This window comes from Pinus tabuliformis, chromosome 6 (assembly GCF_031772625.1).
Source record: "Pinus tabuliformis cultivar Carrire ecotype Pingquan chromosome 6, CPIR1, whole genome shotgun sequence".
NCBI lineage: Eukaryota > Viridiplantae > Streptophyta > Pinopsida > Pinales > Pinaceae > Pinus > Pinus tabuliformis.
Genome location: NC_142292.1, coordinates 420,435,515 through 420,507,603, shown reverse-complemented (window position 1 = coordinate 420,507,603; position 72,089 = coordinate 420,435,515). Strand labels below are relative to the sequence as shown.

The 72,089-nt window shown below is 36.1% G+C and overlaps 1 pseudogene; it reads right to left on the bottom strand.

Annotated features, from left to right (window-relative positions):
- Positions 1-26,797: 26,797 nt before the first annotated feature.
- On the bottom strand, positions 26,798-59,448 carry LOC149259098 (iron-sulfur cluster assembly SufBD family protein ABCI8, chloroplastic-like; annotated as a pseudogene).
- Positions 59,449-72,089: the final 12,641 nt, after the last annotated feature.

Below are 72,089 nucleotides of genomic sequence, written 5' to 3'. Positions count from 1 at the left end.
TATACTATGGGACAAATACCATGGACTAGATTGTTATTAATACCATGCAAAAAAACATTATTAACCCTAATATTAGTATTAATAAAAACAAAAAATGGCACATGGTATTGACCCATGGTATTCACCAAAATGGCACATGGTATTGACCCATGGTATTCACTTGGAATGTAGCCTATTTAAATGGGGAAACTAAACCAGCATAGATCCATCTTTACTCTGGATGTACTAACCCCCGAGAGGTATCAAATATCGTGATATGCAAACTAGAATAGAGTGAAAAAATATTTGATCCAATCAAGAGTAAAAATGGATGTTGTAATTTAATGTATGTTAAACATTTTAGCTTGGTTAAAATAAAAATAAAATAAAAATCAACTATTAATTTTATTAATTTTTAAAAATTACTAATAGTAATTTTTAAGCTCCAGGTTTATGATAACCCATGGTATTGACCCATGGTATTCATGTGAGCATAGACTATTTAAAGGGGAAATTCTATCTTAGATCTATCTTAATTCTGGGTCTACCAAGTGCTCAGAGGGATAAATAGATTTCATCCCCCTAAGAGTGGTAGATGTGGAGTTAAGATGGATATAGGTTGGTTTTTATGATAATGAAGATATTAAATAGACTTAGGAAATTATATTGTAAAAACATCTTAAGGTGAATGGTTAAAGCATAGACATTGGACAAGTATATTTGTATACTTCTATTTTAAACTGAAACAAATCCAGGGCTAAAAGGAATGGATTGATTGCACTAGCCATCCTTCTATAACTTTCCAACATATGCTCGAGTAAACAGATTGTAATTTGGGTAATTTTTCTAATTGTAAACGGGAACATACTTGTGTATTGCAGGGTGGTTACGAGGTCCCTAGAAGTGGAGTAAACAGATTGTAATTTGGGTAATTTTTCTAATTTCAAACAGGAACATACTTGTGTATTGGTAGGGTGGTTACGAGGTCCCTAGAAGTGATGAATTTGAATTTTTCTTGGTTTTATATATAGTATTAGGTTTTTTCTCATGCTTTCTGTGAATGGCACGGGTGAATTTTATCCTACACCCACTAGGTTATCGATATGTAATTTCGGTAATTTTGATTTCAAAAGATATTTTAAAGAAATGCAATGATTTGATTTGTGTATTCAATAAACACAAGATTTTATAATTGAGTAAAATATTCGCCATGTCTGGTGAGAGATTCACCAAAAAATTATATATACATACCATATTATTGATAAAATCGCCTTCCATTTTTCCTATATACCATGGAGATTCACCCATTTATTATACATGTAAATTTGGGGGGGTTCTTAAAACTTTCCCTGATCACGTCGACAAGTCATGTGATGAGTTGCCCCTGAATCCAAGATCCAGGCATCTTCATAGTCACTTCTAAGATGGGATGAAAGTTGTGATGCTGGCGAGGAAGTAAAAACATATTCTGAGTTATCATTATCTTGATCATTTGCAAATTGTGCTGAATGCTGCTGAAACTTGGGAAATTTATTAAGATATGTTCGACAATCTTCAGCATAATGGCCAACTTTGTTACATCTTTGACACACAATTTGACTTAAGTCTCTTCCTCTTCTTGAAGATTGTCTGCTGCCTCTGCTTTGACTTCTATGTTGAGATTGTCCTCTACCTGGATTATTGTTTCCTTGTCCTTGAAAATTGCCTCTTCCTTGGTTGTTTCCTCTACCTTGAAAATTATTCCTTCCTGAACTGTTGCCTCTATTAAAGTTGTTTCCTCTACTTTGGCTTCGACCTCGACTTTGTGCTGCTTGATTCTGATTGCCTCTGCCTCTGCCTCGAGAACTGTCTGCTGATGATTTACTAGTGCTGGCCTCTGTGAGAAAAACATCTTCACCAACTTTCTTCTTCTTCCCAAAAGTTTTATCATGTTGAGTCAACATTTCACAGAGTTCATCAAACTTTAGTTTCTCTAATTTCCCAGTTAATTGTAGAGTCTCCACAAAATGCGTTTAGGAAGAAGGAAGTCCATCAATTACAATTGTTACATAAAACTATCATCTATTGCAGGAAAACTAGCATTAATGATTTCCTGCCTAATATTCTTAAGTCTTGAGATATATTCAAGAACATCACCTCCTTCAGTTAATTTTTGTTGCAACAATTTTAATTGTAGATCAACTTTCTTTGATTCAGGCTGAGTATCAAAGAGGTCTTTAAAAGTTTTCAAAGCAGACCATGCATCTATAGCATTTTCTATATGGACATACATTTCATCATTCACAGAAGATTTAATAAGAGTTAAAGCTTTGGCATTCTTAACTTCCCATTTTGCTAGTGCAACTGCATCTGTGGGTTTATTCGGCTTAATATCTCCGTCACATATACCTTGCCATAATTCATTGTAAATGAGAGTGCTTTCGATGAGACAGTGCCATGTTTTATAAGATTTTATGCCTTCAAGTTTGTCGGTATTAGAAAACAAATTAATCAACTTAGACATTGTAGTGTTAAGACTTCACACCACGAATCAAGCTCCAAAAAAAAAATCAAGATGCGCAACACAACAGCAACACACAATGCAAAAAATGAACTATCGGGGCTTGGCCTTGACCCTCAAATAGTCGTCAAAACAGGAGAAAATCGACTGAGCTTTGCACCTGGCTCTAGTCAATTTCTCAAATTTTTACAAGGAAACTTTCAAAATTTGACTTTTACAATGGTGCTTTTGCACAATCTGGTAAAAAAAAGTTACCCCCCCTCAAAGTAAAATTACTTTGAGTCACTATGTCACTCCATAAACAAATTTACAAAACAAAAAACTCCTTATTACTCCAAAAACTTACAAATTTCTATTACACCTTATTTCTCCACTAAAATAAAAAATTTCAAAATATAATTACACCTTATCACTCCATTAAAAAAACTCCACTTATCACTTCATTAACATTACAAAATAAAAAATATTTCTTATTGCTGGCACTTTGGCTTGTCACTGGCAGGTTGGCTCACGCTGGCTTGTTGCTGGCAGGCTGGCTCACACTGGCAAAAATCACTGCAAACAAAAACAAACTGCAAAAAAAAATCGCTGCAGATACCCAATTGGACAGACAATCCTCTATATTCAACTTAAATTGCAGTTCATATAATCATAGTCCAAACAACGGCGCAACAATTGTAGATATCGAGTCAACCTCAAAGGAAGCAGAGTACAGAGCGACTTGGCAGCAGACTCAATGCACAAAGAAACCAATTTAAAAGAACACACACCAGATTATATAAATTTCTAATTTTCATTTTGCTCGAGGTATTGGAGGAGTCACTTCGCAGGTATTTACGAAGACAATTTTTGTGAAATTAAAGAGGTTGGAGAGCTTAATCAGAACATTCTCTGGCTATATCAATTACCTAGAACCTCCATACCTTCGATCTGGAATTTTGATTTCTGTCTTCTGCTTGATCCAGATTTTGATTCCTTTTCTCTGAAAAATGGCGAGAGTGAAAGACAATTTATGGAAGAAGAATTGTAAGGGATTTATGCTGCAAGTACTCGACAGTTGGCTATCGCATACCTTCAATACCATCTATGGGTGGTGAAAATGGAGGAGCAGAAGGATACAAAGGGCATTCCTCCCGCTTACAGTACTATATGTACAACGGTGAGAAAAAACACGTGTTCGCAGGGATCACAATATTTGCTGCCGTTTTCAGCGTTTCCTAGTACTACATGAATCGAGGCAAGAAACATCAATCACATCAAGATTACATGGACAAAGCTGAAAAGGCTCGAAGAGAAAGAATTTCGACAAGCTCTTCTACAACAATCTGAAATGCATCATGTTATTTTGTTTTCATTTGCATGATATCTACATTGTCCAACAGAATATGAAAATAAATTTGATCGATATTATTCTTCAAACAAAACTGAATAGAAATATCAAAGTTCAATTATGTGGTCTGAACTTTCCAAATCTTCTCGCGACTTCAAAATTATCTAGCATCTGAGATGAAGAAGATCATGGCCAGCGAGAAACTCGCAGAACTGGTAATAGTGGATCCTAAACGTGTCAAAATGATATTGGCCAATCGCCAGTCGGCTGCACGCTCCAAGGGAAAAAGATGCGCTATATCTTAGAGCTGGAACGCAAAGTCCAGATTTTGCAAACAGAGGCAATGACTTTGTCCGCATAGCTGACTCTTTTGCAGAGGGATTCAGCTGGACTGGGCAGTCAGAATCATGAACTCAAGTTACGCCTACAGGCCATGGAACAACAAGCGCAACACTTTCCCTGTGTTGGATTTGTATTATGCCATCAACAGACAATTTAATGTCTCTAAGTCCAAATCTTCTCATGACTGGAATTCCTCATAGGAATCAGAGTCAAATGGTGGCAGCGCTAATTCTTACAATTGATTTTCAGATTTAAAAAAATCTAAAATCACTAAAATAATAAAATTTCTTCTCTTTTGAACAAAAATTTAACAATTCTCATACCAATCATTCGCTGATCAATTCAATGGAGTTTTCCAAAAACTTGTAGAGCTGGAATCTCCTCTTCACATCCACTGTAGCATTACTGGAGCTCTGATACCACAATAATGGCAGAAGTGTCCTCAGACATGTAATTTTATTAATCAAGAAAAATATAATTACATAATTGATTTTGCGAGAGTTTGCATCCGAACATCCAAACACTCTTGTAATGAGCTATTTATAAGCTCCACGTTCTAACTACCTCTAATTATGGATCACTTATTAAATAACAAGTGTCCATTTACATTAAATGTTATTCAAACCAACTAGCTAACAAATCTCCTAAATAGAGCCTAAGATATGACACATTTGGAGAGTCATATCTAATTACAACAATATACTAATTCTAAATGATTAAACATTCTAGAATAATAATTATTAACTTAATTAATAATTATTTTATTTTAATTTTATAACCTATGATAAATTGTATTTTTGGATCACCTAACAAAATGTTGATTCAAATTAATAATTTTTAAAATTTTCAATATTTATCAAATATAATTAACTAAATCTAGTTGTAATTATTATATATATTCAATTTGGTTTTTATAGATTCCTTCTTAATGTTTTCACTAAGTGATTTTCCTTTTTAGTAAATGATTTACCTCTGGAGCTTATGGATTTCTAATTCTAATTATTATTATTATTTTATTTATTGATTGATTTATTTATTTTCAAAAAAAAACAATATATTTTTATTAAACAATAAAAGTAGTTATATTGTATATGGGTTATATGCATAATCATGCTATATAATGTCTCAGTGATCATATAAATAAAATCCTTTTGTAACAATAATACAAAAAAAGTGATTGCAATCACATTTTTAATGTATTTCTCATTTTCATGTAATAGGGTTTATCAAAAGTATGAAACATGGGTACTCATTGGATGAGGAATTAAATTATACATCCAACAAGTGCTCCCACTAGAAATTTGAGTAAAATCATAGGGAAACAAGTTGAAAAAGTAGTTTTTTATTTTTAATTTTTAATCTTTTTACTTTTTTACTTCAAAAATGGTGAATCATTCACCATGATTGACATATGATTTCTATTGGCTCTTATAACATTGATTTTGGTTGTGCAATTTTGTTTTGAGACTCATTTTAGACCTCAAAATTTCTCTAATTTTCCACAATCTAATTGTTGAAATTGTTGGAAGAGGAGTCCATCCATCATTTATGTGCATGTGACAAAGAGGATTCTGTAAACCGATTTGAAGTGTTAGTAACAACCATGTTAGAACCATATTTTTTTTCATCAATTGAGGGACTATATAAACAAGATTCAATAACTTGCAAGGTGAAAATGCTTTAAGCAATCAAATCTTTGATTAGATTTCTTTTTTCACAGGGAAAAGCTATGAAATGTGGTTGATAAGAATGATGTCCTTATTGAGCCCTCATGACATTTGGGATTATGTACCTAGTGGGTATACGAAATATGCAGATGTAGAAATTAAACATGCCTCAAGAGGAATCAATTAAGATAACATAAAACTAAGGATGCAAAGACATTGCATCTCATCCAAAAATAATTTGGATGGAACCATCTTTCCAAAGATTTCTTTTATTTAAAATCACTTGAGATATCTTTGCAAGCACCACATCACTAAGGTGAAGACACTGAAATGGAAAACTTTGAGAAGAGACTTTTAAATCTTAGTAATAAATAAGTCAAAGTCAATAAATTGGTTCATGGCCCAAGTAACAACCACTGCAAATTAAGTGATGATGTATGATGAAGAAGTCATATATTAGAAAGTAATTAAAAATATTTTCAAAACCTTATCCAAAAATTTTGTTTAGCAGTTGTAGTAATTGAGTAAGCAAAAGATCTGAGTTAGCTCTTTGTAGATGTATTGATGGGGTCTCTTCTCTCACACAAATCTAGAATCAACATAATTGACAATTCCTCGCTTGAAAATGCAATCAAGGATTAAGTTTCTCTTTCTAAGGTAGAGAAGATCAAGGGGTAAAAGTAGAAGTCAAGCGGTAGAGGAAGAAGCCAGAAAGAAAATGAGGAATATTTATAACAAAAAAGGGGGAACGACAACAAATGCTCATAGAGAATATAAAGGTATGATAAATCGAATATCAAATGTTATTATTCTAGTGAAATAGGTCATTACTCTAATGAATGTTGGAAGCACAATCATCTAGGAAAACAAAATTCCAATTATTCAAATATATCTAAGAACAATGAAGAATTTATATTTCTTTTTTGTCTTACGACCCATGGAACCTTAAATGATGTATGGTTTTCAGATAGTGGCCACTGCAATAATCACATGACTAGCAATAGAGATTTGATTTTGAATTTGGATGAATAAATGAAAACACAAGTTAAATTAGGCAAAAACTCTATTGTTGACGTGAAGGGTAAAGGGATGGTTAATATCATGACTAAACAAGGCCAACCTAAACATATGCCAATTGTGTTTTATGCCCTAGGTTTAAAACATATCCTGATTAGTGTGCTTGGATCACTCAAAAGGGTCTCAATGAAGTCTTCAAGGAAAAAGATGTTTCATTCATGATAAGCATCCTAGTAATAATATAATTATTAAAATTTGAATGACGAAAATTGAATGTATTTAACATTTCATGATTTGTAGCAAACATGATTCTTCATTTTCCCAAAACGAAACTTGCATGGATGAGTTTTGTTTATGACATTCCAAATATGGTAATCTTCATTTCTCTAGTTTGAGGCTATTGCAATAGAAAAGGATGGTAAGAGATCCACCTTCCATCCATGATATATAGCACATGTGAGTGTTTCATTCTTGCAAAGCAACACATGGACAATTTGCATAAAGGTGTATTCTATAAAGCAAAGGATCCCCTAGAGCTTGTCCATATTGACTTGTTTGGAACGATTCAAACTCAGTTGCTTCAAGGACTTTATTATTTTATGACTTACATAGATGACTAAAACAAAAATACTTGGGTGTATGTACTTGGGAAGAAATTAAAAGCATTTAGTAGGTTCAAAGAATTTGAAGCATTGGTTGAAAAACATAGTGACTACCAAATTAAAGTGTTGAGATAAAATAAAGGAGGTGAATATGATTCAAATGAGTATAATGGATTTTCCAAGGAACGGGACATCAAAAAAAAATTCACAACTAGATATACACCACAATAGAATGGTATAGTCGAGAGGAAAAGCAAAACTATCATGAACATGACAAGGGGCATGTGAAAAGGAAAAGCTTCTCGCATGAATTTTGAGGAGAAGTAGTAGCTTGTTATGTATACATTTTTAATAGGTCACATAATAAGTGTAAAAAATAAAGTGCCACAAATAGCATGGTCGATTAAGAGTTCTTATGTAGCACACTTTAGAGTTTTTGGTTGGATATCATATTGTAGGTTTTGTTTTTGTTTTTGTTTTTTTGTTTTTTTCTCATTATACTTTCTATACAGTATTCCAATACAATAAACATCCCATGGTATACGACCTACCAATTGAATCGTAATTCCATAACTGAAACTACAAAACCATGGGAAAAACCACCATGCGCCACAAAAGGAACTTTTAGCAAAATTGTGGGCCAAAAATTGCCAAAAACAAATGCAAAAAACTACACTTTTTTTTTCTCAAGGTGTTTCCCCGAACTCCCTGCATACCTCTCGACTAGGGGGAGGTGGGGGGGAGTTGAGCGTAATACTCCCTCCTCCTAGGTCTACCCAATCAACTGGCTAGTCGGGGTAAACATGCAATGAGAGAGGCCACTATAAGGGATTCAACCTCCTTGGTGACCTTAAGGAAATGGAATCGACGGAACACATTAATCAAACCCATCCACATCAGCAACAACACCCTCAGGAGACATGTCAGCCACTCAGACATCCTACCCCTATGTCCCATTGATGTTTTAAGCCTTTTAACCCCTAGTCACTCTCATGCTATAGGCATGACAACATCCAGAAACCTAGAGTCACTCTCACAGGCTTATGTGCCAGCATCCATGGACTCTTCTTAGCAGAAATGTGCTAGTGTCCCCGATATTTGAGCCAATTTTCTAGCCCAGAGTCCCGGCCTCTACCGAGAACTTCTTACAACCTCCAAAATCCATCAAAGACATGATGACAATACTAATAAATCAAAATCAACCTTAGGATTAGCCCTAAGCATCCCCAACCGGGACTAACATTTTTTCAAACACTTGGCATCAATGCAACCTACAAGTATAGAATACAAGAGAGAAGATGAATGATTGAAATCACTTGTGAAACATAACTAGAAGGATCACCACCTTCTCCATTGAACTGTTATAACCTCAATTAGGTCTTGCATCCATCATTTTAACAATTACAAGTAAATACATGAAATATCCATGACATGAACTAGTCATATAACCATGCTTACAACCAACATAAAACCATATAAATATTAGAGATATGACAACCACTAAATCCACATATAAACAAGTGCAAAAGTAAGAGAAATTAGCTTTTATTAATCTTAAGATAATTCGACCAGGTTTGGGATTTCTGCGTACCACCCGATTCCATATACCACCCAACCATAAACATGGTTGCACCAAATCTTTCCTTCAGCTAGTCAACCCCGTGCCATATTCCAAGCATGAATGTGGGATCTCATAGAACAACTAATCCCATAACAATAAAGGGAATCTAGAGGTTAAACCACCTCCACCCTCACCAAATTGTGATCACACCAAACCCGGTGCTTCGGTCACAATCGAACCGAACTTGGAATTCCATCAGTAATCCATCACTATTCTTAAGAAATTTTCCGTCTCCTTGTCTCTCAGGCTTTACCGCAATCCAATCTCAGATCACTAGGTCCTAAACCGAGACCAATATCTCAAGATTTACAATAATCTAAACTCAGATCACTAGGCCCTAAACCAAGACTCCTCCCTTAGGATTTACCGTGTATCTCGCCAAAACCAATCAAGAGATTCCTAGGCCTTTGGGAATGAAACTTGAGATCACCTCTACCCTAGATTCCAAAATCCATCTAGAAAACCAAAGCTCAAAAACAAAAATAAATATCCAAACACCATGGCATCTAGAAAAAGGCAAGGCTAAGATGAAAGCCACTGTCATAACCTGACAAAACCATGCCACCGACAACAAGAGAACCACACACCAACATGAATATCTATGCATGTCCAAACTAGCTAGGAAATAACACATGCAAGAGGTTACCTGCAAGTATTCCTATTGAAGCTGCTTGATCCTTCTTTCCTTCCCTAATCCTTGCTTTCCTTCCTTACCCTTTGCTTGCTTTTCATTCCTTTCTCTAGAGCTAGAGTGCTCCAAGAAAACTCTTAGTGACCAAGAGTGAGAAAGAGAGAGAGAATAATGAGAGAGCTCCAAACACAAACTGTCAAAAGGTTACTAATTGATCCTTAGAAGCCTTTTTATGAGTGAGGCCTCTATTTTCTTCATTTTCCATTATTTTCCTTCAATTTCCTCCTCACATGCAACCTATGGCATTTCACCTTACTGTTCTCCTAATTTCCCTTATTTTCATAAATAAATGTGTCAAAAATGCCTTTTTTCCTTGGCCTTTTCCAATTTTCCTTAGCCAAACCACACATCCAATGATGCCCACTATGATATCTTTGCCCAACATTCAACTTGGAATAAGTGTCCCTTAGTCGTGGGCTTATTTTTCCTTTATTAACTTTTATTACATGAACTTTTCACCAGGGCTATTACAGAACCCTCCCTCTTAGGGAACACCATCCTCGGTGTTAAACCACACCATGACCTCAGCAAAACAACTGAAAAGAAAATATACTGCCCATGGTGTAGGTTTTAACCCCGTACAGAAATTACCTACATACGAATTCTAAAACACAGAAAATAAACCATGCAAGAGCATAACACATAAAACACATATACACAGAGATTTTCCCCTGGATCCCAAAACCGGGACTACCTGCTTGATTTTCATTATATTCCTTTCAATGTTATAATACATATTTATACATGTCAAAGCATCTAATACCATGGACCGAAAAACCATCGCGTCCAAAAAACATGTGCGAATATCATGCACAAAACCATAGGTGGGTTCGCCCAACCTAACATAGGGTCCAAAACCAAAATTTTTCGGGGCGCTGCCTCGGACCCCATAAAGTGGGGTTACGAGTACCCCTCAAACCCCCTATGACCTCCCCCCCTCTAACCCCCGGTTAATTACGTGGGCTAATCGTGGAAAGAATATAAGACAACCCAACATTCTCCCACTTGTTGTTTTCTTTCCACAAGGGGCCACAAGAGAGCTTAGTCATTTATCCAACCCTGCAACGCCCATTATTTCTCTACACCAAGAGAACTTCTCAGAGCTCATAGATTTTGTCAATGCATCTGCAATATTCTTCAAAGTGTCCAACTTTACTAACAACACCTTTTTGTCTTCTATCATATCCCTCCCAAAGTGATACTGAACATCAATGTGCTTTGTCTTTGAATGATATGTAGGGTTCTTTGCCAAGAAAATTGCGTTTTGGCTGTCACAGTCTATCCTTATAGCTTCTTGTACTAACCCCATACTTGAACACAATCTCTACAACCAAACTACTTCCTTGCTTGCATGAGTGGCTACCATGTATTCTGCCTCTGTAGTTGATAGTGCCACTACAGATTGTTTCATACTCATCTAACTGATTGCACCTCCAAATAGGTTAAGCACATACCCACTTGTAGATCTTCTCTGATCCAGATCTCCAGCCCAGTCTGCATCAACAAAGTCATGAATATCCAACACTCTGTCCAAACCTGGTCTTCCTTGGTAGCACAAACCATAATCACTAGTGCCACGCAAATACCTGAAAACCCACTTCACTGTTGTCCAGTGCTCCTTCCCTAGTTTTGACATAAACCTGCTCAATACTCCCACTGCATGTGAAATGTCTAGTTTAGTACAGACCATTGCATACATCAAGCTACCGAATGCACTTGCATATGGAACACGGGACATGTCCTCTTCCTCTTCTTGTGTCTTGAGACATTGTTCAACAGATAACCTCACACCTACAGGAATAGGAACCTTCACCGGTTTACTATCCTACATATTAAACCTCTACAGTGTTGTCTCAACATACTTCCTTTGGTTTAACCAAAGCTTTCTCTTTGCCCGATCTCTTTTAATTTCCATGCCCAAAATACAGTTTGCAGCACCATGATCTTTCATGTCAAATTTGGAGGACAATTGGGTCTTCAAATCCTGGATAATTTCTTTTTCATCTCCAACCAGCAACATATCATGCACATAGAAGACCAGATAAATAACATGGTCACCAATTAATTTAAAATACACACAGTGATCTGCTTTGCTTCTGGTGAAGCCAAGTCCCTGTATAAATGTATCAAATTTTTGATACCACATCCTTGGTGACTGTTTTAACCCATACAAAGACTTATTTAACTTGCATACTAGTTCTTTCTTACCCTTCACCGCAAAGCCTTCAGGTTGCTTCATGTATATTTCCTCTTCCAGATCCCCGTGAAGAAATGTTGTCTTCACATCCATCGATTCTACCTCAAAATCAAAAGCAGCAACAACAAATAAAAGTAATCTAAAAGAAGTTACTGTGGCAACAAGAGAAAAAATATCACCAAAATCAATTCCCGACACCTGGGAATAAGCTTTTGCTACCAACTGAGTTTTTTATTTCTCCACCTTTCTTTTGCATTTGTCTTCTTCTTGAACACCTGTTTCCTGCCAATGGGTTTCCTTCCAGCCGAAAAATCCACCAGATCCCAAGCCTCATTTTTGTGCAAAGATTCCATTTCATCAACCCATGGCCTCTTTCCAGAGTTTGCCATCCTCTAAATCTATTGCTTCCTACACAGTTCTAGGATCATCATCAGTAATAGATAAAGCAAAATTTGAACAAAAAGCAGATGGACTATACCTTTTTAGCTACTTTCTTTCTCGAACTGATCTTCTCACACCCTTAAGCTCAAACTCTATCTTCTCAGGTTCCTTTGGTTGGACTTCATGTTTAATAACATCTTTTACCTCTCTGAACACCACATCTCGGTTGTACACAACCTTCCGTGTGACTGGGTTCCAAAGCTTATAACCTTTTAAACCATCCTTATACCCAATAAAGATGCATTTTTTAGATTTACTATCCAACTTGGTTCGTTTCTCCTTTGGAACATGTACATATGCATCACATCCAAATACACTCAGATGTGAAAGAGAGGTTTTCTTACCAGTCCATACCTCTTGTGGATTCTTATCCTCCAACGTTGATGAAGGTGAACTGTTGACCAAGTAACATGTAGTATCCACCGCTTCTGCCCAGAAATCCTGTCCTAACCTGGCACCACCGAGCATGCTTCTTGCCCTTTCTATCAATGTCTTATTCATTCTTTCTGCAACTCCATTTTGCTGAGGTGTATATGGAGTAGTATTTTTTCGTGCTATACCACACTTCTTACAGAATTCTTCAAATTCCTTGCTACAAAACTCTCCACCATTATCTATCCTCAGCACCTTTATCTTCTTCTCTGTCTAATTTTCCACGAGAGCCTTAAATTCTTTAAACCTATCAAAGGCTTCAGATTTCTTCTTAAGGAAATATGTCCATGTATTCCTTGAGAAGTCATCTATAAATGATACATAGTACATAGACTTACCCAGTAATGGAACCTTCATAGGTCCAAACACATCACTGTGCACAAATTCTAATATCTGTTTCGCCCTCTTACTACGAGAGGGGAAACTCACCTGATTCTGCTTCCCATATACACAATTTTCACAGAAATCAAAATCCAAAGAGCTATTACTCATGCCTTCTACCATGCCTTTACCATGAAGTATTCGAAGGCCCTTCTCTCCAATATGTCCAAGCCTTTGATGCCACAACATGGTCTTCTATCTAGAGACCACTAGATTTTCTACTCCACTTTCAGGAACCATAGAACTGTTGCACCCATCAATAACAGTGCTACCTTGTAGCTTGTACAGAGTTCCAATTCAAACTCCCCACATCAAGGCCGGTGCTTCCCGAACCATTTTGCAGGTATCCTTCTCGAACACTATTTTTACACCTACATCATCCAACTTGCTTACAAAAAATAGATTTCTGGCCAATGCGGGAATATGCAGAACACCCAGAAGTGTTCTAACCCTTCCACCTTGCAACTTCAACTTTACTTTTCTGCGACCAATGATTCTAGCCTTCCTATCATCCCCTAAGAAGACATCACCACCATCATATTTCTCATACTCGCAGAACCACTCTCTATGGGGAGTGAAGTGAAAGGATGCACTTGAGTCAATCAACCATGCCTCATGATCTACAAGTGTACTTGAAGAAGCCAAGTACACATCCCCACCTTCATCTGAGGTGGTTTTCGCCTCTACAGAAGGAGCATCATCAGATCCCTTTCCTTTATCAGGAGCTTGAGATTTACAGTCCCTTTTGTAGTGCCCTTCCTTTCCGCATTTCTAGCACACCACATTTACACGTTTTCCTGGAGATTTAGATCTCCCTCTAGATTTAGATCTCCCACTCGATGACTTATTTTTGTTTCTGTTCTGGGACCGTCCTCATACAGACAATGCATCACCATTATGGCTCTCCATATTTTTCCATCTCATCTCCTCCATCAGCAAGGATGAGACTATTTCATCAAACTGCAAGGCAGTCACATTGCTACCTATTGCAATAACTAGACTATCCCACGAATCTGGTAGAGAACACAACAAACTGATGCACTTATCTTCATCTGAAATTTTAATATCAATAGATGCTAACTGACTTACCAAAGTATTAAATATGTTCATATGCTTTGTTACCAAGTCTCCATCTTTCATCCTCAGGTTATACAACTTTTTCCACAGGAACAGTTTATTCACCAGAGACTTAGATTGGTACAAAGTCCCTAACTTTTCCCACAAAGCCTTCGCCGTAGCTTCCCCTGATACATTTAGCAATACTGAATCTGAGACACACAATCGTATTGTGCTCTTTGCCTTCCGATCCAACTTCTTCCATTCTTCATTGGACACTCCCGTTGGTTTAGTACCCGGATCTACCACGATCCACTAATCTTTATCCACCAACAGATCCTCCATCTTGAGTTTCCACAACTAAAAACTCCGACCATTAAATTTCTCGATCTCTATCTTTCCTCTGCTCGCCATCTTCTTTCACAAACAGAATCGATCTCGCAGATCTCCCACTAAACAGGGTCTACCACAGGCCCGAGCGAAACCCCTCAGCAACAAAGGCGTCCCCTTGAAGCCAAAACTGCTCTGATACCAAATGTAGTTTTTAACCCCATACAGAAATTACCTGCATACAAATTCTAAAACACAGAAAATAAACAATGCGAGAGCATAACACATAAAACACATATACACAGAGATTTTCCCCTGGATCCCAAAACCGGCACTACTAACTTGATTTTTCATTATATTCCTTTAAATGTTATAATACATATTTATACATGCTAAAGCATCCAATACCATGGAGAAAAACCATCGCGTCCAAAAAACATGTGCGAAAATCATGCACAAAACCATAGGTGGGTCCGCCCAACCTAACATAGGGTCCAAAACCAAAATTTTTTGGGGCACTGCCCCAGACCACATAAAGTGGGGTTACGGGTACCCCTCAAACCCCCTGTGATCTCCCACCCTCTAACCCCTAGTTAACTAGGTGGGCTAGTCATGGAAAGAATATAACACAACCCAACACATGGAGCTTTATAACTTAGCTCATTGCAATATTTACAATGAAAGACCTGCTCAAATGAAAAACATCATGACAAAATGACAAGATAACAACCATAATAACATGATACCCATACCGCTTATTGGATCTTTATAACTTAGCTCATGACAGTATTTACATCCATATACCTATACATAAATATACCAAAACATCAGCAAAACATATGCCAAACATATACCAAGATCAAACCAAAATTGCTATGCCTCAACTGGAAAAAAATGAAGGATACAGGGCCAGCATCTGATCCGCCATCTCACATGTAGCTTCTTCAAGCCCAAAGTGCTTCCACTGCACTTTAACTTGCTCTATGGCTTTTTTCCTGAGCATGTGATGCTTCCCCTGCAATATGCATTGAGGCTCTGGTTGGAACTTTCGTTCTCACTCCACCTACAATACAGACCAATCAATAACATGATCAACATCCTTTATATACTTATTAAGCAATGAAATATGGAAAACATCATGGAATTTCACTGTTGGAGGCAGTGCAAGTCGATATGCCACTAGTCCAATCCTTGCAAGGATCTTAAAAGGTCGGTAATACCGTGGTGCCAACTTGGCACATGATCTAATCCTCAAAGAGATTTTCTTGGGCTTGATGCACAAATACACACAGTCCCCAACTTGAAACTCCTTGAATACCCTATGTTAATACGCATAACTCTTCTGTCTATCCTGTGCTGCCTTTAAATTCTTCTTTATAACTTGCATTTTCATCTCCATGTCTTCTAACATATCTGGTCCAATAAGTACCCTGTTCACTGGATCACTCTAGTTGATGGGAATGTTATAACTTCTTCCATACAATGCCTCGAAAGGACTCATCCTCAATGAGCTTGATAACCATTTTTATATGCGAACTCAACCAATGGAAGATAATCCTCCCATTTCCTTTGCTGGTGCATCATGTACATCCTCAACATATCCTCCAAGATCATGTTGACCCTCTCTATCTATCCATCTGTCTAAGGATGATTAGTTGTCCCAAAGGCCAACTTTGTACCCAAGCCTGCAAATAGCTCCTTCCAAAACTTGGAAGTGAAATTTTCAACCCTATCCGACACAATCTTCTTTGGAACGCCATGTAGTCTCACTATCTCTCTGATTAACACATGTGCTACCTCTCTGGCTGAATATGTAATATTTACTAGAATGAAGTGAGCTACCTTGCTCAACCTGTCAACCATGACCATAATAGAATCATGCTGCCTCACTATCCTTGGAAGACTTGTAATGAAATCCATGGAAATGACCTCACATTTCCATTTCGGAATCGTTATAGGTTGTAGTAAACCACTTGGATGCTTACATTCTGCCTTTACCTACTAACAATTTAAACATCTAGCCACAAACTTTGCCACTTCCTTCTTCAGATTTGGAAAAGAGTAGAATTTCTTCACCATCGTCAACGTCTTCTGATATCCTAGATGACCCGAGTATGGCTTGACATGAAACTCCCTCGGGATAAGCTTATTAAGCTCACTGCAATTTGGTACATAGATCATGTCCCTGAATCTCACCAAACCATCTACCGTGAGACAATAATCTGCATCCTAATCACATGTACCTGTACATGCACCTATACCTATGCTCTACTATAAACTATACATGATCTCCATGTACTTTTCACCCCGTTGTCCTATTTGTAAGATCCTATCCTATAACTATGTCCCATAAGAGCTCATAACTGCTATATGATTTACTTGTATCTTCCTACTAAGAGCATATGAAACCAGGTTCTCCTTCCCTTTGAGGTATCTGATCTCAATAATTTGAACTCACTTAAGGGTAGCCAACCATCTATCTTGCCTAGAATTTAGATTTGGTTGGACAAACAAATATCTCAGCCCACTGTGATCACTCATCAATGTAAACCTCCTACCCAAAAGATAGTGTCTCCACATCTTCAATGCATGTATGATTGTTGTTAGCTCAAGATCATGCATCAAATAGTTCTACTCGTGCTCATTCAATTTCCACAACTCATAGCACACTACCTGTCCTTCTTGCATGTGAACTCCACCAAGTCCTCTCTTGCAAGAATTTTTACACACTACAAACTCCTTGTCCAAATACACAATCTTTAGCACTGGTGCATGTGTCAACAATTGCTTAAGATGCTCAAAACTAGCCTCACATTCGTCTATCCATTCAAAATTCTTACCTTTTTGCTACAATGATGTGATAGGATATGAAATGTGTGAGAATTTCCTAATGAACCTCTCATAGTAACCTGCCAATCCCGTAAATGATCTCACCTCATCCACATTCTTAGGAGTTGTCCACTCCATGATAGCCCTTATCTTTTCTGGATCTATTTCTATGTATTCCTTGGAGACAACATGCCCCAAGTAATGTGCCTCAATATGAAAGAATCTGCACTTGCTAAATTGATGCTCTCTTAGCAATCTCAACACTGCAGCTAAATGCTCGGCATGTTCTTCCTCATTCTTAGAATAGACCAATATGTCATCAATGAACGCAATAACAAACTTATCCAGATAAGGATCCAAAACACTATTCATCAAACACATAAATGTAGTTGGAGCATTAGTCAAACCGAATGGAACAACAACAAACTCATAATGCCCATAACTGGTCTTGAACGTAGTCTTGAAGATATACTCTTCCTTGATGCGTAACTGATGGTATCCCTATCTCAAGTCGATCTTAGAGAACATTGTCGGTCCCTTCAACTAGTCGAACAAATCATTAATCCTCGGCAATGGGTACCTGTTCTTGATCGTTACCTTTTTCATCCACCTATAATCAATGCACAATATGAGAGTACCGTCTTTCTTCTTCACGAACAACACTGGTGCGCCCCAATGTGATACACTTGATCTAATGTATCCCTTGTCAAGCATCTCCTTTAACTACAACTTCAACTCTACCAACTCAGATGTGCTCATCCTATAAGGTTCTTTTGATGTCACAGCTACCTCAGGCACCAACTCAATAGAAAATTATACCTCCCTGTGAGATGGAAACTCTGTAATGTCCTCAAGGAATACATCCTAAAACTACTGCAAAACTGGGCACTTGCTTAACAAATATGCATCCTCAACCTCCTTAATCTTGTCACTAGAAATGTGTAGTGCAAACATTACACAACCTCTTCTACAACTACGCTTAGCCTACATAGCAGTAACCATTCTCACTTATGTAGGCTTCTTCTTCCCTTGCAAAGTCCTCTTTTCCCCACTATCATCCACACACTCAATGGCCTTGTCGAAGCAATCCACTTTGGTTTTGTGAAGGTATAACCAATCCATATCCAAAAGCATACTATACAATCCCAATGACAGTACATTCAAGTGTGTTGTTGTAGGCATACCATTTAACTCAAATGCACAAGCTCTTACCCAATGGTGAACTCACTTCTTTGTACCTGTAGCCAACTGTACCAACCAAGATTCTACATGCACTTATTTTCTAAAACCACACTTATCCACTAGGCCAAGATTAATATAACTATAGTTAGCTCCATGATCAATCAAAATATAAACAATTTGATCACAAAGCTTACCGTCCATCTCAATGATTGATGCCTAATGATTCACTTCCCTGTTGTCCAAAGTTGCAAAGATATGAGGAATGCTATGACCAACATCACCAATTGTATGTGCCTCTTGATCATTTTAGATCTTGGGTCTACCACCACTTTGATACTATAGATGATTCCTCTTACGGTGATCCTTACCACATATCCAACACTACAATGGTTCCCTACCATTGCATCTAGTCTAGTGCTCTCCATGTCCTTTCTCAGCTTTATTAAACTTCTTGTAAAGAACTGTGTTTTCTTTCTCACTTGCATCTTGAGGTCTTCCTCTCTTTGGTGGCCATTTTCCTTTAGCTTTCTTATTTCTTTTCAAGTCATTCTTAGGATCAACTTTACTCTTTGACTACTCATAACAATGCTTCAACTTTCGGATGGCCTCCTCCAATGATCTAGGCTCATCGAACTCAATCCGGTCTCTATATGCTATTGCCAATCCACTGATGAATCTCTAAACCTTGGCCTTCTCCTCCTTGAGGTAAGGCACATATCTCAACAACTCCAAAATTATGTTAGTATACTCCTCATCTGTCATAGAACCCATCGGCAACCCATAAATATCCTTATCCATGTCATCATAGTACCTCTCTAACAAGTAATTCTTCTTGAAGAGTCTCTCAAATTCATGCTAATTCAAACCTTCCTCATCTATCCCTTTGACATTCTTCATGTATTCCCATCAAATATCCGCTTTAACTTTGAGACTGAAGGTGGCTATCTTTTCTTCCATGTTTTCTAAATAATAATGCAATCGGAAGAATTTCTTCATACTGAGCAACCATGTCTCTACATCCTGTGATTTATTCATATATCCATAAAAGGTAGGTGGCTTTGCCTTCTTAAACTCATATGGAAATTATTCCCTATCACTCCTCCTGTAAGGATGATAACGATGACGATCATGATGCTTGTCAGAACCAGAACTAGAATAGTACCTGTGTCTATCACCTCTCCTATCCGTAGTGTCCAACAACCTTCCATCTATCACTGTGTTAGATCTATTCGTCATGTGTCTACCAGGATACCTACTTCCATATGCCCCATTAGTTCTATCCTCCTGTCCATGAATGATCTGAAGTAGCCCTTGTCACTGCAATTTTGACAAACTCTAAAGAAGTATAGCATTAACCTTTGCTTGTTTCTCTTGTGGATGTATGATTTTTTCATTTTCTGCTTTGAAAATCCTTATTCTTCATTCAGGATTCTTAATGTTTCTTCCAAGTCAAAATAGTGCCCCACACCATGCTCCCATCTGATTCATAGGGAGATTCTATGTAGTCTACCACCTTGTTAGCCATTTGATCTCTTTCCTACAAGGCATACTGTGTCAGCTAAACCAAATCACAATAAACCAACATACCTTAGCATAATTTGGGGAGGATACCTTGTCTACAAGATCATCAAATCAACGTGATACATGTATAACATAAACATAATAGCATATAGACATATATCAATTAAGTGCATCAATGCACAAACATCATTCTAGTTAGGGTCCAATCATCAATGCAAGGCCATATCAACAATGCATGCTATGACCTCATGCATGAAAACAACCATTACTCCATTGTACACATTTCCACATGAAACTATCAACATGCATAAGCAATGCCTAATCAACTACACATATGTATGAACGCATGTAGTCAAGCATAAGCAATCAATTATTTTAACCAACCTACAAGACTGATACATGCAATCAAACAACCAAGAATGCAACCTAACATACAAGGATGTAATCAAGCTACATATAATCATATAACTAATTGTATACACCTGACGATGCATCCCACAAAATCAACATCAATTTCCTCATGACAACCTTACTACAATAATGATCAACATGATGTAATACAACAAGCACATGGAATGCAAGTGTAAGAGACACACATGCAAATGACATGCATGCATGACCAACATATTCACCCAAGCAGAGTGCAACCATGCTCTGGTACCAATCTGTAACGCCCCCTCTTCCCAGGTCCACCCAAGCAACCAACCAGTCAGGGTAAACATGCGACGAGAGAGGCCACTATATCTACGGAACACATCAATCAAACCCATCCACATCAACAATTGAACATGAAGTTAACGCAATGGATGAGGAAATAGATTCCATTGAGATAAATGAAACATGAGATCTAGTAGGCTTACCCAAGCACAAATAATTTGTTGGAGTGAAATACATTTCTAAATGGTGCAGTGGATAGATACAAGGAAAGAATAATTATAAAGGGGTTTTCACAACAATGCAGAGTTGAATTTTGAGAAACATTTGCACTTGTTATCAAATTATACATAGTACCAATAGTTTTAGCATTGGCCACCCAAACCAAATGGAAGGTGTACCAAATGGATGTGAAATATACATTTCTAAAAAACATTCAATAAGTTTATGTGCAACAACCACTAAGATATGAGATCAACGGAAATGAAAAAAAGAGTATAGGTTTAAGAAAGGGGCTAAAAAAAAATCTCCAAGAGCTTGGTACATTAGGATATATTGGTATATGATCAAAGATGGTTTCAAAAAGTCAACATTGAACTTACACTTTACACCAAGGTAAATCAACACAACCAAATTTTAGTTGTTTGCCTCTATATCATTGATATGATTTATACAAGAGATTTGTTTATGAAGTGGTTCAAATATGCTATGAAAAGGAGTTTGAGATGACTAATTTGGGATTGATGATATCTTTTCTTAGCATAGGGAACTAAAATCAATAAATAAGATAAAGGTACAAATGAAATTCAACATCATTTAAGAGATTAGTTGGCAGTCTCATGTATCTCACTACTAATAAACCAAATATGATGTAAGCAGTTAACTTGAATTTTAGATTTATGAATACTGAATCTAAATTTTAGATTTATGAATACTAAATCTAAAGACATGCATCACAAAGTTGAAAAATAATTATGAGATACTGTTGACACTGCGATCAATACCCTCCAAAATTTTGCCTACACTTGAATTTTGGAGCTTACTGAGGATCTTAATATCTGTCATTTCATAATCACTTCATGGTCAACTGGTGTTTTGTTAAGCACTCAATTCTTCTTCTCAGATTCTAAGTGCCAAAGTCACTTGCTCATATAAGATTAGTCCTTGATAAATGCATGAGCACACTCCTTTCTTATGTAATCTTAGATAGGCATTGCATAGCTCTTTTAAGTAAGGCTATCGCAATCACTATTGCTAGTGACTATGCATCCCATGAGAATAATGCATTGCGCAAACTTCATTGACAATCAGTGCACACTATCCGTTGATAGTCTCACTCTCACTTTTGGTTGCAATTGTACTTCTATTTCAATGATTTTTCTAAACTGTTGCTTTTGCACATCTTTTCTTTCACATTCCAAACTATCACTTTTACTTGCTTTCACTTTAACAAGTGTTTTTTTCATGTTATCTTCACTTTGGCATGTGTCGCTTTCAATTTCTCTAGCTTTTGCAAGTGTCATTTTCATTTTTTCTTACTATCGCAAGTGTTACTCTTAACATTTTTACTCTTGTATGTGTCACACCTTTGCACATCACTATATTCAATTCTAGTGCACTCCTCTACATTAGATGGTCCTATATATCATAAGAATATGTGCTAGACATGTTCCTACAAATTAGCGCACCTTTTGGTCATAGTCAACCCTTGTCTCACAACTTGTATTCTAAGTCTCGCAATGTTGTGTTTCAATTGTCACACTTAGAAATAAGTGTCACCTTGTTGTCGTCTCAAGGTGTGATTTTTCAATGTGATTCCTATGTATTCCCCTGGCTTGCATTGATAATTTCATGTGTGTGATCCATGTTTGAGTCTTGCTAATATGATTTTCCCATTCTTATTCTACTGGTCCCACACGTAGCCATTCTGGAGCTCTTCTTGGTCCTCCTACCCAATGCAAGTTGTGAATACATGAACTCTCCTTCAGGTGATGAGAACAACTTATCCATGAGCCTCAATGATGAAATATCACCTTCCCAGACTTTTGAACTGAGTCCTCTTTAAGGTAAGCTCCTATCAATGCACAATGAGAATATTCAAATCATAGTCACTAACGCTTGTTGCATAGATGGACTCACTACACAAGGATTTGAGAAATTCTGCCTTGTATAGTGCATGGAGCCTTTCTAGTGGCCCTCTAAAAAATTAAACTATGCCACAAGCCCTTCTCCCCCTCACAATGCTATGAACACCTTCCAAGAAAAGTGACCTAGCCTTCTCCTACTTTCCATAGCCAACTGCTCAATTTCCTCTTCCAATGACCCTTTCCTGAGTGCAGGGATCATTTCTTGTTAGGCACCTATACTATTAGTGTAACCCATTATTGTTATTAGTACAACCCCCTTATTATATCGTTGTACCCATGTAGTCCCCATATTGTTATTATTGTGCCCCATAGAAGCCCATTATAGTTATTATTGTGCCCTTACATTATCATTGTTATGTCAGCTCTGATTATATTATGACCCCTTAGACTCCTATATATAGAAAGGAGGTCTTGACATTTGTATCATCCAAGAATTGTTCATTTGTGTAATGTAAAGGAGTTTGCCCCCTCGAAGAGGCTGAATTCTAAGGTGTTGATCTATCTTTTCTATCTTTTTGTGAGTTGGTTTCATAATATTTAGTATCAGAGATTTGGATTCTAGGGTTTCGCTACTCCAAACAGGTCATCATGGAATTTTCACTATAATTTTTTTCTGTGACATTTCAGAAGCTAAAAAAAAAACCCATTTGAGAAGAAATCTTGCTAAACCTCGGATTTGAATTTCATATCTTGTCTGGCTATATTTTCAGAGATATAATCTGAGGAAGTTAGAGTTTTTACAGACTCTCGAATTACATTCCAAACAGGTCACCTTGGGAAAATTGTCATAACTTCCTCTCTGAGCATCAGATTGAAATTTCATAAGAAGTTTCAGAAAGAGGACTTCCTGTAGCTTTCTGTACATTAGTTGTAGATACTAAGGTTGAAACAGTCACAAATGGAACATCATACAAGTTCGCTCTACTGTAACAGTCTGTAATTAGGTCATCGTGGGAGATTTGACATAACGCTTCCTTGCATAATCTAATTTCGATCAGACTTGTGGCATTGGAAAAAGGATGTAGAGGGCTACTGCAGGTCGTAATTTCAGAACTGGAAGATCTGAAATTATAAAGTTACAATCGTTTCAAGATTGAGCTCCTAAAATCAAGAAAAGTCGACATGAGGAAGTTTGATGGCAAGGATCCGGTAAATTGGATACTACAGATGGAGCAATATTTTGATCTACATGGGGTGCAACTGTTACAAAAGGTACGTATTGCATCTTCATATTTAGAACTGGATAAATTTTTATGGTATAAAGGGCTTTGTTCTTGTAAACAACTTGTTACATGTTCAATTTTCACAGAGGAAATGATAGCACATTTTGAGGATACAAAGAGAAACACTTTCTTTAGAGCAACACCATAACAATTGGAAGAAAAAAGAGCAAAAGGGTTTTGTAACAAAGTGGAAAGAAAAATTATGGCAACAAGGAAGTCTACCCGTCACAACTATAAATATGGAAGTGGTGTTTCTCCTAGCCTTCCACAACCTACAAGGGTTACACCATAACAATTGGAAGAAAAAAGAGAAAAAGAGCTTTGTTACAATTGTGATAACAAATACATTAAAGGTCATAAGTGTGCTGAGAAGAAATCATTTTAAATTGATTGTGGAGAGGAGGAAGAAAAGGATCAAGAAATGTCAAAAGAAGAGGATAGACACCAGGAACCAACCCCAGAGAAAGAAGAAATGAATATGACCATATCTTTTAAAGCATTGGAAAGAATTACTACTCCTCAAACTCTTAAGATATAAGGACATATCAAGAAGAAAAAGGTTCAAGAAGTGAAAGACCACGTCAAGAAAGAAGAAATGAATTCAACCATATCTTGTAATGCATTGGCCGGAATTACCACTCCTCAAACTATCAAGATAGAAGGACATATCAAGAAGAAAAATGTTCAAGAAGTGAAAGATCACATAGAGCATTAAGAAATGAATCTGACATATCTTGTAATGCACTGGAAGAAATTATCACTCCTCAAACTCTCAATATAGAAGGACATAGCAAGAAGAAAAATATTCAAGCAGTGAAAGATCACATCGAGTATCAACAATAAGTTCTCCAACTTTTAAAGGATAACACCACTTTGGTGCAGAATCAAATGAAACAACAGATAGATCAACATCGTAGTGAAAAAAGTTCTAATGTAGGTGATTAGGTATTTTTTCGGCTACCTCCAAAGCAAGCTATTTATGAGAAGGAAATGTTGACAATACTACATGCACTTAAGAAATGGCGACTTTACCCAATGGGAAGACATTTCAAGGTAAAAATGGATTATGATAGTCTTAAATACCTTTTAGAACAAGTTTTATCTTTAGAAGAATAGAAAAAATGGGTCAAAAATATGTTGGGTTATGACTTTGACATCATCTATAGAAAAGGGAAGCAACATTTTGTTGCATATGCACTCTCAAGAAAGGATGAGGATGTGGAAGCATTGTTTTGTGTTATTTCTATTATCCAACCAGATTGGATAAACGAAGCAAGGGATGAATGGAAGAATGATGAAGAAGTGTGGCCACTCATTCAAAAGTTGCAAAAGATACCAATTCAAGCAATATTGCCAGAACTTGAAGAGGAAGGAAAAATCATATTGGAACCTGGAGCAGTCACAGAAACAAGAACCCGACAGCTACGAAATCGATCAATTCCAGAGTATCTCATCAAGTGGAAGAACTTACCCGCTGAAGATTCTACATGGGAGGACAAGAATTTTATACAGAAGCATCAAGAACTACTAAAGCGTTGAGGACAACACTTTTTGAAGGAGAGGGGCATGTTAGGCACCTATACTATTAGTGTAACCCCTTATTGTTATTAGTACAACCCCCTTATTGTATTGTGCTACCCATGTAGTCCCCATATTGTTATTATTGTGCCCTTACATTATTATTTTTATGTCGGCTCTGATTATATTATGACCCCTTAGACTCCTATATATCGAAAGGAGGTCTTGTCATTTATATCATCCAAGAATTGTTCATTTGTGTAATGTAAAGGAGGCTACCCCCTCGAAGGGACTGAATTCTAAGGTGTTGATCTATCTTTTCTATCTTTTTGTGAGCTGGTTTCATAACATTTCTAGCGAACAATCAATCACTATAGAAGCAAATTGTGCTAGCCTAGGAGTCTTCCCTCAATCTTTGTGCACGTTGCAGTCATAATTCCTAATCTTTTTTTCTCCGAGTGTTGAAACCTCTCACTCATGCGTGCAAGACATTCCTTTGTCTTCCTCCCTAGCAGATGGCTCATTCTTAGTGGATAGTGAAAACCCTCCTAGACCATTGTTGGAGAAAACTTCACTCTCCCTTAAAACTGCCTCTCTTTCATAGCGCATAGTGCAATTTTAGTCTGCAAGCCATCAACCCTTGTCCACTAAACTTCTTCATTGCACTAAGACTTGTCCTGCCTTGTCCCCTCAATGCATGGCTCTAACAAATAAACAATTTCATATAGTGAATAAATCTTACATGGTAGATTTCAATGATTAAAATGACAACTTTATTCTTAATCTCATTACAACAAAAATAAATTCAACCCTAACTAGTTGGGATCTAACGAATCAAGAATTTCATGTAGTAAAGTAAACTTACATGGTAGATCCCAATTATTTGCAATGAAAAATTTATTCTTGATCTTATTACAACATAGATAAATTCAATAGCACATATATATTTCCTTATCTGAGACAAAATTTGAACACATTCTGAGATTTCATAGAAATATAATGATACGATTTACCTGTAGCATATGAGAAAGCTATCTACATCTAGCACCCATCACTGGACAATAGTGTTATTGAGACACCATCTCATGGCATTAGAATCATGTAAATAGATAGTTTTATAGAGACACCTTGAAAGACTTATTTAACACTACCTTCAAGCTTCAAATTCATCAATTAATTTACTTTAGTAGCAAGTTGTAGTGAGTTTTCATTAAATACAACCCGACAAAAGCCATTTATGATAGCTGTCGTTGCCTTCTCTGGATTTATCCCCCTCTAGAAATAGAATAACTGATATTCCCCAATTTTTAAGGTACTTGATTCATGTTCAACATGGGCTATTGGGTTCTTCATGTGGAAAAGGTTGCAAATGTTAGATGTATAATGGAAACAAGCATGCAATTCAAGGTTGCTCCTAAAGTCTTTTTGATGAATTATAAAACACCATCTACCTAAAACATGATATATGGTAGTAACAAAAACTTACACAAGATCCCACTTAAGAATTCAAAATGTTTCAAATAGGAGATGTCTTAAGCAATACCAACTATTTAATTGCATAATCACACTAAAATAGACAAATCTTTAAAATGTTGAAATGTGTGAAAAAAATGGATTTGGAATATTATAGTTATGTCAGGGTAGATATATCTATGTAAAATGTAACTTCTATCTAAAACACGTAAATGTAACTTCTATATAATAAAAAAATGGAGTTCGAATATTATAGTTACGTGAAATGTAACTTCCATATAATATTCTAAATATCTTTTTTCCAGCCATTTAAGAGACTAACATTTTTTTTTATCTTCGGTTAATAACTTAATACTCCACCAAATATAGCATTGAATTAGTTCTTCACCAACCAAGGGTAAATTTTAAACCAATGCGAAAATGCTTACTCATTCCCCTGCCATATTTCTGATATTTTATTTTTGTGCAGATTTAACCTAGTGCAATGTAACTTCTACATATTTGACAATTTAAATGTAAAAAATTACCCATATTGAAGTTATACAATTAACATATGCACAATAAGATACAATTTGCATGAGTTATAAGTAATATGACGTTTACATGTTATATCAAGACAAAAAATTCCTCATCTCATTAACTCTTATCTTATAGTTGGTGATGGATATAGCCTTTTAAATTATGAGCCATCCTTGTCATATATTATATTTAATGATGGATATAGCTTTTAAAAGCATGAACCTTGATTTATATTTTATGTATGATCAATTTAAATGGAAGTGGTCATAATTTTATTCAATATTATCTTGTACAATTGGAAAGAAAATGATGTGGGGGTAGTGTTTCTAGTGATTTTCAAACTTGTTTTAATTACCTAAATTTAGCCTATTTAAAGTAAATAGTTGCACTGACCATCTTATCTTCAAGTCATTAACTTTGCTTGAGGGAATCTTCATGACATCCACCATCTTTGAAAAGTATGAAATATTAGTAGTACCTTGCACTAAATAGACAATGTTGGCATATAATCTTTTATTGTTGTTTTTTACTCTAAGTCACAAATTTATTGATATTTTATGATTCTTGGTTTCGATTTCCATGCTAAGACTTGATTCATCATGCATGCTAGGATATTTAGTTGTGCATGCATCATATTGCTCACTTCTAATTCTATTAAAAATAGAGAGTATTCACAATGAAATGTCGTGAGATGTGGGTGTCTATTTTACTCAATGATATGCTTGATTTTTTAACCCATTCCAATCCTACCACAATGAAATTAAGAGAGACAAGGACACAAGAAGGACTATCAATAAATGAAATTAGATACTTTAGAATGTAACTCAAATTGTACCTGAATGTAATGATAAGTATTTGCAGCTGCCTGGTCACCGATGAGCATTGAATCACACTGTGAAAAATTCCCTGCATTATGATAATTTGGTTGCACCTGCACTAATCTTCTGTAGTAGTTCCTTGACTTGCCTATAGATATAATTTTAGAAACAATCCCACTCCTACAATTCCTCCCTATATGGATCATATTTATCACCCTATATTGATAGTTATTTTTCAAGGAAACATAATAGAACTCTCCAATTGCATCATCTCCTTTCAAAACAATTCTTGAGTATTTCCAGGTGATTGTCGAACCAGTCTTTACTCAGGTCCACGAAATCCTAAATTTGTCTCCATCACACAAACCTCTTTTCGTAATAAAATTATAAATCTCATGTTTTCATTCCTCGTCCCTGACATACCAATTCTTTAAAGTGGAATACTTTATCATTCCTCCCTCGGTGCAATATAGATCCACTACTGTGTCATGGAGATGATTGGTGTCATAAAATGGTGCAATGTGTTGTCCCTTAAGAAACCAATTTCATGGCTGTTGAGAAATTGTGCTTAAGACATTGATTTTTATTATGTATGTCACTTATTTGTATAATGTAACCTCATGTGAAGGACCCGATGGACCTGAATTTTAATCCTTAATATTTAGCTGATATGAAAATCTCAAAATTCCATTTGATGCTGGACATAAATGCTATGTGAAGAATGTCTTGATAAATTAAAGATAATATGTTGTGTTTGACATGAACTATTATCTGTAACTTAGAGGTAATATAGAGGTAGGGGCTTTAAACATGGGAGCGCTCTTTTAAGGAATTTTAACTTTATTCACATAAGTAAACAAAGACCTACAACTTCATTACCATATTTAAAGAAAGGAAGAAACATAATGACACATAACAGAGAAATTACAAAATCATACCCAACACTGTGTGGAAAACTCCTAATTCTTTCATTAATCATCAATTTATCAGGTATACAATAATTTTGGACCTTTTTTCTATAATTTTGCCTCTTTTTATACATCATGGGACATTTGGGAACCACCAAAACTGTCAAACTGCTTAACTACCTTCTAACTGTCTAAAGTAAAAGTCATTACAAAATATTACATTAGAGGGTAAAAGACACCTCATTTTTCTCAAGAAATAAGATAACAAGAAGTAACAAAATTTAAAGTATGATTGGTGATTGCTGCTCACTGTTTGAATCTATGGCTTGAGTAGAAGGTCCTGCTGATGCATCCTTGGTCTTCTCTATCATCCATTCTTTGCACTTTCTCCATAATGGTACATTTGACTTTGGTGCTTCCTCTAACTTGTCAAGTGCTATTCTGCAAGTTGTAATCCTACTATAAGTAGGCTTATCTGTAAACAGAGTCTTCACCATCCAGAGAAGCTTAAAATCTTTGTTAAGGTAGTTTACAATGGTGGCTCCCTTTAATACTACTGTCTTTTCATACTAGTGTTATCAACTTTGCTCTTTGCCTCAACTAGAAAAGTCTCATATGTCTTCCATGGCAGCAAGTTTCCTTGTAGATCCCAGCAAGAAGGAAGTCCAGCTCTAACTCTTTTATCAAACGGGATGTTAAACTTGGAAACTGCTTCATTCATCTCATTTATCTTCTTCTCAACTGTATTCCTGTAAATATTTCTGACAATCATCTTATTGAAATCTATTGCACATAATGTTATGTCTGGCATGTCATGCTCCTTGAATTTTGCAATAGATTTAGAATTAATGAAATCTATCATCCTCTTTGCAAACTTTGATCTATCTAAATATTTTTGTTTATTTTTCATGACCACCTCTTCCATGTCTTCGGCTAGTGTTTTCTCTTTAGATATAATAACAAGAAATTCCTCAATGCCCTTGATAACCTCAATGACTTCATCCCATAGGATTTCCCTAGCTTGAATTAAGGAAATATTTCCCTTCATTTTCTCCTTTAGCCTTTTGATCTCATCTTCAACCCTTAGAAGATATTCCCTGTACTTCTTTGCATTTTCTTTCTCCCTTCTTGCTTCTTCTTCACTCAAATTCAACAACTTGCAAGCTGTTTCCCATTATCTTTGGGCTTTCTTTACATCATACTCAACCATTTTAAGCTCTATTCCCAACTGTAAAACTTGTGCTATTGGATCATATGTGTTGGCTGGCATTACTATTCTACAAACATGAGTGTCTACCTATCGTTGCAGCTTGTCTAGAGATTCTTTAAGTAAAGAAACTTCTTCAATTTTCTGCAACACATCCTGTAGGAGCTTTTCCTTTTCATTTTCCACTTCATCTATCCCTGCAGCAATGGGATGCTCACCTGTAGGTAGATTCAACTTCTTTTTCAAAACCCCAATCTATGACTTAGCAAATTGCAATAATTTCTTAAAAGCAGGTTGGTCATTAGGATTGACACGTATTTTTATGATAATTTTCTTCAGCTCATCCACCTATGTATTCAAAGCTCTGGAGTTGGCTTTCTCCAATTTTAGCTGCTGAATTACCTTATTTAGCATTTTTTCTGCCTTAACAACTGCTGCATTTGTTTTATGTAGATCATTTACGATCAATTGCCCAGTTTGCATGTGCAAATTGATCTTGTCAAGAATTGGAAGCTTGTGAGTGTCAACAGTTAAATTCATATTCTTGAAATTACTAGTGGACCCCACTGATATTTCAGTAGGATGAGAAAAATAAATTTTAAGCTGGCTCCTCTCCGAATCCATAGCAGATAGCAATCTAGTTTTTTCAAGAGCAACTTGAGACTCAGCTTGAGCCTCCATATTTAACTTTACCTTCTGATTTCTCTCAACTATCTGAGAAAACATACTTTGAATTAAAGGAACCTCATCATGAACAGGTTCTCTGGAAGATGGGGAAGCTGGGGCACCTTATGTTTCTCCTAACTGAATCACTAAACCAAGTTGTGTTGAAGACATTGCATCATGAAGCTTGGTCCTTTTTGTTGCTTCAAACTCTTCCTCATCCAGATCAATAATTTCTTCTCTAGCCCTCTTAACACCTTTTTCTGTAATGCCAAGGGTTTCAATATCTGTCCCCTGAGTGTTTTGTAAACCTCCATTTGCTAATTTCTCTGTTTCAGGTCTACTTTCATGTACAAAGGCTAAATATCCATTCTCCAGCCTTCTCTTTGAAATAATTTGATGAGGGTCATAAGCCCACTCAACCACCTGTAAAAGACACATGTCATTCAACAATCTCTCAACCTCTTGGGCAGCCTGTCTGGTATTCACAATGAAGGGTCCCACTGCTTTAGGTAACTTAAAGAAATAACCTTTCTTCATAGGAACAAAATGAACTTGATCTACATTCAAGCTCTGCCTGATAAATTCAAGGGCAAAAAACCTCATTGGCACAAATTTTGGTAACCTGTAAGGCTTGACAGAGGCTCCATAAAGCCTAATCTCTGCATGCTCTTCAAAGATGAACCAATCTCCACATCTCACATCCTTACTCAATTGAAGAAATTCTTGAGCTTTAGGAAGAAAAGTTGGGGGTAGGGTTCCATTCAAGATTTTATAAGCCACTGGAAGGAATAAAGAAGTAAACTCAAATAAACCACTATCTCCTGGATCACCCCTTATCAAGTCTGTCTAGAATACCACTGACTACTTCTTTTTATTGATATCAACAACATTTAGTCCCAAATCTGAAAAATGTTCAACATTCTGGTACATAAATAAATAAGTAATAACTGAAGGAAATTTGAAGGACCCAGTGAGAGGCAAAGTCATAAATTGGGTATTGATAGTATCTACCCAGAATGCTGGAATGTATAGTACTATCTCTGGCTTCATCATTAAGGAGAAAAATCCTAGCACAAATTTATCAACCTGTTTGGAGTCTTCTTTTCCTAGTGTTATCACAAAATCTGACCCTGATAGGCTGCTGATCAAGTAGAATCTGAGTAACTCTTTCAAACCAATCTTTTGGTTGAGGCTTAGGCTCCTCAACCTGAGAGGTCTCTCTCAATAGGTTTAAGATTTTTTATTAATGATTAGATGGCTAACTCTAGGAACAAAAATGGACAAATGTATAACTGGTTTATTGGTTGAATCAAAGATTAACAAACATCTATTGGGCTATGGAGTCAAGATAGTCTTCAACAAAAAAACATGATCAACAAAACATGGAAGTCAAGGCTCTTAGAGTTTAGGTTTATAAGTAAAACAGTAACACAGTGAATCAACACCGTTTACAAGCATGTGAAGGAAGTTAAAGCATTTCCCAATGAATTCTAAGTATCATAAGCTCATACCACTACAAATAAGTAATTGAAAAAGGCCATAAGAACATCAAACACATAAACTCCTTGTGAATCTTGAGTAGTCAAACTGATCTCTGTATTAAGTTTGAAAAACCATAGTTTCTTACAATAACACAACTTTCTTTTTCTAATGAAATTACCAACCCCTCTGTACATCGAATTTTACATACTTATAGGCATCTAGCCTTTACAACAAGTCTTCCAAGTGGCTAGACCATTAGACTTTACATCTGACACCAAATCTAACTACTAACTAGATTCATAAAACTAGGACTGACACCTATTCGAATTAAGAGTTAGAGTCCTACTATGACTCAAACACCTAATTATTACATTTAAACCAAACTGATCCAAATCTTCCTCGAAAGGAATCCTATCTTTTAACCATCCTAGCCATCAACCAAACATTAATATTTTGACTGTCTTTGTGAAGTTATTTTTCCTATCATTAAGGAGATATCAGTTTGATGACCTGATACATGTAGACTAGTGTCTTCAAAGTCTTCCTTTAACTGAATATCTCCACTTGTCAAATGACTGATCTGATACTCTTTGTCATGCTTTGATATGGGACTGCTTTAAGTATGTTTTACCTTTCTCCCTCTACCCAACACTAATGATGAAATCTAACCTTGTTGTCAAAACTCTGTTTTGAGCTATGAAAATAGCCTGTTCTTGTAGTGCAGCTTTTATACCACTGTAAAACACTTCTTTGACCATTCTTTATTCTACTTTTCAATTTGAGTCTTCATCTGTGATCTTAATATTTCCATCAGTAACACTAAAATTTGAAAACCAGCAGCCTTTACCTCCCAAATACATCCATAAAATGCCCAAAATTCACCTTCAGCAGTTTCATAGCGCACTACGAAACTGCTGTGTATGCTCCCTTTAACACAGTTTTCAAAAATTTACAGTTTGAAGATATTTAACATTCTTCAAGGATTGGTGTCAACATAAAAAAGCATAACAACTTGACCTTTAAAAGTGTTTTTCCTCAAAATTTGGTCTTCACCTTAATGAAAGACTGACCTATAAATTTATCATTTTTTGCACTGTTTTTATCTGAAAAATAGGTGTTGAGAAAGAGATTATATCTTTTGATCCCTGATAGCTGTTACAAAAATGGAGGAGGTCTTTGTAGATAAGAATGTTCATAAGAAAAACCTCTCTCATTTTTTTGAAAACTAGCTTCAGTTGTCCGGAATTTGCATTATAAAATCATGTATAAAACAGGAAAAATTCTAAATTCTGAAAGTAGGTCTCAAAGGAAACTCCGAATCTCCGAATTGGTAGCACCTGGGAGAAATTTGAAAGAGGTTTTTGTTCCTTGTTATGTTCTTAGAAAACAACTCCTTTAGATTTTTGAAATTCATCTTCATTTGACTTAAAATTCCTTTTGAAACCAACAGCTCAAAATAGTCCAAGAAACACACAAATCCCCTTGCAGCTCCTGGTAGAAATACATGTAACATGTTTGGATGAAATCTGGTGTGAAGCTGAGGTCGTCCATGATCTGTTAAAGCTCTATAGGCTCCTATCCAAACACATAGCCTTCTTTTCATGCTTTCATCTTCATGGCAATTTCCCTTTATAACCCAAACTGCCCTCTGAAAAATATGATAGCTGTAAAGAACTTTTTGGACAGCAAGTTGTTTGTCACAAAGTTAACTTTTCAAAGGTGGCAACTAACTAATACATGCAAAGGTTGAAATTTAAATGATAGAGAGGAGATTGGGTAACTTGTTTATGGAATGATATTCGAATGTGGAGAGAAAGGTGAGAAAATGAGGGAGTGGAAAGCAACAACCACTTCATCAACCAATAAAATTAACTTTGCTTTTCCTGAAAAAGAAGGCTGTACTCCTGAGCTGCTATCTCTTAATCCTTGATAGTTGTTACAAAAATGGAGGAGGTTTTTGTAGATAAGAATATTTTTTAAAAAAACCTCTTTTAGTTTTCAAAATGAGTTTTCAATTGCTCAGGAACCCCCTTGGAAGTTGACTACTAAAAATAGAAAAACAGGGTTTTTGCCTCATAATGCGCTACGAAGTTAGCTTGTTTTCGTAGTGCAAATCACCTTTTTTGAACTAGATGCACTATGAAACTACGGATTCCTGTATGATTGCAAAAATTTAACCCTAAACTTAATGGAATGACTTCTAAATGGAAAATGTGACCTATTTGACCATGAAGTGAACCTAAAGGACTTTATTTGGAAATGAAAGATGACATTTTAAGACTTCAGACCATATCACTTACCCTTTTATCAAGACTAAAATGACTTTTTGATCTCCTTGAAATCATGAGCAAAAGAAGAGTTGACACAATGATGTTTTTGAAAATTTTTGGGTGATAACACCTAGAATCTTAGAAATTACTTGCAAAATAGGTCTTATGTCAACAACAAATATTTCTAAAGGGAAGAGATTCCCATCTAGGGAGAATTGACCAGATTTAGGAGCCAGGAAAGAGGTGACATGAGAAAGTTCCTAAGGGAACATGTTATCATAATATGAAATCAAAGATTCTTCAGTAAAGGTGGTGTAAGTTCCAGACACAGGGTAATTCAAAGCTTGGTGTACTAATTGTGAGGTTACTTGAAAAACAATCTCCCATGATTGATTCATTACAAAACACTTCTTGGGGTACATTGCTGAGGCTAGCCATTGAATAAATTCAGGGAATACATGAGTTCTGGGGACAAAAGCAGCTAAAACACCAAACCTAACCATTGCCATGAATATGGGAGACTTTTTATGGTTCAGAATGACTTCTTGATATAGTGAAAGATGCTTAATTGTGCATAGGGTATCAGAAATATTACGTTCAACATCCATTAATGGGGTATGGATGACTGAGGAAGAACTTACTTGTTTGGCCATGGTGTTTATAGATAACAGTTGTTGGTGACAACTATTGATTACAGTTATCGGGGTAGTTGCTGGCTCAGACTGCTGAACTAGATGCAAGGTTGCTTAGTACTAAAAACAAAAGACTAATGCAACGGGGTTTTACTTTTCTTTTATATATATGATAAACAAAAATGAAGGGAAATCCTGTAATTAATGTAAGTAATTAATGGAGTGGCAGATGAGGTGACGACGTACAGTGGATGAGGTGGACAGTAATGAATGAGGGTGGAAAATGACGTGCAGGAGATGAGATGGAGTGAAGGGATGGGCGTGGCCTGCTGTGGGAGTAGGGAGTGTACGGGAGGTTCATCGGGCTTGAACCCTTGCAACGATCTCAGGTCATAGATCTTCGTCAAATACCATGACGTCATGGTCAACTACGGGGTTGAGGCTAAGTTATAACTCGTGCTCGTTGTTCCCCTGCAGAGCGCTTTACCCGCCTCTTGAGCCCTCGCTTGATTATATCTTATGATACCGCTCGAACTTTAGTATATGGGTCAGGGCCTCGCCTTATATCGGATTTGAATGCTGTCAACAGTATAAAATAAATCATTGTTTTCAGACTTTCAAAACTTTCTTTTGATTTTTTAAACATAATTTATTTTTGTGATAATTTTGAAAATGAAATTTAAATGACAATGGATGCTAAAACACAGTGCATCCTTCAATATATGTCATGTTAAGGCCTGGATCTACCTCAGGCTAAAGGAAGGTAGGTCTAAGGTAACATCAAACCATGCTTAACCTGATAGCTAGCCCTACCAAGTCGAGAGATGGCTCTCTCCTTGTCAATCTCAATTAGGATATTGGCAATTAGGGCTTGAGATGACTGAATTTAATGTAGATTTTAGGCTAGGTATAGTAGCTCAGTGTTTTTGGTTTGATTTTTAGGTTTTGGTTGTTGGATCAATTGGAGAAGACAGATTGGGTCTAGGAAATCAACTCAGAGATACAATCATGTTCTGTGGAGCGAGGTAGACAAGGGTTTATGTACTAGAAATGGATTAATATGGTAGATTAAGACAGCTGAGGAGTTGAGGAGGGCATAAAGAAACTATGAATCCTCTTCAAATAGTTGAAAACATTGAAAACCAAATGCATTCCCAAGACAAAGCACAACAGTGTATTTTGTCCATTCACCTTAATTCATTTAGTTTTAGAAGAGAAATATGGATTTGGATACATATAAAACATAAGAAAAGCACATTACAAAGAAGAAACAATACATAAACTCACTATCACAAGAATCCCACAAAAATAGCTGTGAAACCTGGTTTTATTCCTTCCCAAATTGCTGATACAAATGTTCAATGAGTGCCACCACTTCCACCAAAGTCCAACATTTAAAAATGACTAAGAAATTACATAATATAGGTAAGCGAACCACTCATGCTAGCTATCAGGGTCGAATCCATGAGAAAAGGAGTGGTTTCAACCATATCTAAACTAGGAACACAAAAATAGGCAGTGGAACAGCTTGCCTCTAAAACTTAGGAAATCAATTCATTACAGCTCAAAACCACTTGGAACTTGATGTATCTACCCTATGAGGTGATTTTCATATATACTTACATCAAATACATCATTTACCATGCACACATTCACCTAAACAAGAATAAAAGTCAGCCACTGAAGAAACTAGGCGAAATTTTGAGTTTTAGGCAAAATTGACAAAATTTGCCTAATGCGCAGTGCCACTTTATGGAAGATTTTGGAGGCCTTCCACTCATCCAAATCAGGCCCAAGATAGCTTGTTGGAACGCTCTACCTGTCTAGTTTCTGGAACACTTTTAATTTTCTGATTTGGAGTTGATTTACCCCTTCAAACATCAATGCTCCCAAGACTACTTCCTGTGGGTCCAAAAAGTGGCAGAGAGGGCATTTTTTGAGTGTTTTTTGCCCTTTTGGTGGCCCATATCTTCTCCAAAATTGATGAAACTTTTTGGGTTTTCTTATGTTTTGATTCTGAATCCAAATATATAAGCCATTTTTCAGTAGGATGCACCAATTCAATGCTCAGTGCCACCGCTAGAATTTCCTATGTTGCAAAATTTAATGCGCAGTGCCCTTTTGTAGACCGATTTTGGAGGCCTTGACGGTGTCAAAATTGGGTGCGGGATAGCTCATTGGAAAGCTTATTGAGTCTAATTTCCAAAACATCTTGAATTTTTTAATTTGGAGTTCATCTGCTCTGTCAAATCTCAAATCGCCCAAGACTGGTCAAAATGTGCAAAACGAGGCTACCTAAATGCAGAGTGCTGTTGAAGTCAACTTTTGAAGGTCTTCCTCAAATCGAAATTGAGCTCATGATATCTCATTGGAAATATATTTGTTTCTAGTTATCATTTCGCTCATCCATAAAGTCATTTGGCCAACCAATCTAGGAGAAAGCTTGATTTTCCCAAGGCCACTCCAAAGGTGCAGCAACCCTCCTAAGGAAATGTTATGTTTGAAACTTCTCTAAAGCCATGACACCTGTGTAAAAAGTGAAGGAGGTTTTTTTTCCTTGGACTATTATGGACAAAAACCCCTCTCAATTTTTCCAAATTCATTTTTTCTTTCTCAAAAACATAATTTGAATAAAACCTATCCCGATGTGTGGAACAGGGGATTTGTTGAAATAAAGTGAAATGAAAGGGATAACAGGCTTCTAAATTCTTGAGAAATTTTTTGGAAGTAGGGAGGGATGTTAGGAAGTAGGGGAAAGTGAAATTTCAAATGTTGAGTGAGAGGAAGGGGTTCAAAAGGGAAAAACACAGGCCTGGCCTAGAAAATTGTCAAATTGTAGCAAGAAGCTAGGGTTTGTGGGAAAATGATGAATTTGAGGGATATCCATGATGGGAAGTGCTTAAGAAGGTACATTAAGGATAGGGGAAGGTGAATGAGCATCAAGATACAAGTTTTGTTGAAGATTTTACCATCCAAGAGAAATTACCTTCAAAACCCTAGGAGAGGGAAATGAGCCTTACCCAGTACAACTGAAACACGAACAAGGTGTAAAATGACCCATTGGAACCTAAAATGATGATGAAAACTCTCTGAATGATGGTACACTCAGCTGAATGGTGACATGAACCGACACTTGGAAAACTTTGGAAAGAGTGAAAACAAACCCTAGACCTAATACCTAGTGACCAAATTTTACTTGAAGATTCACTGAAATGACAAAATTTGACTTTGACACCCTAAGACCACTTTGCAAGAGCATATTTGATCATTGGTGGAAGGTTTCAAAGACTGACACTAACGTGTCATAGAACTCCTCTCACCTCACATAACTCCTCTCATCTACAACAATAAGAGTTCTCTCAAATTGCCTAGTCTCCATCTCATTCATATTGAAATAAGTGGACATTTCCATGGGTGATAAAGTGTGCTCGGGGATTTAATATAAAGAGTTATCACTAAAAGAAAATTCAATTCAGCATAATAGTTATCAACGGGAGGAATAACCTAGCCAAGCTACTTCCTAACTAGATCAAGATACTCCCGAATTACCTCTTATAATGAACAAAAGATAACCTCAAGTACCTATAGAGTCTACCTATGCATGGTAGCAATGAAAACACTGTCACAAACAACATCTACAACAATGTTGGTCAATCTCTTCTTATAATCAAGGGCATGCCCAACTTTTGATAAGTATCAAGCAGGTCAAGGTTCACCTCATCCAGGCTCCTCTTCTTCTTCTAATCTCTCTATTTAGATTCAGAATAATAACAAAGGTCTTGGAAATTGATGGGTGGGTAAAAGTTATCAAACCATTTGGTTTCTTCCATTTTTAATCATTATCTGTAAGCATTGAGTATAAATTGCAAAAGCCATTCAGGTTCCTTCTTTTTAGCTGAAATTAACCTAAGCTTTGGAGAGTTGTAAGGTTTAATGGATCTAAGTATATTCTACTTAAAATATAGTAACATGGTTTAAAATTGTAAGCATTGAGATCAGAATCTAAGGATGAAACAAAAATGATTTTGTGTTATGATTACAAGAAATTTTAATTTCATGTAGCAAAGTTTGAGGAAGGTCTAGTATTTTCATCCTACCAGAAAATTTGTTTGCATCACTCGAGCCCTTTGAATTTGGGCATGGTAGAGTCCATTACACAAACAATCAACTGCTAAAAAAAGGTGAAAAGAAAAAAAAAAAAATCACGCATTCTTACCCTAGAAAAGTTAGGGAGGAGCGAAATCATCTATACAATAAGGACATGCAAAATTCTTACTTGTCCATTTTATTTTGATGAATTGTTGGCCACAATCAATATCTGCATTATCATAATCATTAAACCCTTTGTACAATAAGGACATGAAAAACACTTACTTATGCATTGCCTTTTGATGAATTGTTGGTCGTAATCAAGATCTGCATTATCATAATCATTAAACCCTCATCTATAAATGAAATTTATGATCTGCATTATCATAATCATTAAACCCTTTATACAATAATGACATGAAAAATGCTTACTTGTGCATTGTATTTTGATGAATTGTTGGCTGCAGTCAAGATCTGCATTATCATAATCATTAAACCCTCATATGTAAATGAAATTTATGCTTTGATCATATAAACCCTCGAAATTGTTTACCCATAAGAACAAAAATCATCTTTAGTAAAAAGGAAGAACTCTTCGGAGTCCAAATTCATATCCATGTACAAATGGGCAAAATCTCCACTATCATAATCATTAAACCCTCAATTGTAAATGAAATTTATGATCTGCATTATCATAATCATTAAACCATTTGTACAATACGTACATGAAAAATGCTTACTTGTGCATTGCTTTTTGATGAATTGTTGGTCGCAATCAAGGTTTGCATTATCATAATAATTAAACTCTCATCTGTAATTGAAATTTATGATTTGATCACATAAACCCCCGAAATTGCTTACCCATAAATGCTTAGTTGTGCATTGTCTTTTGATGAATTGTTGGCCGCAATCAATATCTGCATTATCATAATCATTAAACTCTCATCTGTAAATGGAAGTTATGCTTTGATCAAATAAACCCTTGAAAATGTTTACCCATACGAACAAAAATCATCTTTAGTAAAAATGAAGAACTCTCCAAAGTCCAAATTCATATCCATGTACAAATGGGAAAAATCTCCACACCGAATGACCTTACCCTTCCTCCATCTAATTGTTAATGCTATCCTAAGGTGTTTTCTGTGCAAAATCCATCTGGGGTTCGAATCCCATGAAATCCATAGATCACGTTGATGGGCTTCCTTCTTCTGGCATTTACACACATATCAACCAGGCAAAGAAAAATGCAGTGCTACAATGTGATGTTGTAATCTGTGAATATTTTATTTGAACCTAGTGCTAAACTGGAAATGAAAAAGAAAATAAATATTTATAATGGAAAAAATAAAAGAAATATTTATAATATAAAATAAAATATATAAATTTCAATTGGGTTAAATGATTTATTTTTAATAAAAATTTGTTATTTTTGCATAACACACTAAATTAAAAAGAAGAATAAGTTAAAAATGATATTGGGATGAGTGTAAACATTTAAATATGGCCTCAATTAATAATAAAAAGTTAAATTAATAAAAATAATAAAATTCAATTTGTTATATTTTGATTTTATTATTAACATGTGAATAGGTTTTGTTACAATACCATGGCTTATCAATACTACAACTCCAAAAACCATAACATATTTCACAACCAAAATATTTTATAACAATATGACAAGATTTTTAGCCATGGATATTCACCCCCACATTACAATAGATATTATTAACTTGTAAAAAATATCCTTTGTTACAATACCATGGGTAAATACCATGGATTATCAATACCACATGCCCAAAAAACATAAATTATTTCACAATCAAAATATTTAATAACTATGGATATTCACCCTCACTTTACCATGGATATTAACTTGTAAATCAGCTTTGTTACAATACCATGGCTTATCAATACCACATGTCAAAAATCCATAACTTATTTCATAGTAAAAATATTTTATTTTAATTTAATTTCACAACATTTTTTTAATTGAATGTAAAAGGGAAAATGTTACAATTTGAGATATATCTAAACCCTCTATCCTAACCACTACTAAAAATATTCCCATAGAAATTAAATTAAGTTTTTAATAAAATTAAGCTAATATGGATCTATGTCAGTTATATATATATATATATATATATATATATATATATATATATATATATATAACTGGCAGAGATCCATCTTAGCTAAGGATCAAAGGGATGAGCACAAGCAAATTGACTAATTATAATAAATTAAATATAGCACATGAGTTTTTAGAGTTTTTTTCATTATATTATTTTTTTTTACATGATTGATCCAAAATATAGGTTTAATATTTTACAACCAATTATTTTAATTTTTTTTTACATGATTGATCTAAAATATAGATTTAGTATTTTACAACCAATTAAGTTTTTTTAATTTAGATAATTTCTTAAACACAATATAATGTGATCAAAATTAAGAGAGAGTTGAGGAGGGGCCGAAGATAGGGAGGGAGATAGTGAAAAAAGTTGGAGGGCAGAGAGAGAGAAAGAGAGAGTGATGGGGGGAGAGAAAGTGAGGTGAGAGAGAGGGGGGGAGAGAGAGATGGAGTTGGAGTGGTAGAGAGAGGGAGGAATGAACAAAGACATAGAAAGATAGAGGTGGGGAGAGAGAGGAGTGAGAAGGGAGAGATGGAGAGAGAGTGAGGGAGAGAGGAGAGGAGGGAAGATAAATAATAGGAGAGGATAGAGATAGGGAGAGAAGGGGAAGGGAGAGAGATGGAGACATAGATATGGAGAAGGACAGGGATGGGGGGAGATAGTGATAAAGTTGGATGGGAGAGAGAGAGAGAAACAGGGAGAGTGATTTGGGGGGGAGAGATAGAGGGAGGTGGGAGATATGGGATAGAGAGGAGAGAGGGATGGAATTGGAGGGGGAAAGAGAGGGAGGGAACAAGAAAAACACAAGAGGGAGAAATGTGGAGAGAGAGAAGGGGTGACAAGGGAGTTATGAAGAGAGAGTGAAGGATAGAGGAGAGCGGGAGGGAATAGAGAGAAAGATATAGATAGAGAGGGAGAGAAGGGGAAGAGAGAGATAGACATAGAAGGGGAAGAGAGGGAGAGAGAGTGTGTGTATGTTTGGGGGGTGAGATAGAGAGAGGGAATAACAAAGAGACACAAATACACATATAGATATTATATAGTATTATATAACCAACCTAGATCCATATTAACCCTATAACTATCAAGCGTCGAGGGGGATCCAACCTCTCGAGGTGCAAACCTTTTCTCAAGTTTTTCACTAGAAAAAAAAAGTTTGCACCTCGAGAAATTGGATCCCTCTCAGCGCTTGATAGATTTGGGGTTAAGATGGATCTAGGTCGGTTAATATGAAATTAAAGTAGTTTTTATTTGATATTATAGTCGTAAAAATTAAAATTGCTCTTCAAATTAATTCAAATTGGAACTAGATCGAATTAGATTAAATAAACAGATTTTTAAAACATACATAAAATAATTTTTTATTAAAAAATATATTTTTAAAATTACAAATTATTAGAGATAAATAATGCAATGTTAGATCACCTATACACCATGTGAGGATGAAGAAGTGTTTAAGGAAGGATAACCTTTCAACCAATCTTTAACAACCTTTCAATTCCCTTTCACTTGCAAGTTTAGATTGCTTGACACAATTAAGATGACTAACATAAAAAAAACTCATTCATATTATTGTAGTACTTGTTAGGTAGTTGTATTTTTGTTCCTAGACTAAATTAGTCATTCATGTTAGTCATTTTAGTTGTATTACTTATTAGATAGTCACATATTTTAACCGGCCACTAAATTAATGATTTATGTTTGTTGTTTCTAGTTCGGTCACTAAGATTGTTCATTTTTGGTAGTATTTCACTTGGAAAAGCTGCGATGACTAACTTTTTTAGTCACCTAGTCACTAATTTCTCATTTTCTACTAGTGTCTAGTACTAAAAACTCATTGGTTTTAGTGTGTTGTTCAATTGATTGTGTCTCTTCATTATGACTCTTTGTCACTTTTGAATGAACAATTTCTTGTTCATCTTTTCTATCAGTTTCCATCTCTTCATTCTATTCAACATGGTTTTTAGACTATATGTATGCTTGGTTAGTTTTGTGAGGAGAATCAAGGATAATAATGTCTTTGCGAAATATAATCTGCTTCATTACTTGCTCCTCTACTTGTTGTTCTTGGTGTTTGAATTTTGTTACTGTCATGCTCTCTTCAATCTTTTGATCTTGTTTTTGTTGTTTCTTTACATTCACATCTTCGTTATCCACTGGACTGCTTGATTGTTGGAATGTAACAAAAACATCGGGCATGTTTTCAATTTGAATTTGTTGGAACTATTCAAAAGAATATGTTGGTTCTAAAAGTAGCTGGGTAAAATTAATTTTCAAACATTCAAGAGATTTCAAATCTTCAATTGGAATAGAAGACAATGCACTTTTCTATTTAAGAAAATCTTCTTAAATTTATTCTTTAAATTCCTGAAGTTTTTCCCTATCCTCAACATTCATTAGTTTTTCCCTTTCAATCACCTGATCAAAACTATTTATGTCTATGAAAAAATTATTGAAATGAGGCTTTTGATGTGTAAAAGTTTTGATATAGCTTACAAAACTATAGTGGTTGTTTATTATTCCACTAGGGTCATAATCAAAATGAGTTAATGAGTAAAGCCATACATTGTTTAGTTCTTCAGCTTCCTTGAATGCAATACCTCTTTCCTTCAATTTTATTCTTCCAAACATAATTGGAAAATTTGGCCAAATCTTCTTCTGAAGTTTACTCATCTTTCATGCTTGACCATTGAATGTTGTTTGATTTGCTACTTCTTAAGATAAATTCTTTGTGGAATGTACCTTGGAAATACATGTGGACCAACTTCACTCCCATATATTCTGAGATAGGAAAACAACTCTTCAATGAACCAGTCTCCTATTTGATCAAGTTCTTGTTTCAGCACTTGGCTAATTCTCAAAGGAGCGCTGCCAAAGATCACCTCATGGGATCATTACATGATTACAAATGTCATAAAAATGAAATTTATAATTATGCTTCAGAGGAGCACTACACTGAAGCATAATTCTGAATGGGTAGCTAAACGTCAGTGGGATAATTCCTCTTCATAAGAGGAAATGAGACAAAGGAAATGACAATGTCTAACAGGTAACCAAACATACAAAAAATATGTTCATAGCCCAGAGGGCATGAAACTGCCAACTTCAAAGCATCTGTCAAGTTTTGGGAGGGAATGTCAGCTCAATTGAAACGGTTTGAGTCATGGTGGATACTGTGAATCAACGATATCTAGTGAATTTTGCAATGCTTAATGTCATTTTCCCCATATAATATGGACAACATTATGATGATGAGCCTAAAAGGCATTTTGAAAATAACAATGGGGTAATCCTTAGATGATTTGAGTTTGAAGTCCTCTTTCTCTTCGCACAACCAGTCTTCAATCAATTTATCATAATTGTTGCCACTTAAAAAAAAAAATTGTTGAAATTATAGAGAAATTTAGAAGTAAAGGAGAGTTTAGGAGAATTGAGCTTATAAATTTTTGAAAGGGTATCTGGCCTCTAGGATGCTATCACGTTTCTATTTGAATATGTAACTATGCGTGTATAGATGTCAAAATGGCCCAAAATCCATTGTATCATGTCATGATAGGGAAATATTCTAAACCTAAAACCAACTTGAGTGTAACTCTGTCCTTCTGATGTTATCATACTATGCATTTTTCTCTTTACTAGAACTTTCTGGTTGTAGCCATTCCTTATTTTCAAAGAAATTATAAATTTCCTCCCATTTCATCATACCTGCATCTTGCATTTTGTAAGTCGTGTTAGAAATCAACGCTCAGATCAAACTATAGTTTCCTGATTTTGGATCTTCTACCTGCTTTAGTTTTTCTTTAATGTGTTCAACTCCTTGCCTTGAACCAGGAAATTTTCCTTTTTCCCCCATTTTGTGCCCTGCATGTCCAATAGAATAGATAATTAAGATTTTTTATAAAAACAAATTTAACTCAATAAGAAGAAACCTTTTGAAATATTACCACTTACCAGAAGTTGCATCTTATAGAATAAACTATCACAATTTCACATTAAAATTTAGGTTTTAATGTTGTGGTTTTAGAGAACCACTACTACAACATGTTTAAATAGAAACATAGAGTTTTGAAGGTGGGTATGGAAAAACACTACTAGTTTGATTAAATCTTGAACTTCAAGTTGTTTAATTTGCATAACAGGTAGTGAATTTAAAATTAATGTGAAAATATGTTTGAACCATTTCTCAAAGAAGGAGGCGAGATTGACGTTGGAATCAGGAGAACCTCATTCAAAACTACAACCAAATGTGACCAATGGCTCATTATATTAGAAAAAACCAAAAAAAATTCAACAATAATGAAAAAAGCTATAAAGTCTAGAAAAATTATTATTTTATTCGCATAGGAAGGACTCATAAGTAGGACAATTAGACAGTCTAGTAGCCACACTTAAAATGTAATTCGGGCAAGGTCCACATCGATTAGTGGGAGCAATTGCCAGCACACTACGTCGGGGATTAATGAAAAGCACTCGAGTCAAGAAAAACTATTATTTTATTCACAAAATACGTTTGACATCCCAGTGATAACAAATAATATTATCCATTAAGAAATTGAAAACAAATATAACACATCCAATGTACTAATGAATTATAAATCTAAAAGGAATTTATAAATCATTAATCAAAAGCTATGGTAAAGATTTCATAGGGTGATTTCGCACATATTTGAGAAATGATATAAAATCCTCTTTTTCTCTTTATAGTATGAATATTAAAATTCAAAGCAAATTATTTTGATGTTGTGATAGTGGGTTTCCTAGGAAAATAGGAAAGTTTTATTTATGTATTTTAATTTTAACAAAAATTCAAGTGCCAACTTTTGACCATTGTTATAGTGAAGGATTTTATAATACTAATGTAAGCCAATCACAACCTATTGTGATACTACCATAATAGTGATTATCAAAAGGATCACGTGAGACAATAAAATGAATAAACAAATTAGAGGTTGTGATACTCCCATAATAGTGATTATCAAAAGGATCACGTGAGACAATAAATTGAATAAACAAATTAGAATTTCTTGTTGAAAAAAATCGTAAAGAAACATAACCCATCAATTCCAATGTCTTTCATTTGGAGTAGAAAATGAAAGAAGGAAAGAAAACAGACCCAAAGTGGTATATGAGGGAACTACCTGCAAAAATGTAAGCCACAACGTTTAATCTATCTATCCATCCAATAATTTGTCTAAAAGCATGGGTAGTTCTGAAGAAAAAAAGAAACAACTAATGATAGCAGTTGACAGTGCATTGAAAGTAGAAAGATTATTGAGGATGGCCATTCTGTTAAAACCAGTTCCTATGGACAAAACCTCAAGCATCTCCATGATGCGGTGACGTGTCTCTGACCATAAGAGGTCATCCTACACCACATGAAATTTCCATTGCTAACACTTTTAGCTAACCCTCACAAAGGAAAAGGAAATTTCAAATTATGCCTAAGATTTATTATGTGACGCATTAGAGTTATGGACACACATACATAGTTATGCATATACTCCCGTTGCCTCTGACTAACTACTGGGCCCACAACATGAGGTCTGAAGGTCTCGAGGACTAGAAGTCGGCGGTGCTTTCCTTATGACTCTTTCCATACCCACGACTTCTTCTTAAGCTCGACTACGTCAATGACTAGGTTCTCTTGGAATTGAGTCTCGACCTTATGCACAAAGGTAACTTACGAGCTCATGGATAGGCCCGACTCTACCTTGCCTTTCAGATGGCTACTGCCATGTGGTCCATTCGGCTACTGCCACATGGAGGATAACTAATGAGTTTCAAATTTTATTGTTCATTACAAAATTAGAAATTAGCATATTTGAATGGAAAACTATGTAAATGAATAGAAATAGAAATTGCGTGTATATATATATATATAATTTGCATTAAAACTAATAATATTTTCCAACGTAGCAATCATTCAGTCGGTAGTCATTCAGTGGCTCGAGTCTCATTGACAGTATTTAGATCAAGGACCGGCTAAAGTCTTCCCTATATATTAGGGTAGACATTTCCATTGTTTCTAAGTCCAACCCCTGACCTACGACCTATTCAACGTCGTTCAAGTTCGCTCATACATCAACATGTTTGAGCCAAGCACAATCCGGATCACGTCTAAATTAAAAATATATTACCATATATCTATATATTTTTTTGCAATTCAATATATATAGATATCTATATCTATATCTATCTATCTATCTATATATCTATATATATATATAGTTTTCCATATATATATTATATATGTTAATTTCTAATTTTATGATAAATAGTAAAAATTTCAAAGCCATTGATTATGCTCCACTTGGCAGTAACTTAGTGGTCCAGGTGGCAATAGTCATATGAAAGCCCAATTAGAACTAGGCCTATCAATGAGCGAACCCATTTTTGTTTAAAATAAATTAATTATCTTATCTACATAATAAATAATAAAATCTTCCCAAGTAGCAGTGGTTCAATGGCCTATGCCGCACTGGAAGTATTTATATCAAGGACTAGTCCGATTCGACGCTTTTCATGCTTATAGCGGAAAGCACACTCATGAGCTTTTACATAGACAGATTCCTCAGAGCACAAAGTGAACCATAAGGGCAGAGAAGGATTAAAAATGAGGCAAAAATCATGGACTAAAAAATCCAACACCCCCTCAACTTTAAAAGCAAAGAAGACAATCAATGAATCTATTGCAATTTGAAAATAACAAGCTAAGCTAGTCACATATCTTATTGATAGTGTCTTTGCATGGTACAGATTCAATTGCACCAAGTGGCCCAAAGTTCCCGTTCTTTGAAAAAATAGGTGTTATCAACACATGAAAACTATTGGGAAATTTGAAATTCTATCCGAAAATGCATAGATGCAATTTTATAACTAAAATCCCTATTTTAACATGGCATCCAATTGAGATTGAAAGAAGGCCAAGCAATCTCAATAGAGATGATAGTTGGAAATTGAGAGATGACAGTTGGAAGATCAGTACTCACTGGATCCCTGTCCTCTCTTCCTAGTCGTGTCTTCTCCTTCTTCCCCTCCCTCTATTATTGACTTATTCTGGATTTCTATGTTTCCCCTTGTTATCCCTTATCCTTCTTTATTTAGCCGTAATTCTTTAATCCTCTTGGGAAATCTCCCTTGGTTTATTTTATTTTAGTAATAGTCCTTTTCATGACTATCTTAAATAACAAAATGTCAGCTATTCTAATATATTTATATTAATTGATTACACAAACCTTTAATAATAATACTATTATTATAACACTATTATATTAATATAATTAATCCTTACATGTACTAACATCCCTAGATCTATGAATATCTGTTCCTATTGGATAACTTTACTATTAAATCGATATTTATTAGTTACCTTAACCATCAATAATAAGAATAATTCACCTTTTCATGTTTAATATGAATAATCTAGTACAAATAATATAACAAGAATTAATATTATTTTAATTATTATTAATATCCCCAGATCTATTAACACTTATCATCATTTGATAAACTTTCCCATTAAACATTTTTAATTAGTTACACAAACCATTAATAAGAAGATTAATACTCTAACGTTATTATAATAATAATATAATATTATTTATTCTATATTAATTCCCTTCTATTACTAATAGTTATTATTTGGTAAATATTCCCTAAATGTAGTTTGATTAACTTTTTATTTAAAATAACACATGATAAATATTATGATAATATTAGTTTTAACATATTAATATAGTTAAACAATTTGAATAGTCAAATCTAGCCGTTTCTTGGTCAATAATAGCTATTTGTACTATGTGACCCAATATAGCCGTTTCTTTAGTCAAACCTAGCCATTGGAAGATATGCTCTCCCTATTTAATATGTAGCCATGATCTGACTCTTCAACTTAGCCGTTGGAAGATATGCTCTCCCTATTCCTAGCCATTGGAAGATATGCTCTCCCTATTTAATATGTAGCCATGATCTGACTCTTCAACTTAGCCGTTGGAAGATATGCTATCCCTATTTAATATGTAGCCATGATTTGACTCTTCAACTTGTCATGACGATGAACCACAGAAGCCTCAATTCAACAATTGAAATCCCTACTTTAACATCGCATTAAAGTTAGTGTAATGTAAAAAGACATTGCTATTTTTTTTACACTAAAATTGTCATTTCTAGCCTATATGCAATGTACTAATTAAAATTGCCATATTCTAATTACATTGAATTTGTAATGTAATAACTAAAATTGCTATAGTTTTAGCATTGCATTAAACTTGAATTATATATTGCAATTATGAATTATCTTGTCATTTTAATTGTATTTTTTTATTAACATAAAATTGTATTTGTTTATTGTTTTTTACTCTAATTTAACTATACTTAAATAACCTAGAGTAATACTCTAGCCACCTTTCAAAACTCAATAATTTAACTAAGTTGTAGGGAATGCATTTTAAATCTTAAAATAGTTGTTTTCTAATGCATTTCATATCAATTTAAAAAATACAAAATTAACTATTTTTTATTTTTAATTATGAAGATTCACTTCCACTTTATCATAAAGAGTTTTAACTTGTAAATATGTTCATAAGTATCTCATGGCTTACTAATACCACATGCCCAAAAAACCATGACTCATCTTAATATCACACATGTTCATATAACATTTTTTTTAATCAATATAACTAAAAGAGCAGAAAAGAAATAATTACTTTTAAGATAAATCTCAGTATTTGATTGACATGTAATCTATAACTACTACTAAGAATATTTTAAAATATTCTATAAAAATTAGACTTGACCATTTACTTAATTATTATTGATAATTAAATTAAAATTCTAAAATAACTATTTCAAAATAGACATAATTATTTATAATGTTAATTTGATATTACTATATAATTTGAAAATAACCACAAATATTTATGCAATTAATTTGATATTATTATTAATTTTTTAAAAGAGAAATATTAAAATTTGTACTAGGCAATACTGACTAATAGTGGCAGGAGTGGAAGCCTGCTCCCTTACGGACCACCAGTGGGTTATTACAGGTGGCGTGGTTTTCCTTGATAACAGTGATGAGTCAAACTGACATTCGGTGATAGCAGCCAGAGATGGTTGTCCTCACTGTTGGTTTGACACCTGAGTTTGATAGGTTTTGCCACCTTCAAAAAAAAAAAAATAGTTATCGAAAGACAGTATATTCACCCTTCTCGACGAGGGGGGAGGCAGAATAGTCGCGTCATCCCATTTAGTTTTTCCTCAAACCTCTGGCAATCTGATTGCAAGAGCCAGTTTGATGTTTCTCTGTCTCACACTAATGAAGATATTCATGGTATACATGGCTAATTAGGAGTCTAAGTGGAGAAGTGTTATTGAGATGGAATTGGTAATTTGAAGTTTTGTTGTGGGGATTATAGAAGTGGCTCTTTGCTTTTCACCCACTTAGGTTTTTTTTGGTTTTGGAAAATTATTGTTTCTTTGGTTATCTTTTCAAAAGGAGCTGCTCATGTTTTAGGTGTTATCTTTTCAAAAGGAGCTGCTCATGTTTTAGGTGTTAGAGACTGTAACATTGGTTGTTATAATCAAATGGCCTGCTTTGTACCAGTTGGCCTTCCCTTTTGGCTTGGTGTCGGTTGTTTTCTTTCTTTAAAACAAAAGAAAACATTACTTCTGCTTAGAAAATGATTGCCAGTTTACTTTGCAAATTGGTAGTAGTTGGTAGAGTCAAGTCAAGCCTTTCTTCATTCTTCTTGTGATAAGCCGTGAAAGACTTTACTTCTGTTTGGTAGTTGGTCGTCGGCAAAGTCAAGTCCATACAATCTTTTTTTTTCATTTCGATTACTAATTAATAGAAATGAATTAATTTATTTTCATAATTGTAGTCGGCAAAGTGTTCAATGATTGATCAGAAAGGAGTGAATTCACTTTAATAATGAGTACTTTTCAAGAGTCAAGTCGGTCAAATCCATCTATGCACTTTTCCATTCTTCTCGTGAATATAAATGAATGGTGCACGCTGCTACTCGGCAAATATGTACTGACAATCCATAATTTTCCAAGCCTGAGTGATTAGAAATGAATGGTTTTTTTCAGAGAGAAAATCCATATATGGGCTTTCGGCCATATATGGTTCACTCCACAGTTAAAAAAACAAAAAAGTTAACTGCTTTTTTTTATTGCTGGTTTCTCCATACTTTTGGTATTTTTATGTTAACTTTATTTTAAATTACTAAATATATAAATTTATTTTACTATAAATTTAGAATGGATGGAGAGAGTTTAAATTTCTTTAATCGTAAAATTAAAAAAAAAAAAAATGTATCCCTTGTCTTTATAAAATTGATTCGAAATAAAAATTCACCACATACATCAAATATTTATATATAAGTTACCCAGTTCGAATTCCATATAGAAAAAATCGATTCAAATTAAAAATTCACCACATACATCAAATATTTATAATATATTTTAAAATTTTCAAGAGGTATCGAATATAATTTGCCAAATCTAGTTGTAATTTATTATATACTCAGTTTGGTTTCTAGGGATTGCTTTTTGATGCTCTCGTTGAGGGATTTTTTTGTTAGTAAGTTGAGGGATTTTTTCTTTGTGTAAATGATTCACCTTTGGGAGTTTATGGATTTCTTTAGTGATGGAATTTGTCATTAGCTTTGGTATTTTATGGACTTTGTGAATTTTTTCTTTGAGTAAATGATTCACTTTTTTGAGTTTATGGACTTCTCACTAATATGGAATTTTCTACTCATCATGGTATTTTATGGACTTCTAACCAATGATAGAATTTGATGGGCAAATTGTTACTCATGGAATTTGTCATTGGCCTTGTTATTTTGTAGACTTCTAACCAATGGTTGAGTGATTTTTGTCTTTGAGTAAATGATTCACCTCTTGGAGCTTATGGACTTCCCACTAGCTATGGAATTTACCATTCACCTTGGTATTTTATGGACTTCTAACCAATGATAGAATTTGATGCTAAATTGTTACTCATGGAATTTGCCATTGGCCTTGGTATTTTATAGGACTTATAACCAATGGTTGAGTGATTTTTTTCTTTGAGTAAATGATTCACCTCTTGGAGCTTATGGACTTCCCACTAGTGATGGAATTTTCTATTCACCTTGGTATTTTATGGACTTCTAACCAATGATAGAATTTGATGGGAAAATTGTTACTCATGGAATTTGATGGGAAAAATTGCCCATCATGGGGTGATTTCCTTGTTAAATATAATTTAAAAAATTTGCAAAACCCTCGTTTTTTTTACAACTTTATAGAAATGTAAAAAGGTAAAAAACTAATAGTTCTGTTTTGAAAATCCAACCCTACCTCCACGTCTAAACATTTACCATGGGCTTTATCTATGTCAATGCTTTCTTAAAGAAAGAAAGAAATTATTTTTAACGTGAAGGCGGCTAAAGATAGCATATGGGTCAAATTGCTTTTCCATCGAATTCTTGTATTCAACCCTATTCAACCCTTTTCTTGTGAAGCATCACAATAAACACTCCCAACTTTTGAAAAAAAACCTCGCTGAATAAATTATCCCAAGAGCTAGCTACCAAAATATGTGCATAACTTTGCTTCACAATAAACACTCCCAACTTCTGAACAAAAACCTCGCTGAATAAATTATCCCAAGAGCTAGCTGCCAAAATATGTGCATAACTTTCCCTATTGTCTTTGAAGGTCTCACATTCTAAAATGAAATGCTTTTTATTTTCCACTTCTTCGTAAAAGCAAAAAATACATACTCTTCCCTCCCGCACTTATTTTTTCCTTTTCCCTTGTTTCAAGAGTTGATGAGAATTAGTCCTTAATTGTGCACTAAGAATTTTAGCTCTCCAAAAAATATTGGCCCCTATGTATGCTTTGTGTTGATGATTATGAGAGGGATTAAACTCCTTAGTATAGTACTTTTTCTTTCTCCCTAATTCCTTATCCCAAGTAGGCTTGTGGAATTTATCCATAACAAAAGATTTGATCTCTTTACTGTTTATGGGACACATCTTCAAGCAAATACTCCATTTACTAAACCATTTCTTATTTTTCCGCATCCAAGTCTTCTTTCTTTTACACAATATGTCATTAAAGACAACCTTCGGCCATCTGCCCTCTTCCAGTTGCTCAATTTTATTTAAATACCTTATGACTCGTAGCATAGCAATTTGCGCAACCCCTGTTTCACTTAACAAGATAATATAAGGAACTTCACTTTTAATTTTTAATTTGTTTGTAATCAAACACTTTTGAACTTTCTCAATTTGTTTCCACTGCATGTCAGATGTACTGCTGACCCACCGTTCACAATCGTAGAGAATCACTAGAATCACTAAAACCCCAAAAAGAGTTTGAGTGGTTTTCCAATCCCACAACTCTGCCTCTCTACACCTATTTTGAAAAGCATGAAATGCTTTCCAACCCCCCAAAGTTCTTTTTTTCTACAACCATCCCAGCTTAGATTTCTGTTGAAGTCAATTATGAGGTACTTGTAATCTGAAAGCATAAAATGATTTCCAACCCCAAAAGTTCTTTTTTTCTACAACCATCCCAGCTTAGATTTCTGTTGAAGACAATTCTGAGGTACTTGTAATCTGTAACTTCTTCCAGTTTGTTTCCTTCAAAGTAGAACTTGTGTTGGTTACGTTTTCTTTTGTTAGAGAAAACCACTATATTCGTTTTGCTAATATTGACTTGCATCCACACCTTTCTACAAAAAATTTTAAGGGAGAGTAAGTGCTCTTGCAAACCAAGAGAAAATTGAGCAATTATAATAAGGTGATCTGCATACAAAAGAAGCCTTATAACAAACTTGCCCAAATGGGTATCGTCACCCCCTTGCGAATTCAGCCACTCTTCAAGCTTGTCGATATATAAACCAAAAAGTGTAGGACACAATGGGAAATCTTGCTTGACCCCGATATCACTTCTAAAACTTTCAGAAATGGCTGCTGAAGATCTAATTTTGACTTTCACCTCTTCATACAGCCTATGCACAACTACTCAAATTCTTAGGAACCCCAAGTTCCTCCATTCTATGCCAAAGCTTATCCCTAGGAAATTTGTCAAAGGCTTTTCTAAAATCAACAAAGTAACAAAAGAATTCTTCCTTTTTCTCCCAAACTTTTTCAATGATGTGCCTTAAAGTTACACTATGATCAACTGTGGAATGTTTAGGTCTAAAACTTGCTTTCCCTTTAGCATGTTTATCTCTTTCTTCTGCTCGCTTGCCGATTTTATTTTCAAGAATGTTTATTATTATAGTCCTATAATTGGAGGGATTATTGACGTCACCACTCTTGAAAAGAGGTATTGCCGGACTAGTCGTCCAATATGTGGGGAACCCCTATTGTATGATGTTGTTGAAAATTTTTGTAATGTGAGGTGCAAGAATTTTTAAGCCCCACTTTAGATACTTTGTTTGGAGTTTAGCTAAGTCTTTTGCTTTTCCAACACCCAACTTCTCAATTGCCATCTGTTACATAGTAATTTGTCATTGTCCTCATCTCAGTCCCTCTATTGTGTCATGTATCAAATAAACATGTCCATATCTTCCCACTTATGCAAAAAGATTAAACAGTGCTATCTGATGCTGAAGACTGACCCTTTTCCCCTAAGTTTCTACATTGTCGCTAATAAGCCATTAATATGTGCGACGATCCCTTGTCATGAACAGTCTCGTCGCGACACCGTCGCAGGTGTACACGTGTCTCCCGTGACGGTCGGATTTTAGGGCTCGACGCGAGGCTCCCAGCTATTTATTATGACGATTGGTCTGAATGCATTGCCTCCTTGCGATGTCGTCACTGAGCCTTAGTTCATGACTTGCAACGATCCAGATTTGGCGAATTTGTTCAAACAATTAGCCTTTTGGGTATTTCTAGAGCTGGTTGTTGGGTCAGTTTGGGTCGCCTTTCCTCCTCTTGGATGGTGGTTCTACCTCTTGTGCAACCTCCCTTGAGGATAAGCTCCCTCTCCCTCATTTCATGGAGACTCCTCCTATAACATCACTCACCATTGCTATGATCTGCTAGTTCTTAGTTCTGAAATTAGTGCTTGTTGGTTCTTTTGAGTTTGGTTTGAAGCTAAGTAGATAGCTTTCGTGTGAGTGTGACAAGTGTGGGATTGCTAATAGTTCGATAAGAGGTTGTGGAGTATCTTAGCTTTGCATGAGGGCTTGATAGAGAGAGAGAGTTATTGTCCTATTAGGAGACCCATTATTAAGAGTGAATACTTGAAGTAACATACTGACTGGACCCTCCGAGAAGCAAGGAAAATTTTAAGGATGGAAAATTTTCTTGAAGTTTAAAACATTGGCGAATCTCACTAATCCCTAATATGCAAATTATAAATGTTTATTGATATATTTGTAAAATTAATCAAATTTATAATTATTTTATATATAGTCTCTCTATAATGTTGGCGATTTTTAAGGTAAAATAATTTTATATTCTAAAATTTGGGCGAATCGTCTTTTATAAAATTGGAAATTGGCGAATCTTTTTTGTGGAAAAATCATGGAAAATTAGCCCACTGGGCGAACATTAGCCCCTAAAATTTTCCATGCCGAGAAGACTTGCGATGTCAAGGCATGGTTGTAAGTTTGCTCTTGTTTCATTTTTAATACAAGAAGTGATGATTTCGTATATCTTGTGTATAATCTACTTGATAGCTTGTGACTCCTTGACTTTACAAGTAAATAGATCATTATTGTTCTCGGTTATGTGCTCTGTTGTTTTCTTGTGGTGTTCTAGGTTGATTGCTCATTGAGGAGAAAGAAACGGAAGCTGGAGCAGTGCAACGGAAAATTCATCAACCATCGGTTTCAGGTAGGCCTCCAACAATGACTATTTAAAGGAATCTATTGTTGTTTTGTCTTTGCTGTGATTAGACCCACTCTAGGGCTAGAGGTGTTGCCTCTGTCCACAAAGGGAACACTTTCCTACTTCACAAGTTGGCGACTCCGCTGGGGAAGTCCTTTGTATGTTTTCTTCTTGTTTACTTTTGATTTGTCTTTTATTTTAGTGTCTCTTGGATCTTCGGGGTCTGCACCTTCAGTGTTTGATTGCCAAATTTTATCCGGGAATTCCCCTTACTGTCTGGAAGAATAGCCTGGTGTTTGTTTGGGAGTTTTCATTTGTTTTTCCTTGTTTTTAAACTCGTCGCTGGAAAAATCTTGACAGCTGCGACGACGTCGCCCTATCCTCGTTTTGTAAACTTGTGCGTCACTGATCCCCTGTCGTACAGTCGTGACTATTCCTGAAATCAGCCCATCGCGGAAGATAGGTGTACTCCTGTGATGACGTCACTCTGTTGCTGCCTTTACCCTTGCGACGATTGGCTTATCGTCACAAGTTGCTGGTTATAGACTCGCGACGATTCTTGTGCAAGTTGCTTTTTACAACTTTGCCTCCTGAAACCATCAATCTTGCTTATCCCCTGCTGTTTTCTCTCTCCCATCAGCTTGTCTTAATTGCTTTGGCTGAGGCTTATTGCTTGTTGGCTTCATTTGAGTGAATCTTGTCTCTTTAGCCCTGTGACCTAGCTCTTTCAAGTTTTTTGAACCATTTGTTTGGGTTCCTTGTCTATCCAAGGTTCATCCATAACCATATTATTAATATGTTTGAAGTTTTTGCTACTTGTTTTGCTGGTCGATTTTTGGTGTCGATTCTTGAAACAATTTCTTATGATTGATTCGATTTCTTCACTACCAAGCATAGATTACAATTGTTTGGATTGATCAGTTTACACTCACTTGTTTGTCTCTTTAAATTCAAACAAAAAAAAAATCCAAATCAAGGGATTGCATTCATTTAGTATACAAAAGTGAAAGTACATTTGCATTCTAAATTTTAATGATTAAGAAATTGGAAGGCAAACTTTAAATCTTCCATTAGTAGTATCGATGCATTGTCAGATTAGCGTATTAATGCATTATGTTTCCTAGTGATTGGATTGCTTGCGTGCACTACTTCTCTTGCATTTGCTTGTTGTGGTTTGCATTCGCTTGGAAATGAACTCCTTACCCTCATTTAGGTAGTTGTTCATCGAAACGATTGATGCTTTACTCATTCTAGTTGCATCCTAGGGATTTTTGACATACATACGGTAGGGCCTTAAAACCAAACCCTAATTCAAGATCAAATCTAAAATCAATTGAATGAACTTAACAATGCATTGGAACTTAACATTCATTATTTAGAGGTTTAGACTAGAGATGTGCTCCGACGTCGTTAAACCTAGTCACTATTGTTTTCACTTAAGGCTGGGTGTTTCCTCCTTCTGTGACTCAATAGCTGCTAGTACAGACTTGTGCTCCCCGTACCGTCGATTATATATTAGGAGACCCCACTAGGTTATCATCCTACATCCATAGGAAGACGTGTCTGCCACCTTACAAACCGTAATGCACCGAACACAACATTCGGGAAGACTGATTGCCGTACGGAAAGTCCTTGGTTATTTTTTTCTTTCATTTGATCACTAAGGTGTATTGCAGTTTTGCGGTTTATCTGGTAAACTTCTTGTCTAGTTCTCCAGAATCACTTTCATTCCTTTCAACTCCTTAAAAGAAAAGGATCATCTGAGCACTTGTCCTTTCAGGCTCATTAAACCTCGAAAGAGATAGAGTCACCTTTTCGTCCTTTTCTCGACTCTTGAAACATGAAAAGGTCAAGTTTTGTTCCTGTGTCACAAAATTTATTGCCCACGAAATATTCTTGGTAACGGTTAGAGTTCTTTGTTACAGTGCAATGGCAATCTTTTCTGAGTCTATCGGCCAAGGTCTTCCCTCCGACGGAACTCCTGGTCCATTTCCTCCATTCGGAAATGCTAGTGCTTCGTATATGGCAACATTGTCCTTGCCTGGGTTAACCATCATTTTTCCCGTTTGGTTATTTTCAACCTCGGTGGTCCTGAGCATCATGAATCCTGTCCCACCATCTCCTTCGTTTGAATCATGACACGATGATTCCAAGGCTGAACCTATGCCTTCTTCCCCTGTTTCTTCATCTTCCTCTCCTCCTTCACTTGGTGAAAGTTCTACACCTAGTAACCAGGAGGCTAAGAAGAAGAAGAAGAAAAAGTTGGATAAGCGTCTGGCCGCCCCTCCAGCTCATGTTCTGAGTACGTCACCAGTGGTGACACCTTCTGCTCCTCTGCAGGGGGTTAAGTTTCCTTGTAAATTGTGCAAGGGTGACCATCTTCTTCGTGATTGTCCTAGCATTCCTAGCATCTTAGATGTTTGGTCTCACGGTCCGACTCATCCCTCATCGTCCTCTGAAGCTCATGACGATGCTACCCTCTCAACTGGCAGCGGAAAGAAGACAGGGAAGATTCGTTTCCCCTGTAGGCTCTATAAAGGCAACCATCTCCTTCACCTTTGTCCACTCCTAGATAAAGCTTCCGCCATTTTGGAAGGTCTTACAGCTTCTTCCCCTCCACTTCCAATTGGTTATCAGAGGCTCTCTTCAGACCCTCTCCCCGTTGACAAAGAGATAAATATGGATTCTTCTCTTGTCTGTCCTCCTTTTCCCGAGCCTGGCTGTGCCATGCCTGTTCTTGACCAACCATTGGTCAGAAAGAGCGTCGACTTGGGTTCACCACCCATTGTTCACTTTGCTCCAGAAGAGCATCATGATCATTCTGCTCATGTTCTTCTCATCTCATCAGATTCTCTTGCGTCTAAGAATGACCCTCTTATCCCAGCCGATCAAGAGCATCCTTCTTCGGTTCCTATAGAGCAAGGGGGCAATCATACGATACCCCCACCAAGTAGTTCGGTCGTTTCCTTTGACTGGAGTCATTTGACTGCATTCCACCTTCCATCCTACGTGCCTTTCCAACTTACAGTACACGCCTATGATAAGGCAGTATCGGGCACTCTCTTGGATAAAGGTGCGTCTGTCAGTCTTATGCCTTCCACTACTTGGCAAGCTTTGGGCTCCCCATCGCTTGTACCTGTTACTTAGAATTTGTTAGCCTTTGACGGAGGAACTCGTCAACCTTTCGGGATCCTTCCCAAGTTCCCTGTGACTTTGGGAGGCAAAACCGTCTATATAGACGCGATGGTTGTGTTTTAGATTTTAGTCTTCTCCTTGGCCGTGACTATATTTATGCCATGTGGGCTCTTGTTTCTTTGCTTTTCCATGTGGCCTGTTTTCTGCATGATGGAAGAATGGTGACCATCGATCAACTATCATTCTTTAGTCACCCGGTGCCTCCTGTGCCGCCGTTGTCCTCTATCGATTCCCTACCACAAGTCAATTATGTGGCTACCCATTCTGCCTCCGCATCTGTTGATGATCTTGCATATGGTCTCGTACATCATGTACTAGGGGCATTGGAACCTGATCTGTCATTTGTGCCTCATGACATGTGTTCCTCCCAGAGTGCGTTTCTTCCATTCAGCGAAGACCTCTTGGGAGCCATGTTCTCATCTAGCCCATGAACAGATGACCAATGATAGTTCTGATCTTGTGTTGACCTCGTTAAAAAATGAAGCAAGGTCCGAGGAGAGTTCTTGTTCTTATGTCAACCTCTATAAAAAATGAAAACAAGGATGTTGAGCATAGTTCCTTGTCTTGTTTCAAGCTCGTTAAAAAATGAAACAAGGAGTCTTGAGGAAAGTTCTTGATCTTGTGTCAACCTTGTTAAAAAATGAAACAAGGGTCATGAGGATAGTTCTTTTACTGTGTCAACCTCATTAAAAAAAAAATGAAACAACTCCCTTTCCAAATCGAGTCTTTGATTAAGATCTTGTAAACTCTGAGTCGAGTTTTTCCAAGATCTTGAAAGTGAACCTTCATTCCATCCACCTCGTTGAATGCAATGAAGCTTGGGGGGCATGCACCTCGATTTGCATCATTATGCTGGGGGCATGCGAACTTATAACAAGCATAGCTTTTTTGTTTCAAGCTTGTGTAAACATGAAACCGGGTCCAAGCAGAGTTCTCCATGGTTCAAGCTTGTGTAAAATGAACCCATACCCAATTTACATCTTGTGATTGTTGTTTTTATCTGCTAAATTCTACTAGATGAGCCTTGGTTGTTTCGTTCCATCATCGCCATCTCTTTGGCCGATATATGCTTTCAATTGGTTGTTTTTCCCTTTCCTGATGGACTACAGCGATGAGTGGTTTTATTAGCTAGCCTCTTGACCATTACATGTTTTGAGCAGTTCCACCATTACTGGAACTAGTTGCAGCCCTTTATACCACTCCTTCCTCCAGGACGAGTCCTCTTTAAGCTCTTTTTTGACTCATAAAAGATGAAAAGATTTCCGAGTATTTTTTTCCTCTTTGACTCGTTAAAGAGAATAAAAATGGAGGTCTGCTTTCAGCGCTTTTCCGACCGTATAAACATGAAAAGATCGCCAGACTTTTGTCATTTCAAGTTCGATATTGGTTATGAAACAACATGTTTTCGATCACTTTTTTACTTTTTTTGGATCAGGGCCACTAATTACGAAAAGTACTCCTTGGTCGTAATGGTGAAGCAGTTCTCTCGGGTATTGTTTTCTACTTTTTCGGGCTTGAGGGACACAAACTTACAAAAAAGGACCCCCCTGGAGTTTTCTTTTCCGTGCCTTTTTCAAACTCTCGAAACATGAAAAAGACTCCGAGTTTTACCTATGTCGGACTCGTTAAACCTTAACGACATTGGACTCATCACTATGACCGGGTTCGAACTTCTCCTCCCTAGGGCTCGTTAAACTATTACTAGGTTGGATTCGTCCAAAGGTCGAACTTATATCACAAGCATATGCTATCCCCTTCAAGTTTATTTTTCAAAAATAATTGGGGTACTCGCTAGCAATGGTGGGGGAAATTTTGGAAGTCTTCATTGGTTACCTACGACAGCTAGTCACTCTTGAACATCGACACTTTTTCTTCTCGTCGAGTTGGGATATCCACTTCGTCATTTGGCCTTCTGGGGTTTTGGGTTGCTATTTTTGCCTCATTCCATCTAATCCATGTTGTCTCCATCAGACCTCTGATCCCTTGGTACCAAAATGCTACTGTATTCCAGAGTCGTGTCGCCGATATGTTCAAGAGTATAATCCTTCTGCAGTTTACACCCTTACCTCCTCCTCTGATTCTCTATTTCACTACCTACCACTTGTTCCTTATCTCGTGTCATTGATGGGGGAAACATTATGGCCCTCCTGCGATGGATCATCTCCTGTCAACATTAGCTCATTATCCAGGATGTTGATCTAGAGATCCCTTTCGGTACCTTGGAGCTTGCATGCCTCAATGGCAAGTTCTTTGCACTTGACGATAGATTTTCATCATTAGTCTTCGATTCGATTCCACGAGTGTTCGAATTTAGCTCATTTTTCACGCTTAGTGGATTGTACTAGCAATACCTTGAGGGCCATTGACATTACTGGTGGTTTCTATCCTACTTGTTAACGGTTTCCATCATTGACTGGTAATCAAGCGACTTTCTATCATGCTCGACTTCAGCACATTTGTTCGCATGCTAGAATTTGTACTATGATCGGTTAGGGTTTCAAGACCCCGGACTAAGATTACATATGTTCGGGCTGCGTGGATTGGTTTGTGATTACATACATGACTCTTTGATTGGATGGCTACGACCATACCTTTATCATTATATATGGTCTTATCAACTGGGTGGCTGTGTCCATACCACAGACCAAGTTTCATATGTCTTTTGGATGGTTGCGCCCATGACTAGACTACATGTATTTCACTATTAGAGATATCAGTTGTACTTGCGCCTACAGGTTCTTCAAGGTGGTGTTCCAGTTAGATCATGGTTTCGTAAAGTATTTCACCCCTCCCACTCTCTCAGGCTTCATGCTTTAGGGGGCATCTGTTACACAGTAATTTGTCAATGTCCTCATCTCAGTCCCTCTGTTGTGACATGTATCAAATAAACATGTCCATATCTTCCCACTTATGCAAAAATATTAAACAATGCTCTCTGATACTAAAGATTGACCCTTTTTCCCTAATTTTCTACATCGTCGCTAATAAGCCATTAATATGTGTGACGATCCCTTGTCATGAACAGTCTCGTCGTGACACTGTCGCAGGTGTACACGTGTTTCCCGTGACAGTCGGATTTTAGGGATCGACGCGAGGCGCCCAGCTATTTATTACGACGATTGGTCTGAATGCATTGCCTCCTTGCGATGTCATCGTTGAGCCTTAGTTCATGACCTGCGATGATCCAGATTTGGCGAATTTGTTCAAACAGTCGGCCTTCTGGGTGTTTCTAGAGCTGGTTGTTGGGTCAGTTTGGGTCACCTTTCCTCCTCTGGGATGGTGGTTCCGCCTCTTGTGCAACCTCCCTTGAGGATAAGCTCCCTCTCCCTCATTTCATGGAGACTCCTTCTCCTATAAAATCACTCACCATTGCTATGATCTGCTAGTTCTTTAGTTCTGGAATTAGTGCTTGCTGGTTCTTTTGAGTTTGGTTTGAAGCTAAGTAGATAGCTTTGGTGTGAGTGTGACAAGTGTGGGATTGCTAATAGTTTGATAAGAGGTTGTGGAGTATCTTAGCTTTGCATGATGGATTAATAGAGAGAGAGAGAGCTATTGTCCTATTGGGAGACCCATTCTTAAGAGTGAATGCTTGAAGGAATATACTGACTAGACCCTCCGAGAAGACTTGTGACGTCAAGGCATGGTTGTAAGTTTTCTCTTGTTTCATTTTTAATACAAGCAGTGACGATTTCCTATATCTTGTGTATAATCTACTTGATATCTTGTGGTTCCTTGACTTTACAAGTAAATAGATCATTATTGTTCTCGATTATGTGCTTTGTTGTTTTCTTGTGGTGTTCCAGGTTGATTGCTCATTGAGGAGAAAGAAATGGAAGTTGGAGTAGCGCAACAGAAACTTCATCAACCACCGGTTTGAGGTAGGCCTCCAACGATGACGATTTAAAGGAATCGATTGTTGTTTTGTCTTTGCTGTGACTAGACCCACTCTAGGGCTAGAGGGGTTGCCTTTGTCTGCAGAGGGAACACTTTCCTACTTCACACCATCTCTGCCTATTGCACCGTAAATGAAGAGGTATAGGCCTCAACATAAAATAGGTTTGCTTGGCTTCGGTTTCACTCCAATATTCATGCCCAAAATATTCTAAATTGATAAGAAAGACTGTCAAGTTGTGACATCATTGTCTTGTTCTTATCATTATCGTTATTGCTTGGTTTGGCTTGTCATATCGATTGGGTCCTCTCTCTAATCTCTTGAATTCTTTTGAGGAAGGAAAACTTATTTTCTTATCACGTTGTTTGCCGAGGCCCAATTTTGTTTGGAAAGTAACTTTTGGCAGGAATCTGGTTTTTTTTTTTTGAAAAAAATTGATGATAGGAATGTTTGAATTAATTTTTTATGGTGGAAATGGATTCAACATTATTAAAAATCCACGGACACCCAAAATCCTAAAATTCAACAACTATATTCCACATTCCCCAAAATTTCCGCCAGATTTTTAGAAATTTTCACTACTTTCTAAACAAAATTATAACCTCCTTAGACTACTCTTTCTCTTATTGTGTGCCCTTGATCTCCCCACTTAGTATAAAATTGACTTTGATTTCTCTAGCCCTTGTGTGCTCCCTTCGTGTTCAAGAATAGATCGAATTTAAGAGGTAACTCAGGCGGAATCAAACTAAGTAACGAATTTTCCAAATATTTTTACTGACTCAACTGAATTTGGTAATTAAGGTTTATTCTCTACTTAGTTTATTATTTATTTATAAATTTTACTTTTAAGGCTATTGGTTACTTATACTATTGTAACACATATTTAAATATAATAGTAAAAAAAACAAATAATGTGGTAGTAATCATTGTCAATTTTGCAATTCATTTTTGTAGTTTTGCATATCTTTGCCATTGTACTAACATATAATGTTTGAGTTATATTTCTTTACATATGAATAAGAAATTAATATTAGAGCAAGTTGAGTTTGTAAGAGATGGAAAGCCAAACAAAGTGGATTCTCAAGAGATTGACATTGTGAGTTAAGCTTGGGTTGAGAGTTTGTAGAGCTATTTCTACTAGTGAAAGAGAGTTGTTGTTTTTGTGAGCCACCACCAACACTATGTGCTTCCAAAATCTAATTTTTGAAATTTGCCGGAAGAGGATGTTAAATGTGAAACCAATGCAGACTTCAATGACATCCTTTGACACTGACCACCACCCATGCCGAAAGATACAACCTACTATGTCTTCCACAGACTCCACTGTGCAACCATGTAATTCCACATGATAGAATTGGAGAATTCTAGATCTTCCATCGTCTACAAATTTTTAATTTCTCCTCTGCCTGAGAAATGCACGCCAAGGAAAGGTCTGTGTGAAACATAAATGTGATTTCTGTTCTCGATTGTATATTTTGATCTCTGTCTTTTTTCTCCATTTGTCTTTGCTCCTCTGTTGTGTATGTCTGTGATTCTATGCACACCTCTGATCCCATCAACTGGTATCAGAGCAAGGTTGCAAGGTTAGGGAAATTTCTATCCATGGCTATGGCAGTAGGTTTCGATACTTCACAGTTGTAACACTTCATGACTATTTTTTGAGGGCACTACACTTCAATTCGAAAATCTCTTTTTCTTGTCCAATTTTCTACATCGAAAATTTCGTAACAGAGCACTACTACAGGAAGGTGTGGTGGAGTAACATACCAGCCAACCTGGGCAGCAAATGGATTGTCTGAGCAAGATCCCATAGAGTGAGTGTTAGCCCTGAGGTGCAACGCTGCTATTTTAAAGGCTAAAGGAAGGAAATGGTCTGTTTTGCTGTCCATCACCCCACTTTCCTCACTTTTCCACTCCCATACATGTCCATTCATGTCCTAACTCGACCCTCACATCATAACAAAACCCACTTTCGCTTTGGCCTTACGAAAATTAACCCATTTTTGCCCCAACAACCTTATCTTTTTGCCCATACGCACCCTTTGCATGTTTCTCGAGGTCATCCCGTACCTCTGTGTCCCCCCACTGTCAATCTTCCCATCAATCTGACAGCCCACACTTCACCTGACCACGTTACATGCTCGATCGATCATAAACATTAGATCATTCTCGCCAGATCTAACGGCTGTCGCGCATATCACACAAGCAACAAGCGAGAGGTATACTCGCCCAATAAAGGTGGTTTCCTCTCTCTCCTCTGCTGCTACGTGGCACCCGATGAATGGAATCGGGCAAGCTTCGACCTTTACTGCTTATCGCCCGATGTAAACCATTTCCCGCTTGGGTAAAACCGCTCCCTGGCGTTATCTTTCGAGCACCTCCTCTACCCGATAACCATTCGATCTACTCATCTGAGATTTGACGGCTTGGACTTATTTCGCTCCTGCCACGACTACAAGCCTCCGACAATTGATCTCCACCGTTGATCCAGCCCATCCAACAACCCTCGTTCATGATCACTTTAGTTCGTCCTCTGCCACTCGACCAACATCCTGACTGTTGATCCAACCCATCCAATGGCCCATATGCTCCCGTACCCCACTTCCCATAAGTCACTCGGGGAGGAAAGTTGTTGGCTCTATCAGTGTTTGTGACAGTTGGATAGTTGAACTGAAATAACGGAATACATGGCTGAAAGGGGAAAAAACAACAGCGCGATGCAGACAAACTAACAGAAATGATCATGGAACATCATAGCGTGTGCGAGCCACCTAACAGTGCAACGAAATTACCAGAATTTTATTACTATGTTTGTTAGAAACAGAGCCCCTGTGCTCATGTTTGTCTAGTTATGGCATCAAGTAGTTAGAAGCCAGAGGGGATAGATTAAGACATCTCAAGCCCTAGAGAGCCCGAGAGCATTGTAAAAAGCCTATAAATGGCTAAAAGTTAGAAGAAACAAGGGTTCAACTTTTGGAGACTGTGGATACTCTGTTCCTCTCAGTGTCTCATCTTCATTCCAGTAATACAAGCTTCTTTTGTTGTTACATGTTCAATTGCCATCTTCTCCTCTGTTCTAAGCTTGCACTTGAATAGGTTATTCATGTTTTCTTCTGTGTCTAATGCCAGATAATTGTCATCTATTCTCTGGGTTGATAACTTAGATTTGCAAGTTTCATTTACTTTCTGTAGCTAGCCATTCATATATGTTTATGTATGCATCTGCTAGTACAGTCAATATTCTCCATCTATCCATTCAATCTATAAACTATTGAGCATTAGTGGTCTAAAGCCTTGTCAAGCTGAGGGTGTTCATGCATGTCTGGAGTGAAAATAGAGTTGAAACAGTCATCTGACTTGATCCAAACCTTAATCCATTCCAATAGTTCAGAGAACAATATTGAAGATTTATATGTTACCAAGCATCTCCGAGCTACAACCTAGGAGAGTTTCCTGGAGTGATAACAGTGAGAAATGTAAAAACAAGCACCACCACTTCATTGTCTTCTCTGTGTATGACAAGGGCTCTACCTGGTGCCACCACTAGCTTCAATGTGCGCTTCGGGGAGGATGCGACGCCATAAGAAGGATAGTACATAACAAGAAAAAAGGGTGAAACATATATATGTGTGTATATGTGTGTGTGTGTGTGTTTTTAATTATGGTGAAACACACACACACACACACACACATATGGTGAATGATAATTGTTGTAGTGTTTTATGGTGAAATATATATATGGTGAATCATAATCGTTGGAGTGTTTTATGGTGAAACATATTTATAGAAAAAGGTTGATATTTTTATCTGTTTATATTTTTGTGTGGGAAGAAGTTAAGAAGTCAAAATATAATTTTTTTTAAAGGAAATTAATTTTGAATTTTATTGGTGCAATAATTAAAGTTTTATTTTGTAAGTGGAGTTTGATTTTTGGGGCATTAATATTATTGAAAATGAAGACAACAATTATTGGCATGGAGAAGTTGAGTGGGGCTAATTTTACCCTATGGAAATCACAGATGGAGGATATGCTGATTTTAAAGAATCAGTATTTTTCATATCAAGTAATACAAGGCGACTGTGAAGACATTGCTAAACTCATACCTAAAAGGGAGTATGCCCTAGTTATTGTAGATATTTCCCATGGTTTCAATATTCCAAACATTGACTATGATAGTGACCCTTATACTTATCAAGCTCTTAGTAAAGTGGTTGCGGGATTTGTAGAAGTCACGTCATCACCATTATGGAGATTTGTGACATTTCATTCAGACACATAATTGGCAATGATATTGTCAAGCTTCAAAGGGAAAAAAAATTCGAGGATGCAGCTTACATGGTAAGACGTTTAAAATGTATATTTGATTAATGTTGAAAAATTCATTTATGTACAAGTTGATTGAATTTTTACTATTTCATGTTACAGGCAAAAGTCAAATCTTCTTAACCGTGACAATCAAGTATTTATAAATGATTGTGAGTTCATTCATATTGATTGTTTGGCAAAAGATGATAGCTATATGGGGACAACAAATAAACCCTCATCGATGATCGATGAAGAGTGGAATAATCTAGATAGAAAGGCAATTCCAACAATCTGCCAATATCTAGTAAAGAATGTGTATTTCAATGTGTCCAAAGAAAAGACGGCAGAAGGATTATGAAAGAAGCTCCATGATCTATATCAGAAGAACACGTCATCAAACAAAGTGTTCTTGATGAAGAAACTTTATAATCTCAAGATGAAGGAGGGTGCTTCATTTGTTGATCACTTGAATGAATTCAATAATATTACTAGCCAACTTGTTGAGTTTGTTGAAATCATTCTAGATGATGAAATTAGAGTTATTTTGTTAATGTGTTCTATGCCATATAGTTGGGAAAATTTAATTGTAGCTATGATCACTTCAACACTTGCAGGGACCCTGAAGTTTGATAATGTCAGTAGAAGTTTAATGAATGAGGAGTTGTGATGCAATTCAATTACAGAAAACAAGGGAGGAGAGGCTCTAGCTCTAACTAATCATGGTAAGATAATTGATCAAGGCTGGCAAGGGCGATCAAGATCGAGAGGTCGGTCGAAATCGAGGGGCAGGATCATCTGCTTTTATTGTGGAAAACCCAGGAGCATCATATTTTGTAACATTTATAGATGATTCATCCAGGAAGGTTTGAGCATACCTTATGAAAATCTAAAATGAAATGTTTGAAATATTTCAAAAATTCCATGTTACTGTTGAAAGAGAGACTAACAAGTTTCTCAAGTGCTTGAGAACAGATACTGGTGGAGAATATTGCTCAAATGCATTCAACGAATATTGTAACAAGTTTGGCATAAAGCATGAGAAGGCGGTGCCTGGTAATCCTCAACAAAATGGTGTTGCAGAAAGGATGAATCACACCATTATGGAAAAAGTGAGGAGTATGTTGTCCAATTTTGGTTTGGAGAAGCATTTTTGGGCAGAAGTTGTAAGGACAACTTGCTACCTTATAAATCGATCTCCAACTACAACCTTGGATGGAGGCATCCCTAAAGAAGTTTGGACTGGTAAGAATTTGAATTATTCTCATTTGAAAATATTTGGATGTGAAGCATTTGTACATATTCCCAAAGAAAATAGAACTAAGATAGATGATAAATCTATGAAATGCATTTTTCTGGGATATGCAGATGAAGAATTTGGTTATCGTTTATGGGATCCAGTCAAACATAAAATTATTAGAAGCAGGGATGTTATATTTAATGAGTCAGAAATGTTTAAGAGGATTGTAGGTGAGGCGGAGGTCAAGAAAGTTATTGACAAGTTTGAAGAGTAGCAAGAAAACATCCCACCAATGCAAGAAAATGGACAAAAAATTCAAGAGCAGGAAGGACAACAAGTGGAAAATTATGAACACTAAGAAGAAGGAATATTGCAGGAACCTTTACAGGAGATTCAACCTGATAATGCACCACCACAGTTGGTTCGTAGATATTCTAAGCCTCATAAGCCTTCACAAAAGTATCCTCCTTCAAACTATATTTTATTGATTCATGAAGGTGAGACTAAATTTTTTCAAGAGGCTTGTAAAGATGAGCATAGTAAAGAATGGAATAAAGCGATGGAGGAAGAAATAAATATTTTTTGGAAAATAAAACTTGGGAGTTGGTAAATATCCCAAAAGGTAGAAGGTTCTATAAAACAAATGGGTTTACAAAATTAAGCATGAAGGTTACGAAAAGAAAGAGAGGTATAAAGCAAGGCTGGTGGTGAAAGGATTTTCCCAAAAAGATGGTATTGACTTCACTAATATTTTCTCACCTGTTGTCAAAATGTCATCCATTAGAGTCATTCTTGGTCTTGTTGCTGCTTTCAACTTAGAATGTGAACAGTTAGATGTAAAAATTTATTTCCTTCATGGTGAATTGGAGGAAGAAATTTATATGGAGCAACCAGAAGGCTTCATAGAAAAAGGCAAAGAAGACTTTGTTTGCAAGTTGAAGAAGAGTCTCTATGGGTTGAAACGAACACCTCGACAATGGTACAATAAATTTGATTCATTCATGTTGGAACATGGTTTTCACAGGTTGGAAGCTGACCATTGTGTTTATATGAAGAGGTATGCTCAAGGAAAGTTTATAATATTATTGTTATATGTGGATGACATGTTGATTGTTGGGCATGATAAGAATATGATCAATAGGTTGAAGAAAGATTTCGGTAGAAAATTTGCAATGAAGGATTTGGGTCCAGTACAACATATATTGGGCATGAGGATCATGCGTGGCAGGAAAAATAAAAGGTTGTGGTTGTCACAATAAAATATATCAAGAAAGTGCTTGACAAGTTTAATATGAAGGAGGTCAAGCCAGTTGGTACACCCCTTGTAGCCCACTTCAGGATGAGTATGAGTTATGTTCTAGTGATGACAAGGAGAAAGAATAAATGAGAAAGATTCCTTATGCTTCAACAATTGGCAACTTGATGTATGCCATGGTATGTACACAACTAGACATTGCATATTCAATGGGAGTAGTGAGCAGGTTTCTTGCCAATCCAGGAAAACAACATTGGCAAGCAATGAAATGAAATTTGAGGTATCTTAAGGGTACTAGTCATTATTGTCTATGTTTTGGTCATAATGAGACTGTGCTTGAAGGATTTACAGATGCATATATGGCTAGAGATATCGACACCAACAAGTCCACTACAAGTTATTTGTACACATTTGCAGAGGCAATTGTATCTTGGGTATCAAGTCTACAAAGAATAGTAGCACCCTCTACAATAGCGGCAGAATACATAGATGCAAGAGAAGCTTGTAAAGAGATGTTGTGGATGCAACGATTCCTAGGAGAGATAGGAATAAAGCAGGACAAGTATGTGTTATATTTTGATAGTCAGTGTGTCATTCACTTAGCGAAAAACCCATCATTTCACTAAAAAAACAAGCACATTAACTTAAGGTACCATTGGATCAGGTATGTGTTGGAGGAACGACAATTATCCTTAGAAAATATCCATACAAATAAGAACCCTACTAATATGCTCACTAAGATTCTACCAAAAAATAAACATGAGTTATGTAGAGGCATGGTAGGACTTGGTGTGACTTGATTCAAGACTCTTCATTTGGTTTCAAGTGGGAGAATGTTAAATGTGAAACCAATGCAGACGTCGGTGTCGACTGACAACACCATCTAGTGCTAACCACCACCCATGCCGAAAGATACAACCTATTATGTCGTCCACTGACTCCACTGTGCAGTCATGTATTCCACATGATATAATTAGAGAATTCTAGAGCTTCCCTCATCTATAAATTTGTAATCTCTCCTTTGCCTGAGCAATGCGAGCCAAGGCAAGGCTTGTGTGTAATAGACATGTGATTTTTGTTCTCCATTGTATATTTTGATCTCTGTCTTGTTCTCCATTTGTCTGTGCTCCTTTGTTGTGTTTGTTTGTGCTTCTATGTGCACCTCTGATCCCTTCAGAGGAGCCCATGCTAGAGAGCAGCGCCTCCATCATATATGTGCGTGCGATAGAGAGGATTATCTAAACCAATTTGAAGTGTTAGTATAATAGTCAGGTTAAGACCCTCTTTTTTTCTTCAAGTGAGGGATTATATAAACAAGATTCAATAACTTGCAAGGAGAAAACACTCGAAAACAAGGAAAAAATTCTTAAAGAAACCAAATCTTTTCTTAGATTCTTCTATCACAGGGAAGAATTATGAAATGTGATTGATAAGAATGATGACCTTATTGAGGCCTCAGGACATTTGGGATTATGTGTCTAGTAGGTATACAGAATATGCAAATG